At 36.5% G+C, this 72,089-nt stretch overlaps 3 protein-coding genes across 6 annotated transcripts; 2 read left to right on the top strand and 1 right to left on the bottom strand.

Annotated features, from left to right (window-relative positions):
* Positions 1 to 7,447: 7,447 nt before the first annotated feature.
* LOC148878701 (HAD superfamily, subfamily IIIB acid phosphatase) lies at positions 7,448 to 10,470 on the bottom strand. The gene is made up of 3 exons (XM_088958903.1): positions 9,828 to 10,470; positions 7,884 to 8,093; positions 7,448 to 7,794 (listed from the first exon to the last, which is right to left on the bottom strand). The coding sequence occupies exons 1-3, from the start codon at positions 10,214 to 10,216 to the stop codon at positions 7,617 to 7,619; spliced, it is 777 nt and encodes a 258-aa protein (XP_088815029.1). The 5' UTR covers positions 10,217 to 10,470; the 3' UTR covers positions 7,448 to 7,616.
* Positions 10,471 to 25,005: 14,535 nt separating this feature from the next.
* Positions 25,006 to 57,139, top strand: LOC148878700 (fanconi anemia group F protein (FANCF)). 4 transcript variants are annotated; one of them, XM_088958860.1, is made up of 10 exons: positions 25,006 to 25,408; positions 25,845 to 25,943; positions 26,119 to 26,678; positions 28,066 to 28,267; positions 29,363 to 29,533; positions 37,245 to 37,345; positions 45,627 to 45,695; positions 45,809 to 45,849; positions 55,797 to 55,905; positions 56,355 to 57,139. In XM_088958860.1, the coding sequence occupies exons 1-10, from the start codon at positions 25,043 to 25,045 to the stop codon at positions 56,359 to 56,361; spliced, it is 1,725 nt and encodes a 574-aa protein (XP_088814986.1). In that variant the 5' UTR covers positions 25,006 to 25,042; the 3' UTR covers positions 56,362 to 57,139. The 4 variants fall into 4 exon arrangements, 3 of the variants coding, with proteins under 3 accessions (XP_088814986.1, XP_088815005.1, XP_088814995.1); XR_016103510.1 differs by lacking the exons at positions 45,627 to 45,695; positions 45,809 to 45,849 and having other exon boundaries at positions 25,012 to 25,408; XM_088958879.1 differs by lacking the exons at positions 45,627 to 45,695; positions 56,355 to 57,139 and having other exon boundaries at positions 25,012 to 25,408; positions 55,797 to 55,894.
* Positions 57,140 to 62,135: 4,996 nt separating this feature from the next.
* LOC148878699 (large ribosomal subunit protein uL14x/uL14z/uL14y) lies at positions 62,136 to 64,183 on the top strand. The gene is made up of 4 exons (XM_088958888.1): positions 62,136 to 62,189; positions 62,288 to 62,572; positions 63,695 to 63,736; positions 63,905 to 64,183. The coding sequence occupies exons 1-4, from the start codon at positions 62,177 to 62,179 to the stop codon at positions 63,985 to 63,987; spliced, it is 423 nt and encodes a 140-aa protein (XP_088815014.1). The 5' UTR covers positions 62,136 to 62,176; the 3' UTR covers positions 63,988 to 64,183.
* Positions 64,184 to 72,089: the final 7,906 nt, after the last annotated feature.

Below are 72,089 nucleotides of genomic sequence, written 5' to 3'. Positions count from 1 at the left end.
TTTGTGGTTGATTCAGTTGTGTTTTCTCCCATTCTAGGGCATCAATGAATGAAATTGAATTTTTTTTTTTCTTTAGGACTTGATTGAAGGCGTCATTCATGCAAGCTCTGAACCATTTATTGCCTCTGAAGGGTTCGACCTTCTCCCCTCTAGCTAGGATTTCCACAAGGAACTGGTCGATTAAGAAACCCAGCTGAATGAGTTGTTCATCTGTGTGGTCTAGGATCTAGCCTCCCTTATCTAGTGCCTGAACTACCTTGAATCATCAAAAGATTTGAGCATCTGCTCTATGACCACATAAGAGTCTCCCTCAACCTTGATTCTATTTTCCAGTAACCCTTAGGCTATGTTTGGTTTGAAGGAAAGGTTTCCCTACCTTTCCCTTCCTTTCCTTGCGTTTTTCTTTAAACCAAACATAGCCTTAGGTTTTCTGTTTTGAGGAAACCAGTTTTTTGGTCTTTAATCTTTGGCTCTAAGCACTGAAGGTTATTCTGTTTTTCTCTATTTACCTCACTTGCATAAAAAAATGCATGAGTTAATCAATCAATTGATCGGCAAAATTATACTACAACAAAATCTGGTGTTGAACCATCAGATCATGTAGAACTTGCAAAACATGTTAAGCTTGGTTGCCCAAATCTCGAATTTTCAGGCCTAATGATAATAGTTAGGAATGTCGGATTACACATGAACACTAGAAAACTTTAGGGTAATAATTTTGGAATATGCATTTTACTCAGTTTTAATGCTTTATTGTTATTTTAATTTCGTTTGTCTAATTGCTTATTTATGTCACGGTGAGACAGGCATTGTCAAACTATAGGATTGAGGTATGCAAAGTACTTGGAATAGTAGAGGAGCAATGAGAGTTGTCAATGGGAATGTCTGGTGACTTAGAGCAAGTAGTAAGGAATATAACTTTTAATTTTGAAACTTAAATACCAACCAGTGATTATAAATTTTGATTTCCAACCACTTTGTCAAACTTAAAGGAATATATTAATTAAAACTTAAAACATGAAATTGAAAGTAGATACTATTCTTACAAATTGGTTGCAATAAGTCTTGCCTTTTCAATATTATCATAATGTGATCTTTTGCTTACAAAGAGAAAGCACCAAAGTATGAAATCCAAGATGTATGAAAAGAGCATATGGATAAATTGTTAACTAGTCTCTGTCAGTCTCTCTTTACCATTTAATTTCCCATGGATTGTATGCTTGTATCATGAACATTATCCTTGATATTAGTAAAGCTTATCCTATTTGATCAAGGGGAAAAGGATCAGTAGTATAACATACTTTACTAGCTTCCTGATGATTTTGATCCTCATTGAGTAAGATTGTTTCAATGAAAGCACTTTTGTCAACTGTACCTGAAGAAACAACAATAAGATTAATTTTTGTCGAGCACTTGTAAAAATAGAACTATTTGAACAAGAGCTCTCAACCATGAAATATGTTTGAGATTGGGGCTTGGTGTTAGCTGGTCTCCACTGATGGTATATGGAATGTGGGTGTAGGTGCTATTAGAGTTGAAAATTGTTGAGTCTTCTGGTGTGTATCATGTACATGTGGTTTAGTTCGACGCTGATGCCAATTTAACTGTATGGTTGTTTCAATGAGTATCAGCCAGGGACTAAGGATTAGAACTTTTTATCTCTTTTGCAAATTGAAATGGGAAGTACCAATGTGAGAATATGATCAACCATATTTGGACAATGGGAGTAGCCAAAGAAACAGGCAAACTAAGCATGTTAGAAGTCTGATGCTCATCCCCAAAGAGTGATTTTGTACCTATTTAGAAGTCTAAGCATGGTGATTTTGCACCTAATTTATTTTAGACAAACTGGTGGAAAATGATTTAAACATAGGGTCCCTTTCATTGATGTAGCTAACAATGGGTATGATATTAAACAAATTGGAATGGCAAAGTGGGATTTATGAAGCTGACTCATATAGTTGGGACAAGGCTTAGATGATAATAATAAACTAATGGAAAATATTTCTAAAATGAACATTGTACATTTGTAGACTTGATGTAGAATCTATTGGACCAAAATCCAACTTGATTAATTGGATCACCTCTAACCATCAAATTGATGGATGATTTTCCAAAGAATTTCATCCTAGTTTTGTAACCATTTAGAAAAGATTCAATAACATTATTATTTAATCTATTTGACTTTTTTTGGTGTAAAATTGCCTAATATATAATCTAAACAACTAAATGTTTAATATCAGTAAAAACCTAAGATCGCCACCCATTCACCTTACACATAAGGCAAGAAAAAGACTTAAAAGAATTTTATAAACATATGAATGGAGAAAGGTTACAACATTGTGATCTGTTTTGTGTTCTACATGTATCTATATTTATTTATATTCTACATTTATCTTTCTAATTTTATTTTCTTTATTTTTTTGTTAGGGGAAACAGGATACTTTCTTTTATTGATAAACAACGAACTGTTTGAATAGGGACAAGTTTACAATTTTAGCCATTCTATATTCTTCTATACTTATTTATATTTACTCTAGCAATACAAACCATTCAACTTTTTCACTATTAGTTTTATCAATCTATTAATTAGACAGTTTACATTTTACCCCAAAATTTCATTAAGTGAAATATATTTTTAAAAGTAGGATATTTAGTCCTGTGCTCCCTCGAAGACTCAACCTGGATAGAAGGGGCATTCAGCTCCCTTCTCTGATGTGTGGGTTGTGTGCCTTGTTGCCTAAGTCCACTGACCACCTGTGCTTACATTGTCCTATCTCCTCAAAAGTCTAGTACCATTTCATTGGAGCGGTTGGTCTTAATTGGGTTATGCCAAAGTCAGTTAAAGAACTGTTGCTTTGCTAGAATCTCCAAGGTTTGAAGAAAAAGGTAGTTTAATTTGGAGAATTGTTATTGCGACAGTGATGTGGGCAGTTTAGTCTGAAAGGAATAAAAGAATCTTTAGCAACAAAGTTAAGAGCACGGAGGAGATAGTACAACAAGCTGATTTCTTGGGTGGCTATTACACCTGATTTTAAAGAACTAAATGTTCCTGTATTAGTTAAGTCTACTTCGATTTGGGATTTGTAACTTGTCCTAAAATCTGAGTAGCTACTTGTGGATGGCTCTTTTGTTGTACTGAGTTATTTGCTGATTCAATAAAATTATTACTTTACCTTTCAAAAAAAAGAGAATAGTATAGGATCTATACCTATATTCCTTGTGCTTGGTGAGTTTGTGTATACCAATCATATATTTTTTCCTTCTATTATTTGATTTTTTGCTTTTGTAATTATTTGAAATTTTATTTTAATTAGATATCATCGGTATATAATACAAATCAACACATGAACAAAAGTTGCCTATTAGTATAGTTTCTTGCATGAATATTCTCAAAACAATGTTTATGATCTAAAGAAATGTTAGTTATAATAGCACAAAGAAGTGTTTATAATCAACACATCCCACTTTAGCTTATGGAGTCCAATTCAAAGTCTATAGTGTTGCTGGTATGTAATGCTTCCATGACTAAAATACAATCACCATTTTATCTTGGTTCTTGGGAGAGAGGTCATCTGTGCAGGGTCCCTTTCATCCAATCCCAAAGCATTCCTCATTTCGAGGCTCCAAAGATGTGAGGAAAAAAAAAAGGAACTAATCTATTTCCTTATCAAAATTATAGAATAAACAAACATGGCTAATGGTTTTGTAGTTTTAATGTATTTTTATATTTAGTAATTACTAGCTGTTATTCTGCTCTTAGATTTTGACTTCTAAACTTCAGTAAAGACGCTTATCTAGACTATAGAGAGTTAAAATAGAATTATAGAATATATCTATACCTACATCCGTCTATTTGTGAAATGGTTGCTTTGCTAGTTTAACCATTTCAGTGAATGGACCACCTTTCAATGTTACACCTTTGGTTTTGTTCGGAGGCATATATTAGTTGTCATGGTCCGCAATCCACTAATAAAATAATAGAAAATGTGAATGAAAAGGAATAGGACATTGTGGAACCATGCATTAATAATTTATTTTACTTAATTTGTTCGTTTGGCTGCTCTTAGTTGATAAGTTTGATGTTTGTTCATTTTTACCAATTTTCTTCTCTACTTTCTCTCTTCATTTTAGTTTTTAGGTCTGTATCTGAGTGATTGCTTGATCCCAGATGGATTGAATAATCCTAGGAAACATGAAATAGTCCTATTGAGTGGGCATTGCCTAGAATTATATTTTGATATTTATTTCTTCTATGTCCGAGTCCTTTAAGGGGAAGGGGATAACCTAGGCATAAGATCCATCTTTTGACAGGAACTGTGGCCATTTGGTCCGGTGGATTCTTGAGTGGGCATTTTCGTCAATGCAACTATGATAAGGACAACAAATTAGTGAAACTTCTAGGGGTATTTGCCAATGTGCATGCTGCCATGTCAACAAATCAGCCACTTCTTTTCAAACAAAACCATGCATATTGGTGAATATCCCCATAGTTAATTGAAGTGGCTCTAATGTGCCGCATTTAAACAATATTTTGGCCTAATTCCTTTTGTTTCTCTTAGATTTATAGTTTCTACAATGCATAAGTTATTTATTCTTCCTTATAAAGTATTCCTTCTAAAGATGATTTCTTTTCATCTGCTCCAGCTTACATAACTGGTAGAAAAATGCAAGTAAAATGCCAGTATCATGGTCTCGGAGAACTAGGACTTATATTACAGATCTAGAACTAATGAAGGAGATTTTGTTATACAAGTTTGAACACTTTGAGAGGTCCAAACCAAATCCTCTTGCAAGGTTGTTAGCAGGTGGACTTGTAAGCTATGAGGGAGAAAAATGGGTTAAGCATAGAAGGATCATCAACCCCGCTTTCCATCTAGAAAATCTAAAGGTTGTTTTCTATTCTCTAACCTGTTTAAATTCAACTATGAATTCATATGTTTTCTTAAGGAAGGGATACACCATAGACAGTTGAGTGTTTTAGAAGGATAGTAGGATAGTAGGTGGTTATAGCACACTGACAACAAAGGCAAAGACCAATTCAAGCTTGGAGCAATGCAAAAAATGTTTTGATAAAATTTAACTTCGATAGTTGTGCTTAGACAACTCGGGGCTGGGGCAATCAAGGTAATTGTGTTTGCAAGAATCTTCTTTTTGTCATTCCACTTTGTCTTAACTAAAAACTGAATTTCTATTCAGGGACTAGTACTACTAGTTAAATGATGATTTGCACAACATTCTTCCAACTGCTTATTGATAATGTTTGTATTGAAACAAATCATGAACTAATGTGACTATGAAAAAGAAAATCATGAACTATCATGTTAGCAAACAACAAGTTATTCAAAGCTTATGTTGAAACAACATTGGACTTCTTTGGAATCCTAAACTCTACATGTCTTGTTATAAAAAATGTCGTGTCATTTTTGTCTTTGTAGTTAAAATACTTCAATATAAATTCTAATATTCATATATTATGATTTTTAGGTTTAACCATTATGTTAAGTGGATTTGCATTGAAAGATATACCGCAATATTCAACAATGATTTGCATTGGAAGATGTGCTACAATATTCAACAATGATTTGCATTGGAAGATGTGCTATACTATTCAACAAATTGATTTTTAAAGTCCTTGTACTTTTTATATGTCAATTGGGTATTGTATTTGAACAATTTGTATTGGATATTATAAAAAATATTTTTAAATTAATATATTTTTTTTTAAATTACATTTTTTCAGTGATTTAAAAGGCACGCCTAAGTGCATAGGCAAAGCACATTTTAGGGTATGCGCCTAGCCTAGGTCCTAGGTGCAGCCCTTTCAAAAGGCACACGCCTGGTGCGCCTAGGTGTGCGCCTTGCGCCTCAGCCCAGGCGTGCGCCTTTTGAAAAATTGTCGCTTTTTTGCTTTTTTTGAACATAGCGGTTGGGCCAAGGGCTCCGCCCCTAGACCCCCGTGCCACACCCCTCGAAGCAAGCCCAAGCAAAGCCATGTTAGGTGTTAAATTCATAGTTCTCACACAAAAAATAATAAATTTATAACTTTCATTGCCTTTTAAGAAAATATTTTATTACAATGAATGAATGAACAACATTAGCAAATATGAATAACTTTCATAAGCGGTGTTTGACACAACCCAAGGCGGCAGTCACATGGGACCTAAGCCAGCGGTTCAGACTGCCACCTAAAAGTGTGAATAATGGTTGGCACAATCTAAGACGGCGGTCGAAAACCGCCGCCTTTTATTCATGCTAAGTCGGCGATTCTGATTGATCACCACTTTTGCGCATTTTGAACCATCTTAGACTGGCCATCAAAGGCAACGATCTTTTTCAGCTGAACTGGTGGCCTTGACCTAGGCCAACAGTGGATTAGGGGGCGGCTGCTGGACCGCTGCCTTAGATCTATGGTGGCAGTTTGAAGGCCTAAGCCAGCAGTCACCATTTTTCTTATAGTGGGACATTCCCTCAAAAAAGGGGAATGCCATTCTAATAGGAATGAGAATGGAATTTTGATTTTAGACCATTATTCCTAAATACAGTTTGGAAGGAGTACAAATACAAATATGTACAGTGCAAATGCATGCAAAATAATACAAAATACAAGGTTTTGCACTATGCAGATTTGTATTTGTACTCCTTCCAAACTGAGCCTAAGTTCTTCAATTTTGGTTTGTTCCATCAATGGATAGCATTTATGAATCTTTATTCTTTCCATATTTGGCGGATTATTTAGTGATGCAATCTAAAATCCAAAGCTTTCTTTTCCATCTCTTGTCTTCATCTGTGTTAACTTCTTTTCCATGTTACAACTTACAAATCTTAGTTCTACAGCTCTGACAAATTCTTTCTTATTCTCATTTTCTGACAAAACTCTTTCTTATTTGGTGGCTATGCTATATGTATGCTACTGCAACACTTGGTCTCGCAGGTGATAAAACCAAAATGAGTATAACGTTCTTTGGACAGTTTTCCGGCAATATTTCTTTTTCCAGTATCATCTTCCTCGTATTAAAACCAATATGAAGAACTGGTTAATTAAAAGAATTAGATAACAGCTGAAAGGTTTAATGATCGGTTAAGGTAGGTATTAATTTGGCACGTTTTAAAAGTTTAAGTACCGTATTAATACAGTTCGGGAGTGAAAGTAGGCCCAAAGATGAGGGTACAATTTTCCCTTAATTTTATACTACACCTATGGGTTGGGTTTGATTGGATCGACGTGAACTCAGATCGGACCTACCACCATACCATCAACCTGTCATATCCCGTTTAAATTTATATGGGATTCTATGTATATACTCTATGTTTGTAAGGCCCTGTTTTATTCTAACCAAATACAAATTTTGCATCTGCTTCAGTTTTGCATCTGTTTTGCAACACTTGTACCAGAAACAAAATTTTTACCTATTTTTTGTTTTATTTGAGTTGCCTGCTAGCAATAGAAAGAGAAAGAAAGATAAAATAAGATAACAGATCGAAAGAGATGACATAAGAGTTGGAACGACCACGTTGCAATGCGTTCCCTTATCTCATATTCTCAGCTATACTACGTTAATAAGTAGTAGAACTCTTCCTGACCGTAGGCTGGTTGAATGACAGAGTAGGGTGTCTCAGGAAACGTAGTACAAGGAGTTGGGAAGCTTGAATGTTCTCTTGGCGGTAGGGAGTCCCTTGAGGCTACTCCATTGATCTGCAACAATTCCCCAAATGCGATATCCCTTATCGATCAATTGTTTCCGTTTCTCAGCTTTGTATTTCTGTACTTCCTGGCATCCATCCTCAGGAACCCTACATCACTCACTCGTATTACTTCAATGATGCATAACTAGCCACTCTAGTCTAGAGAGAAAGAGAGATGTAAACAAGAGACTACGAACCTTAGTATAAGCTCAGTCCATCCAGAGTATCCAACCTTGAGAAGATTGTCAACAGTGGCTTCTCTAAGATGTTCCCTTCTTGAAGAAATCAAAAAGATCTTAAGTCCTCTGCCTTTGATTTCATTATATAGGTTGAGTGTGTGTTCAAGGGCTGGGGCCTTGCACTGTTTTAACCATCCCTCTAACGAGCTCAGGTTCAACTTGTCTCCCCTGTTCTCTCAAACAAATAACCCAACTCAGTACTCAGTAATATAAACAAATGAAAAGGTAATAGGATTTTATTGTAGTACCTGAGGTGCATGAGTTACGACATCTGGGCCAATTTAGGAGACACCTTAACCCCTTAACGATTAAGGACCCAGGTGATGATTCTATTCTAGGCTTCTCACAAACTAAATATCATGGTTTTCAAAACCAGATGAGACCAGACGGTCGGACTAGAAAAACTAGAAACTAGTCAGGTGACCAATTCTATTTTATCCCAGAACTGTTATTTCACCAAAAATTATTGATTTGGTCAACAAACTGCTGACAGGGGCATTCAAACAGTCCAACGGTTTTGGTGTTTTTAATTTAAAAATAATAATTTTTTTATTTTTTGTCAGAATCAGACCACTGACCGGTTCATTGTCTGGTTAGATTTTAAAACCTTGCTAAATAGATTGAATTCTCTTTATGACAGATCTCATTGATAGGATTACTGAGCTGGGCCAAAGAAGTTGGGTGGGTTAGAATACCAAGAAAGAATTTGGCTGCATTTGGATTGTGGTGAAAGTCTCAGGTCATTTATTTATACACCCCCTTATAGTTTGAGTATTTCTTAAAACACCCCTATATAATTTGCAACTGCTTTACTTAATCGACCTTCTATTAATAAGTATTTGTGTTTCTATATAAAATGGCCATGTGACTTCTTAAAACGAGTGAAAAATGTGAAATTCTGTAAATTCCTGTAATGGTTATATACTTGTATTATCAACCTTTTAGTAAACAAGCCATCTACTCACACTTCAATTTAAACAGCTTGGATGGATTGGGCCTGATTCATATATAATAGATTTATATTGGATCGGGTCAGATTGAACCAATAATCGATCCATTGACAGAAGATAAAAGTATAGGTGTCAATGGAGAAGATTTGGATTGTATCCAATTTAAACAGAATAATCCAAAGCATTCATTGAATTGGATTGGAGTTAGTAGCTAGTCCATCAGTAATTGGACTCATATTCGATTAGATCGGGTATTGACTCATATTGGATTGGATTGGATTAGATCGGGTTAGATCAATATCCAGTCCATTGATAGTCCTATTTGTGATGAGTGACGTGAGAACTGTTAGGGATATTTTTGGAGTAAAATACTCTGGACCGTATTCTTTCAAAATTTCACTCGTTTTTAAGAGGTCGCCCTACCAATACCATTCCAGACAAAAATGCACATGGCTTATAACAAAAGATCTATAGGGGTGTAGGGTGTTTTTCTAAAACACAAATTAGAGGGTAGATTTTAATAAATACATCAATATAAGCCCTGTCTAAATAAAGGACCCAAATATCTGCTCTGGTTTTGCAAAAGGAAAAATAAAACGAGGAGATGAGCAGATTTTTAGCCACGTTTATGGAAAACGAAATCATTTCCAGAATGAATGCACGGAATCGTGGAATAATGCCGATTTTCCACTTCCACCCCACAACCCAAATAGGCAAATACAGCCAAGCTTTCTGTTATTTTTCAGACTGCCGTCAAGATCATCCTTTAAAGGCTAAAGTGCGATAGATCTAAATGGGATCTGTGTAATCGGATTAGATCACTATAAGCCATTGACTTTCTCTGTCTCTATCTCTATCTCTATCTCTCCCTCCCCGTCTACAGACAAACAGACACACAGGATCTGAACACTGAAGGGAATTAAAGAGGGAGACTTGACACAATGATACTTACCCAAAATGATGCTGCTTGTAGTAAGGAACAGTCGAAAGGAGTGTGTCATCTATGTCAAAGATCCACGCATCTTTCCCATCACCGGCCAAAGCAAAGCTACTGCTGAGATACAGAGTGCATTGCTCGAGTGCCCTCTCAGAATCCACCTGGTACTGAGACGAGGTCATGTATTTTCCAATGTAGTCGACGCATTCATCAGGAACGACGTCGAACTCCCGGATGTTGTTGAGTTCGACATTGATTCTCCAGCTCTCACAGTAGTTCTTCAGAGAAATCTTCAGGTTCAAGCCATTGCTCCATCCTCTCTGTTTCAAAATGTTCCAGTCTGCAACTGCTAAACCAACTAGTAGGCTGAATAAGACTAGCAAGAGTGCCGGATTTCTCCCCATCTTTCTTCGTTGCTGGGGTTGGAGAATGTGAGACAGTGTCACAGTGAGAGATGATTTCGGTTTCAGTGGCTTTTGAAGAGGGTGGCCGAGAAAAATCAAACTGGGTCACATCTCACATGGGCGGTGGTCAGTGGCTGTGGGGTACCTCTGTCACATCCTGCCCTGAGTCACATGGTGACATGGTGGTTTTCCATCAGAAATAAAGAAACTTTGGATGATACCCGTGATAAGAGGTGGGACTGAGGAACCAACCCACAGCAGCACAAAGTTTTTCTGGGATTATAGGAGTTGATACGTTTAAAATTTTTGAGCCCACATCAGAAAATGCTCCACAGTTCATCTTAATTAGTTGTAGGAACATGGCTGATTAGCACTCTTTTGGACGTTGGATTGGAACAATAAGGGAAGCCCAAAAGAAATACAGGGTGGGGTGGATATGAAATGGACGGCAAGAGGATGCCTTAATGGTGCTATGTTATGGTGAATCCATCTCATGGAACCATAATCAATCAATCAATTTTTTTTTTTAATTTTTTTTTCTATTGGCCTTGTGGGAATAGGCTTTGGTAACTTGGTATCACGCAATCAGGATATCCAATCAATGAATTACAAGAAGGATGCAGTAGGCCCATGTTTGGAGACTTCCTAAAGCTCATGCTAAGTGGACCCTACTAATTGCACTATACATATATTATAGCATTATTGTTTGATCCTTCTGGATTGTTATAAAAAAAGTCTTAGATCTTAATGAAACTAGCTAGGGATGTAGACCAAGAAGGAGAAATTAAATATTGTCTTGTAGGCTTAAAGTGAATGAATTTTGCACTATAGTGGCTGTATGTTTTGATCATTCGTACAGACAGGTTAGATTTCAATAATGCACAACACTTGGGTGCTGGCTGGCTTGTGATAAATATGCGAGTTTTTTGTCGGGTTGGCAATAAATATTGGTGTAGTGGGGTGCATGATATTTATATTTTTTAAATTTTAGGATAAATTGCTAAAACCTTGCCTGGTGATGAGGGGTAATTTGATCTGACTTGTTAGCATGTGGACACATGTTACAATTTGATGATTGGATGATAATTCAGTACTTTTGGCCACCTCAGTAGGTCGGGTCAGTTTGGGCATCTCGGGTATCTCAGCAAGGATTGAGGTTCTAGTTCGTGGTGTCTCGACCTGCCAAGGTGCCACATAGCCCACTCCTAGAAGTTAGTCAGTTGTCTTTGACCTTTCTGGGATCACGTCGCACATTTGTGAGCCTTATCCTTATCCCGCCCAGATCAGACAAACTTGATAAGCCTTATAGGCTCACATGAAGTTTATCTTCGAGTGCGAAATAGACTCCGGGTAACATGGGTCGGGGATCTCGGATGTGTTCCATGAGGCCTATGGTAGTTCGCCTAGATAAGGGCATCACCTCTAACCTTACAAGGTACATGCAATTTAGCTCTCTAGCTCTCTCACTCACAAACTCTCAAGCTCGCAATTACTCTTCGCTAACTTAAGCATCGGAGTGCCCACACCAGGTAAAGCACCCTAGGTCCTCTGATAGTGTTCTCTTGCCGTTCAACAGGCCATATAAGCAGACCAACATCCGAGCTACCATCTAGTAGAGAGTGACCAGATCATGCACTATCAAATAGAGTGTAAAGTATAATTTTACCTTTGAGTAATTGATATGAACAACAATTTTGAAAAATAAATCAATTTCAGAAGAAAAAAAATTGAGGGTTTTGGACATTTATGTAAAGAAAAAATTTGAAAAATAAACATTTAGATGAAAAGTATCTAAGTGAGTATTTTGGAATTTTCCATCTCTCTTTTTAGAGGATTTAATGAAAGGGATTTAATTTCAACTATGTCACAAAAATTATGAAAGGTGATTGCAGTTATCAAACTTTGGGGGAGATTTTAACAATAAATAGAAGCTTGAGGGATCTTTTAACAATTTACCCTTAATCTTATTATGTTAATATGCTCGACAATATATAATTACAAATTTACATCGCGTTGTGGTGGGTGGGGTCGAAATAATATGTTTGAATTGAATTGCTCAAGATTTGAATTAGACGACCATTGTTGTTTCCAACTTGTTACAGGGCAGGGCTAGGGGTGTCAACTGGATTGGATTTGGTCCAATCTGATCTAGTCCAATATGAATCCATTACAAATGGATTATGTTCAATCCAATCTAATGAATATTTTGGATCATTTTGGATCGGTTTAATTCAATGTCTGGATTGTTCAATATGTTTAAATTTATTTTAATTTATATTGGTTTCAATTCATACCTTGTCCATTGACACCTATATTCTTATCTTATATGAATGGACCAGATATTAGCACAATCCAACTCACTCAATATAAATTAATTCCAAACGGACTAGGTCTCCGATTCAATAAATACTTTAAACCATTAAGTTTGATTGTTACAATTCAATATATATTTTTGGTATGTCGAGTCCATCCAAATTTATTTTAGTTTAGAGGGGTCCAATCCAAAACCAGTCCATTGACACCTTTACTTAAAAGTTAGTCATATGGAGGTGGTGTGAAGCTCTAAATTCTAATTGAACTATCATGGTTGCATACTTTCAATCATGATTTTAAAAAACTTGGAAATGAAAATGTTCTGGCCACCGGTTTCCAGGTTGAAGGTTTGACCGTCCGATTTGAACGGACAGCCCATTCTAACAAAAAAAGTTAAAAATATAAAATGGTCAAAAACTGTTGAATAGATTGATGAATCGACAGTTCAACCATCCAAGTCAATAAATCATTGACTGATTAAACAATTTTTAGCTAGAGACTAGGTTTGGGGTAAAATAGAACCAATTATTTGAATGATTCCCAGGTTGAACGATCCAACAGTCCGGATCAACAGCAATTCAAAAACCATGATTTAAATGAAAAACTGGCTTTTCCCTGGGGGACACGATTCACGCAAAGGCCATTGGGCCGACATAATAAAAGTCTATGAAATTGGCCCAAACATTGGGTGGGGCCGAGACAGATTCAGGTCCATCCAAAGCGAAAGAAATATGGGCACAAATTTATTCAAATTTCAAAGGGGTGTTTGGTAATGTCAACCGAACCATGAATAGCTCAAATCAATCTAAGCCACATTTTTATTAGGCTCAGTTTGAAAAGAATATAAATACAAATATGTACGATACAAATAAATGTAAAATAATACAAAATATATAATTTTATACTCTATATATTTGAATTTGTACTCTTACAAACTCAGCCTTAATGTTTATTTGATACCGTACTGTGGGTTGATTCATAATGTACTATGATTCGAATTACATTGCTTTTACAAAATTTTGTCTACTGTTAAATCTCGTTAATCAATTTACACCATGACATGTTAAATCATTTTTATAAAGTTTTATACATAATATATGATCAAGATTTTTTTATTAAAAACTTTGCTGAAAATGTATCAACATCCGTCCACACCATGGTGCAAAGTGCTTACAAAAAGCGTGGCGTAGTTTCAACCACATAATAATGGGCTCAATGGATTCAAATGCACCACTCTTTACCTAGTCCATAGTGCCGAATACCACTAAGCCAACATTCCCCATACTTGACTCGGAAATGGTTAGTTACATATATATATATATATATATATATATATATGTAACTAACCATTTCCGAGTCAAGTATGGGGAATGTTGGCTTAGTGGTATTCGGCATATATATATATATATATATATATATATAAACTCAAACATCATTTGTATTTCATGGATTTATTAAAACCTACATTATTTATGTGATTTACAAAAATAACCCTTATAATTTACAATCAATTAATTCAATTTGCAATCATTTGAACAAATTTTATCCAAAAAAAATAAAAAATAAAAAATACTATTTTTGCCTCTAGTAAAGAATGAGCAACCATTATTTGGTTAATTTTGTTTTCTTTACAAAAAAATTGTTAGGGGTACTTTTGGAATAAACAATTATGGACCCATGCCTTTGAACATTTTTCACTCGGTTTAAGTGATCATGTAATTATTTTCAGATGGCAAAACAAACACTTCTTAGTGAAGGGTCAAGTAAATAGGTTGCAAACTATAGGGGGTGTTTTAGTAAAATGAAAACTATAGGGTGGGTTTAAGTAAATCCTTGAAACTATAGAGGGTGTTCTAGTAAATGATCATATATTATATTTGAATTGAATATGGATTCCATCCAACAATGAGTATAAAAAGTAAACCTAATACGACCAAAATATTATATATTATTAATAAAATGAATTAAAATGACCAATACTATGTTTCTTAGAAAAAAATGAATTGAAAATTTATCATATGAAACTTGCATCTATGACAATTTAGTAAAATCACAACATTCAAACCATCTTACCAGCATAATCTAATAATCCAATCAAAACAAATTAGATTGGATAGGGGTATATCAATATTTGAACTAACTACAAAGAGATTTAATTCATATAGTGTCCATTAAAATTAATATTTTATTTAATGGGTAAAATACAAAGACCTCCTTGAAGTTTCTAACGATCACAAAAACCTTCCCAATAATATCATTTTAACAAATATCTCCCCTGAACTTTTGAGAAATTCAACAAAAACCTCCATTCCGTCATTGTCCTATACGGAAAACGTTAGATTAATGCACTAGATTTTTTCAAGTACCCATTCTACCCTTTTATAAGTTATTTTACATACAAAATTACTAAAATAACCCTATTTTAACTAAACAAAAACCTCTTTTAATGATCATTTCAGCAATTTTACATACAAAGTTACTGTAAAATAATTTATAAAAGGGTAGAATGGATATTTGAAAAAAAAAAACGGGTGCATCAATCTAATGTTTTCAGTCTAAAATAGTGATGGAATGGAGGTTTTTTTTTTTTTAGTTTCTCTAAAGTTTATGGGAGGTATTTGTTAAAATGAAAATATAGGGGAGGTTTTTATGATTGTCAGAAACTTCAAGGGAGGTTTTTGTATTTTACCCTTATTTAATTAAGTAAGCTATTTATTAGGTGAATTTTTTAAAATAATTTAGCTAAGATAAATTAAACAACAAATTCATCAACTAATTTAATATGAGTTGACTAATCTATGTTAAAATTAAGTTTTAATATGCTACTTTGATTAATTAAATTGTATGTTAAGTTACATGAATTTAATTAGATAACATAATTAATTTTAAACTTAATTAACGTAAATTAAATTAAACTCTTAAAATTTACTACTTTTTAACTTAATCTAATCAGTTTCTAGTTATTCTTTTGTTACTAGACTTTATGTTTAGAGAGTAGAATAATTTATTAGTGAATTAACTTAGAAAGTAGAATAATTTCACAGTGAGTTAAGTCAATTAAGTAAAATAAATTTGTTTAATTAAATTAAATCATGCATATGAAATATGATCAAACTGGTCTAGTAAGTATTTTTTTTATCCGTACACCATACTAATCATTCTATGTAGATGCGAAATGGGATTATCCTAAACAAAACTAGTGGGGACCTGTGCAATGCACAAGCTTTGTTAAAAGAATTTGAGGCAAAAGGAGTTAGGGCCTTATGGGTGCAACTTTGGTGGCCCAAACCTAGCTCACCTTTTTGCAAAGGTTGGGCTTGATTTTTTGAATTTCAAGTTGGGCTTGGGGCAAAAAACTCAGGCCTAACCTAAACCTAAGTTGGGCATGGGTAAAGGCCTCAAGTAGTCAAAGTCCAACCTGACCTAATCTAAGCCCTTCTAACACATTATGATATACATATCTACATATTATCAATCTATTCCACCTAAAAATTGTGCTACAAAAGTTCAACACGCCCAAGCCCAACCTGAGATGTTGGGCTAGATTGGGTTGGGCATGGGTTTAAGTTCATGCTTAACCTTCACTTGGGTTAAGTTTGAGCTTGAGGTTTTAAACATAGGGTTGAACTTGGATTGACCCTCAACCTGACCCCAATCCACCCAAATTGCACCCTCAGAACAAGTGTTGTGACAAATTTAAAACTAGTAACTTCGTTAACTTTTTATCAACAAATTTGTAGTATTATTTTAATTTTTTGGGTAAATTACAAAGACCCCCCTTGTACTATGATCGTGAGACAGAGACCTCCTTCCGTTAGTCTTCCGTCCAAAAATGTCGTTGTAATATTTTTTAATCCCTATACTACCCTTGTAATAACTATTTGGACAATTGGGAGAAAAGCACTGTTCATCTTCCCTTACCTCACAATATTATTGTTCACCTATGTTCTTTATTCTTCCTCTTTCTTTTTTTTCTTCATTTTCATCTTCCCCTTCTTCTTGTCTGTGACATTAGAGATCATCAACTACCGAGATTACACAGTTCGTGACTATGCCTATAGTCAAATCTTTAGAGCTCCGGCTTAGCCCCATAAATCCAACTTTTATAATATCACGCTCGCTGATCATTGACACTCCCTTGGAACTAGATTCAATTTCCTATTATCTGAAGAAAATGATTGGTGTATATGTGTATTTTCTTGATAGTTTTTGTCTTCTAGGTGGGTGAGTTTCATTCACTGGAAACACCGATTTTCTGTTATAGCTTGAACAACAGTTCACCTCATTAACTATTTAAATGATTTGGATTTTTGTTACCTAGAAATTAGATTTCCGTGGAATATCTTCTCTCATATCTATAGCAAATCACTAGGTTTTGGAACCTTGTTTTTTATCTCTAACATGCTTTAGAAGGAGGTTTTGCTCAAAATTTTGGATTCCTTCTTTGTGATGCTTTTATTGATCGTTGTCTATGAGATATAATGTTTAGAACAACAATTAAGTAGGTCAATAATCAACTGTTATTTCTATTTTCTTTAGTTTGTTTTATTGTTCGGCTTTGGTACATGAACTCGAAATGTGTGAGCAAAGATGAAAATAACGTAAGCGGTTCAAGTAGCAGGGCCTCAGCTACTTCTATGCCTCTAACTCCTCGTGGTGCAGGGGAGATCATTTTGTCCTCAAGAGTTTTAGTTTCAACGAACTCAAAATGGCCACAAGAAACTTCCAAGCTCGAGCTTATGAACTTTTGACTCGAGCTCAAGGTTCTATCTCGAACCAAGCTTGAGCTCGAGCTCGAGCTTATGAACTTTTGACTCGAGCTCAAGGTTCTATCTCGAGCCAAGCTTGATCTCGAGCTCGAGCCTGGTACTATTCGGCTCGGCTCAGCTCAAATCCACCCCTACCCTTCTTAGGCCTTGCATTTTTTAATATATGGTTCATCCTCCTACTTTAGAGGAATGTATCTTCATGTTCAAGTGGCAGTACTCATAAATTCTTAGATCAGTAAGGATTTCCAATCACTCATCGAGGCGATTGACATTGGAGAGCCCACTTCTAATACCTTTACTTTAGGGGTTGGAATGGATTTCCCATCCCATCTTTGTGTCCTCTCTTGGTAACGTTAAGCAAAGCTTCTGTGGTCATTTTCTCAGTGGATGATTTCTAATGTCACAAACAATAAGAAGGGGAAGAAGAAAATGAAGAAAAAAAAAAAGAAAGAGGAAGAAGAAGGAAAAGAGGTGAACAGTAATATTGTGAGGTCAGGGAAGATGAACAGTGTTTTTCTTCCAATTGTCCGAATGGTTATCACAAGGGTAGTATGGGGATTAGAAAATATTGCAACGACCTTTTTGGACGGAAGGCTAGGAAGGGGGTCTTTGTCTCACGGTCATAGTACAAGGGGGGTCTTTGTCGCAAAACAAAGTACAGGGAGTCTTTGTCACAAACCTCATAGTACAGGGGGGTTTTGTAATTTACCCTAATTTTTTTTAATGAAATTTAAGTGGATATCAAATTATAAGATTTAACTTAGAAGCTGAAATTTTCTTACTTTTTCTCGTTTTATTAATAAACATGTATTAATTTGTATTAACTTTATTTTTATAAAAATTTTATTACATCCATGTAGCTTTGAAAAATTATCAAACTTTATTTTTAAATTGATATTAAATAATTTATTTCCTTTTAAATAGATAATTTAAAAAAGTAGACTAATTTATCTTTGTTTTTTCAATAAAAGTTGGTCAATAATTTCCTTTTCCTATTTTTTCCAAAACTATACTAATTTATCCTTAATTTATATATTGAGGAAATACATTCTTTTTCCAATATAAATTAATAAATTATTCTCTTTCCCAATACTATTTCATTCTTAATTTATATTTTGAAGAAAATTTCCAAAAGTACATTGAATTATCTATAGTTTTCCAATATTATACTAATTTATCTTAATGCATTACTATATTTTGATTTCAATTTCCAAAATTACAATACATTACACTATTTGTTTAGAATCGTTGCTGCCAGGTACGACATTTCCTGGAGCAACAACAACTTTTTATGTTTGATACCAATGCTCCAGGAAACATTTTATGCACTGGTACCTATTATCCAGTGCTTCTACGATATATATATTATCTTACATCCAACAATAGAAAAAAAATACCTATTTCATCATACTGTCTCAATTGTTGAACATATTAGAAAAAAAAAATCAGGAAATCATGAAGAAAATGGCAAAAAATCTAAAAATTACATGGAAAAAAAAGCTGAAATTTTCATACATTAATATAAATATATATTTATGCAAGAGTTTGGGTATGGAGAAGATTATGATTTATACAAGAGTTCGGGTATGAAGGTTTTGGGGCATCTGAATTTGAATTTGTTTTAACAGTTCCATGGATGTGAGTATGAATCAAGTTTTAACAGTTCCATCTAAGCTGAATCAGGTTATAACAGCTCCACATCTGAATCTGAATCAATTGGCTTGAAACAATTCCAAACTGAAGTCTCCTCTGTACAAAATCGAGGAGACTTCAGTTTCCTCTATTAATAAATGAAAGATGAAGAAGAGCAAAAATAAAAAAATTATGAAGTCTCCTCTGTTAAAAATTTTTGAATCCATATATACAAAAGTCATAAAAACAGAAAAACGGTGATGAAAGAATAAACTTTGTCTCCTCTATTTTGAATCCATATATACAAAAATCAGAAAAACAGAAAACGGTAAAAAGAGCAACATCACACTGTTCGACCAAAAAAATAAAAAACTCAAAATGCTTGAAGAATACAGACCTGGTATCTCCAGCAAAGAACAGACGGTGACTAAAAAAAGGAGCTTGAATAACACAGATTTCCGGTGAATGAAAAAAAGTTCGGTGACCAAAAAGACAGTAGAACTGATTCCCGATGTTCTATTTGATTCTCCTGTGACTGGCAATGTGGATAAACCTCTGTCGGTTGGTTGTGCAGGTGACCTCCGGTGACTGCTTACACTTGACCTCCAACTCCAATAGCTGAAAAAATGAAGAAGAGAGTTTAGGGTTGTTAGAAGCAAACAAGAAACATTTACGATATGGTAGCACCATATCAATTCAAATAATGAACACATAGGATGCCACGTCACTGCCACTTCAGTGCCTTATCGGCATCAACGAGTTGCAGCTCCATGAAACACCAAATTTGGTGTTGCTCCGAGCCATGCCCTCCCAATTTCTATGGTGTGGCTTGGAGCACCATTTTCTATGGAAAATGATTCAAAACAAACGCTCATTTTCTGGAGCATCGTTTTTCCGATGTGGCACTGTTTTTCTAGGAAATGACAACAATGCCAAACAGCCGCTAAATAACAATAAATTAAACTAATTGTTGATAATTTTACATTATTTTTTTGATAATTTTCAAAAATTAATGACAAAAAAAAGAACTAAAAAAATGAAAATCATTGAACGATTTGAACGGTTCAACCGCCTGGGTCAGCGATTTGCTGACCAAATCAATGATTTTTTGCAAAAATCCAATTTTGGGGAAAATAGACCGGTTCCCAATTTTTTTGATCCAACCATCCGGTCCTATCCGGTTTTGAAAACCATGTCTGCATAAGCATTTGGTTAAGATCTGATTTCTTTGCATTCCTTAATTGTACTTGTTAAACGGATTCACCTAACCTGGTACGATTTAGGCCAAACTTTTTTCATGCAGGACTTCATTGGACCAAGGTTTAATCTGATACGTGGAACACAACGAAATCAATGGTTTCATATAGGGCCATTTTGGATCTTATCGAACAAGCCAATACATTCCATATCCCCCCCTCTTTCTAATAACTCATTTATTTAATGCTATACTAAATATGTCTTAAATTAACTCCTTTATTTAATGTTTAAATTCAAAATTGAATCTATACTATGTTTTATTGCATATAGCAAGATGGTCCACATCAGCATGTCTCTCCTTGCTCCATTACCCCCACCTTGCATTTAGACCTATTCATGGGCCATGCTTTGGGCCCAACTTTACCCTGTCTCGGGCTTGGGCTTCTGACTGGGCCCATTAGAATTTTGACAAAGGCCAAGCCCGATCCTGACCCATGAACAAGTTTACCTACATTCTCTTTAACTCTCTCTCCTTTCCCTTTCCCACCACTACCATTAAGCCATGTCACCATTCTCAACCCAATTACCTAAAAATATTCATAGAATCTCTCTCCTAAGGTATCTCCTCTAAGCTATTAAGAATTTATTATGTTATCCCACTCCCCAATCAATTCATAAAATCTCTCCCCCTAATCTATATCCACTGTTTCTCATTTAAAATATTCATATAAATTAATAAAAAGTTAAATATGGTTAATAATTAATCTAACCCATATTCAATGAGTATTAAATAGTGTTATTACCAAAAGTTTATAAATTACCAAAATTAAATATTCTTATTAGTACAATTAGTAAATTACAAAAAATTAATAAATAGTATTATTAATTAACTCATCAGGACTTTTTAAAGTATTTTTGGTAAATACAGTTATATTCATGTAAATTAACAACATTTTATAGATATTAAAAACTCTTTAAGCTAATTTCTATAAAACTGAGAATTATATTTAACAATTACCAAAAGTATAAAATTTAAGTTATTGCTATTATTATAGTTAATAATCAAATGCAGATAGGGGAATAATTACATAGATGTAATAAAATTTTCAACATTTTTCATCAAACTTCATTTTCATAAAATAACATTTTGGAAATTAAAAGATATAAACTTTTTAAAAGTTTATTTAAAATGTATTAAATAGTTATTAAAAATTGTTATAATATTTTGGAAAATATATTACATTTGATAGATTTTGGAAAACTATTGGAAAATTATGTAATTTTATTGTAAATTATTAAAGATAAATGACATGGGAAAGAGAAAAAACATAATTTGAAACAATAATTATGCAACTTATTAAGATAAATTAGTATAAAATTGGAAAAGAAAATTATTGATTAGTTTGTATTAGAAAATATAAGATAAATTAGTGTAATTTTGTGAGGAACCATTTAAAAAGAAAATAAAATATTTAATAACAATTTAAAAATAAATTTGAATAAAATTTCAAAATTACACAAATGTAATAAATATTGCAAAATTTTCATAAAAATACATTTTTTAAAATTAAAGACAAATTAGTGTACTTTTAGAATTTTACCATGTGGCTAATACTCAGTATATCATTTTGATCATTTTTGTCATCAATTTGAATATTGGGTTGACGGGGAGTGGGTGTCTTGTCTTAAACCCTCCCAACATTGAGGATAGGGTGGGAGAAATTCGAGGGTTCCCCATCTTTGACAAGGAGTGGTATGGAAAATACAATTATTAAAATTTTAAATATTAACAATAACTTTGAATACTTTTAGTTAATTAAAAGCAAATTTTGATAATTACTTTATCAATTAATTAATAGTAACTAAAATTATTAAATATTCCAGATTTTTTTCGTGCATCACACGGGTTCCAACTAGTATAGCATATAGGCCACATTAGCAATCCTCTCCTTGCTGCACTACCCTAACCTTGGCTTCTCCTTAACTCTCTCTCTCTCTCTCTCCTTCTTCCCTTACCACTTCCTAACCCTTCCATGTAGCCACATGGCAGCCCTTTCCTCCTCACTAGAGTTTCACTTCAACTCCTTCTCTCTCATGTCCCTGATCACTTAGCCAACCCCCCTCATAAAATTTCTAATAGACTATCTCTCCCACCTAAAACACCATTTAATCTTTCTTACATGCCCAATCTAGCCATGTGACACCACTATCCCCTATTTTCTCCTAAATTATCTCTTATTATCTCTAATTCCTACTTAAATCCTTAGGGGATGTTTGGCATCATTGTCGTTTATTGTAGCAACGACGCCACATCAGCGCCACATCGAAAAAAATAGTGCTCTAGGAAATTGGCATTTGTTTGTTTTTCCATAAAAAGCGATGCTCCAAGTCATGCCTCGAAAATTGGGAAGCCATGGCTTGGAGCAATGCCAAATTTGGCGTTTCTTGGAGCTACAGCTCGTTGTTGCCAACAGGGTAGTGATGTGGCATTGGATAATGGGTACCAGTGCTGAAAACGTTTCCTGGAGCAATGGTACCAAAAAGAAAAAGTTGTTGTTGCTCAAGGAAATGTCCTACCTAGCAACAACGGTTCCAGACAAAAATAAAGGTACAGTTTTTCTGAAAATGGTGCTGCAACTGCAACATCAATGCCAAATATATACTTAGTTATCTCTAATTTATGAAAGACTTTTTCTCCTAAATTATCTTTAATATAATTCCTATTTATCCCCTCCCCCACTTTTCATCTATATCTATCTAAATAAGTTTTAAATTAAAAATTTTAATAATTATCTATATGTAATAACAAAATTATGTAATAACTTTAAAATATTTATCAAAAACAAAAGAATAACTATAATAGATTTAATAATGTTCAGATTATTAATGATTTTATATTTTTATGAAATTCATAGTAAAACTGTGTAGTAACAACATACATTATAATTTTATGGGTTAAAAATGTTAGTAGCAAAACTATTTAAATAATAAAAGTTTAAAAAAATTAAGATATTATTTAAATATTTCAACAACAAAATATTTTGAATAAATATGTCAAGAATAGCTAAATAATTACATAACAAAATATTTAATATTATGTAAGAAATAAATATTATTTTAAAATTCCAATAAAAGTATTTAATTTTCTTTTAAATAATAAAACTTAAAAAATTAAATATTTCAAACAAAAATATGTTTTTTAATATTTAAATAATTTTGTTATACTTATATAAAATTTATATTTATTATTATTAATACGTTTTTATAATTTATTTAAAATTTCTAATATATTTATGCATATCTTGATTTTTCATCCATATTATCCATATATCCAAAGAGTAACTTGACATATCTCTTATACATTTGCACTTCCAATACTTTAAACATTGCATTGGATATCGAATCCAATTCAAACATTATAATGTCTGTCTCGATGGAAAAGTACAAAACTGGTGACTGACAACGGGTTTACAGAGATCAAATTAACTACTTTAAACGTGTTTTCTTTGCTTCTAGCCATTGGCATTTGGGAAATATTTCTGTGACCTACTGAAATAAGTTTGGGAGGCAAAAATTGTTGTTTCTGTTTGGAAATCAAAAACTGAAAAGATCAGAATATGCACGTGTGAAAAAAACTGAATGAATGGAAACTCCGAATTTGAGAATTTGCAATGAAAATAACCTTTATATGCATTTTTATAAGTCAGATAGATCAAACCGCTTATTAAATAGTATTTATTTTTTTAGAAACAAGACCCAAAATCTCAATACATCTCACACAGCCATACAGATTCATAAACAAATAAAAAAATATAAAATAAAAACACTCAGCATATATTTGCATACATAAACAAATAAAAAATAAAAAATAAACAAATAAAACAAATATCAATATTTGCATTCAAATCATTTATAATATTACAAATAGAATTGCACTAAACAAAGATTTTTTAGTGTTTGTGTTTAATAAATTATAAAAATTGATCAATGGGATTGTAGTTCATATCCATTTTTTTTCTCATGTTTAATTTTCGGACCCATAAAAAAATAGTAAATGACATTCATCTTCATGTAAAAATAAATAACTTTTTTTACCTCAACCAAAATTTATACTTTACTCGAGAATCAAACAATTAAAGATAAACTTATGAGTTACAAATCAATCATCCATCTCTCACAGTTATGGGTGCTCACTGTTGGGTTAATCGAATTATTGGCTTATTTTTTAAATTGAAATAGGGTTATCAGTTTTTGAAAAACTGGTAACCAAAATTGAATCGAAGTCAACTGATTAATCAGTTGATCGGTTTGGTTAATCGTCGATTTTTTGATTTTTTATTTACAATATATTATAGAAAAATATATAAATATATAATAAAAAACTAGAAATATATATATATATATATAATATTTTTAATAATGAATATTATATTATATATTATAAATATATGTATACCGGTTAATTTGGTTAACTTCCGATTTTCTACTGTGGTTAACTGAAACCGAACGGATACCTTCATTTTTTTTAAACTACCAAACCGAAACCAAACCAATCGGTTCGGTCAGTTATTCTATTCCATTTAGTTTTTCGGTTTTTTTTCTCACCCCTACTCAGTATTACAACGCCTCAACGCCCATCTGCCCACCACACCACATGTGGTTACGTGTCCTCATCTTTAACCGTTGACAGCATAATCAAAGTTAATCAGCATCATACATTTCCCACATCATGGGATTCTTAATATGCTTAGCTTAACAGTTTAAGTACGCCCTCATACGTGGGTCACTTTTACCATATAGACTTTTATAGGGTACACTTGCTGAAGGTCAGTTGAGGATGATGTATATTACTTCCATACCCCCATATGCACTGCATAGTTTGTGTTCATTTCCCAGGCTTTTAGTATTGCTGTTAATGGCGGGAAAAAAGAAAAGCCTATTACAGACTACAGAGACCAGTTCCTTCTGGCTTCTTCCACTCCTACTCCCTTGGTTCGCATTCGTACTCAGCCATTCCATAAATATAGACCAAGCTCGATTTTCCTTCTACTGCTGTTCAACCCATTACTCCAAAATTTCGCCTGAACTTCTCATTCAGAGGGAAATAAAAAAGATGGGATGGTCTCATCCAGACATTTCTCTGGAAGATCTGCTAAGGTTGATCAAAGGGTTTGTAGGTATCTTAATTCTGGCATCTGGGTATCAATCATCAGGTCTTCCTGCTATTTGGGATGCTCAAAATGTCAAAAAAGTCGTGAGTTGGGGCATTTTCTTCGAAAATGTGAGTGCATCCTTTATTTTTCTTTGTGTGCGTTATTTTACAGATGCCATTGTAGAAGTGTTATGAAACATTTTTCCTATTATTTCTTTAGAATTTCAAATTTGTACGAGTAAAAACATAAAACAAACCACTATATGATTTCTGGTCATAAATACTGAAGAAGTCTTGGTACTTTGTCCACGAGAGAAAAGTTTGGGAGAACACCACTTGGCCTAGTGCCTGTTGGAGCTGCAAGTGAACTGTTGGTGGATTTTATTTTTATTGTTGTGTGCTTTGAAGACTAAGAATTGCATATTCTTTTCCTTAAATATGGTCTTTAGTACACATTTTATCTCTTTATGCCACATTACTAAACTTGTCATGTCCCCTTGGTTAATTTATAATATATTTTTAAGCTATTTGGACGATGATTATTCTGGTTGTTAACCTTGTGTAGGTATTCAGTCGCTTAAGAGGCTTAGATGGTTATGAAGACTCAGTGAAGGAAGTTGATGCAGCTTTACTTGAAATGACATCCAATCCTTATTTCCCTCAGGTCATGAGCTGCCCTTTTCTTTTCGTTTTTTTCCTTTTTGTCAAGCATTAAAATACATTCTTAAGCAGTTACTTAAAAGGAAAATATACACATAGGGTTGCTTGTTTTCAGTTCATTCACTGACAATCTGATTGTTTTGTTATCACTGACTACTACTACTACTACGAAATTACAGGGTCTCAAACGTCTGTCATCTGCAACTCTTAGCAGAGCTAGATATTTTGTTTTCCATCATCTACTTAATACCTTACCTTTGAGTGATGCACATCTAAGTGCTGTGCTAAGGGCAGCTGTTGAAATGGATCTGGATGACCTTAGAGGAGGAGAGTATGATTGCCTTAATGTGTATCTTGACAAATTGTTGCTGCAGACCACATCATTAAATCTGGTTTCTGAAAAAAGCCTACCTAATTCAATGACTTCATATCCAGATATTGTTTCATCATCTCATGACCAAACTGTGCATGGTTCAATTCACAATCTTTGTGGCACAGAAAATGGAATGGATCATGAGCCTTTTTTCAATCTTTCAAACCTGAATTCCAAGATACCCTGTAGTGGTAACCACTCAGAGCTTGTAATTCAAGAACTTTCAAAGAGGCAAATTGCAGTATCATGCATATCATCAGTTGAAATTGGCTTGGACATTCTCTCCAGGTCGACCAATGGTAGCAAATGTGTTGACGCTGGTAGTCACCCTTTGGAAGGGCAATTATACTATAGTAATTCTCCACTGTAAGCAGGATATCCTTCCTCTTTTTCTGTAAATCATTTTATGTAGCATCATAAGTCCTTATCTGTTTACCTGGAAACTCCATATAGGAATCCAAGATTGTGATGTTTTTCTGCTGTGAGGATTTATGTTTTCACTTATTTTACAATTAACAGGAAAAATTTGTTAAAGGAAATGAAAGAGGAATTAAAGTAATAACATCCATCAAACACAGGTATAGCCATTGAGATATTGAGAATGGATAATAATTTGCAACAAAAAAAAGGTAGCAATAAAAAATTGTACTATTTACTTATCAAAATATAAATAAAATAAAAAATTGCAGTGCAAGAAAATGAGGTGTCTAGCCCAGATGCTGCAACTTTGCATCATAATATAAGCTTCTCCCAATGGTACCAACCCATCCTTGATGCTGAACTCTCCGTCAAGCACTTTACAACCAAGATCAATCATGTTTGGCACTCCATGCCTGTATTGGAATGCAACATTTTTGTCCATATGCACTAAACATAGGTGCTGCCCATTGGCAGCTGGTAATAACATTTTTGCCTCAAGGTGATTATTGATACTTTGGTTTCTGCTGATTGCATTAAAAAGCTGCCACAAATCTGAGAGTAGCCACATTGTGCAAAAAAATTTTTTTTGGAGGTTAGGTTTGTATCCGGTTCACTTTCCACACCTCCCAAGAGCTTGGGGCTCAGATGGCTGACACCAGCACTGGGTGATGGCCATTTTAGCAATAGAGGCCCTTAAAAAATATATTTCTTATTACCAAGGTTCAAAATTTCGATACGTGTTGGGCCATATTGTATCGTGGGCTTCCCGATACGCCCCTACAGGGGGTGTTTCAGGGTCTAGCCCGGTTCAGGGGGTAGACGGACCCTTAAACCGACCCCTCTGAACCAGGTTGGAAAAAAAACTAAAAAAAAGGGGATGCGAGCCTTGATACAGTCCGATATGCCCCTACTGGCGTATCAGACTGTATCAATATTTTGAACCTTGCTTATTACTGAAATCTTGGAGGCAAATTTTGTTGATGAAGTTTAAAGTGGGGTTTTCAACTATTAATCAAATTTTCACCTTATTATGTAGTCATCTAGTATGTTTTTTGCACTGGTGGTTGTAACCTATAGATACTTATTGTTGCATTTGATATTATTCTTGTAGAGAGTCTAGTGGGGTTCTGCCAAACCCCAAGCTTTCCCCAAATTTCCTACACCCAAGCTCCAGTACACAAAGGGAAACTAAAAAAAAGGAAGGAAAAAGGAAAATAATAAAAAGAATTAAACATGGTGATGGGTCTCTAATGTGTAGGTCTTTCCTCAGAAAATTCTAGCATTGCCTTGCTGGTTTGGAATGAACTAAGTATATGTTTGTCTTGCAAATCAGGAGAAAAGATCAATTTGTGGAATTTACAGTATTGAACAGGTGGAGATCAGGGAATCTCTCATATATGCTTGACAAAAGAACTATTAGACTGGTCTCAGGTGCCAACTTGATATTTTCTGCCCCCAAGGTTCAATGGCTTCAAGTGTTTGATCAACTGAAAATTTCAATTGGAAAGTTTGGCGATGATCTACTTGAAGTAATTGTAAGTTTAACTACTGAGACGATTTGAGCATTATATACATTTATGCTATCTTCTTGATAATTGAGTTCTTTTGGCTATTTAGACTTTAAATTCCACTATGTAACTAAGCACATATGCTGATTAAACTACAATTTATGCTATTACAGTTGGAATATGCAGTCAACATTTTCAAACATGTAGATACATTGTTATTTTGGAACTGAATTTATAGAAGATGAAGTACCACTAATGATACAGAGGCATGCTGAATTGTTGTCAAGTTTTCTGGGAAACACATTTCAGAAGAAATTTTCCTAGGCTAATAAGATTGTGTGGGAAAAGATTAATGAGCTATAGGGCAGAGTCATTTGGGCTTCTGAATGATGATGGCTGATACCTCAATGTCAAGGTGATAGCTACTGCAGTTTATCTTTGTTTGCTTATGTAACTATAGTTAATAGACATTCTAAGCTTAAGACAAATAAGAGTAACAAAAGGAAAAATGGAAAAAAAATTCAACCCTTATAATTCTCAACTATCTAACTATTTTGGAGCCATATGAATCTTGTCTGACCATTGAGACTAGCAATTCCCCTGACTTCTTGGTAAAATTAGATGCAAGTTTAAATTGAGAAAGAAATACCTTGTATAAATTCTCCCCCACCCTCACATAAAGTATTCGGTCCTTTCTTTGGATGGCTAAACACCAATTCTTAGTAAGTCAGCATGCTGAAAACTCCATCCTAGGTTTAAATTTTGCGTATCAAGAGTTTGTATCAATCAAAACTCATTTTTTTAATTTTGTTTGGTTTGATAATTCAACTGTAGATATGTCACATCATATATTAATGTTCAAAAAAACTGAAATCATATAACTCTCAGTTTTTAGAGTGTCAGTGGCCCTGAAATCTGATATAGATCAGTTGATATGCACTGATAAGTTGCAATATTTTGAACCCTGCAATGACTAAAACACCATTTGACTAACTCATCCATTTCAACATCATGAAAATCCAATTTGGTGCAGTTCTAATTTTAGAATTGATGTTGACTGTAGCTTTGCTTTCTATTTGGAGTTTGGAAGGTTGTTGACGTTTATTTTTTATTTTTTAACAGGAGATCTCCTTATTGGGGTGTATAGCAAGCAGATGGAATTGTATAATAGAATACTTCATGTCTGTTTCTTATGATGTCCTTAGTATCTCAAAGCAATACCATGAAGTGCACAACTTGCTTCAGGGAAGATCTCAATGTCTATATCCCAAAGAGGAAAAGATGGAGTCAAAGGTACCTTAATCTTCTAAATTTTTATTTCTTGGGAAGTTTTTTTTTTTTTTTTTTTTATTTCATTTTAATCATTAAATGAGCAAAAGTAAAAAATAGCAATAATAAAAGAGAAAAATTCTACATGCTGATACTGTTCTGTTTCCTTTAGTTGATTCACCCAATTTGAAATTAACTTAGGAAGAGGGTTATCTCATGTTCCCTGTTTCATAACATTCTTGTGTCATTGCCTTATTGTTTTATTTTATATTTGAAAACATTCATGACAGCTATGCACTAATTGCTTTGTTGACATTTTTTTTTCTTTAAGTTGTTTTTTCCATGTAGGGGTATCACTGGTATCTGAAAATCTGAGTTTGATTCAAGATTTGACATAATCAAACTGAATTTGGATATGACCTGATTTGATTCAACAAATACCCGAACTGATATAGTCATATAATTTATATAAATAACATATTTATATTGTACAAATTAATTACCTAAAATAATTAATCAGTTGAATATGAATATAGGGGATGCTCCAGTTGAAAAAAAAATTATTGTAGACAGTAGAAACATGCAGGGCACTATTGAGTAGTTGGATTAGTCTCTTACCATAAAAATGGCTGCATGTGCAACAAGACCAACTATGAGAAATCCATTGATCCACATGTGATGTGTGAACAACACAAGTTGTATACCATAGCGAAGGATTAAAATATCGACACGATACGCCCGATACGGGGCGTATCGTATCAGTATTAGACTGCACCGATACGGGATACGCTACGACTGCAGGTGTATCCTGCCAGTCATGCGTACCGGTCCGATATGCTACTGTATTGGCGCATATTGCATAATATCATCTGATATGCGTCGACATAGAAGCATATCGACCATGGTTTCGATGAATGACACGGCGTCTCACGATAAAAAACGGGAGGAGTGTGACTCGAACACAAGTTGGTCAATGCCAAGGCGCGCGTGTACATTAACCACAAAGCCATTTGTTATTTCATGTTTAATAAGTGTAATAAAATAACTTTTATTAAACTTAATGTTTACATGCAAACAAAAAACAACATACATTTATTTTCAAAAACTTCAACTATAAATTAAAAAGAACAATATTCAAAATTAGTATTTTATAAATCAATGGAATAAATAATTTATAAAATCCATACACACATAATTATTAAAATAATTCTTAAATGATTATTTTAAGTTAAGATATATAAAAATAAAATATCAATAATGGAATAATTATTTTAGTAATTAAAATTTATAATGGAATAAATACTTCTTAAATGATATGCATTTTCAAAATTTTAATTGATTTGATATATTTTAAGTTAAGATTATATATTTTTATAAATTATTAATTGACATTTTAATTTACATTTTATAATAACACATTTATTGTTTACAAAATATAAATATTACTTATCAAAAATTTAAGAATTAATTTTTTAGTTGAATTTTTTGTTAATGTTAAAAAATAAAAATAGTAAAATAGAAAAAATGATATAATAATTCAAATATAATAGTTGCATATGCTTTATGCCTTACACTTTAATAGATAATAAAATAATATTGGCTTTTTGTATGTATTAATTTGTAAAAATCTATATAATATTTGCCTTGGACTCTTGATTGATGCATTATTAATAAAATTGTTTAATATCTACATGTCCTGCTATATTAATTATAATATATTTCTTCATATGTATATATATAGCATTTAAATATACAATTCCTATGTATTGATATATTATTTATAGTTATTTTGACATTAAAATTAATGCTATTAATATATTTATGGAATTTGTGTGCATTTTCTTAGTGTATCCAAGTGTTTCCATATTTTTCGTTCGTATCCATGCGTTTCCCAAGCGTATCCGTATCTGTATCCAAGTTGTCTGATACGATACTCAATACCGATACTTTAATCCTTGATTCCACCCGAAGCAATCAGATCCTCTTCAGACAGTTGCCCCAATCTGCATTGGAAGTGAGGATCCGGTGGAACTAGGATTGGATAAGTTAACAAACTTAATCCTGCAATTGAAAGAAGGGAGACAAGTGGAGGAAAAAGGGAATAATCGAGGAGAAACAAAGTAGAACTAAAAACTCTTAGGAAGAAAGCAGGAAAAAGGGACCTAAAAAGGAATACAAAGGCTTCAGTGGGGATTATAGGATAGAAATTCAGGAGGTAGTAGGACAAACAAGGGAAATTCCAGAAGAGAGGCTTAATGAAAATCTTAAGCTGGAATGTTAGTGGGTTGGGAGGTCAGCTCAAAAGAAACTTAGTGAAGGAGACCTTAGAAAGAGAAAATCCGGACATAGTCATTCTACAGGAATAAAAAAAAAGAGACAGTAGACAGGAAGCTAATGAAAGCAATATGGGCAGGGGTGGAGCTAGGGGAACCCATGGGAGCCATGCCCCCCCTCCCCCCCCTATGGTTCAAAAAACCTCTACTGTAATACAGCTTTCAATGTAAATTTTCCCCTCCGCCCACTCTCCACCTCAATGGTTGCCCCCCCCCTATGGGTCCATCCATACTTCATTTAGGTTTTGCCCCCCCTTATAAAAATTTCCTGGCTTTGCCCCTAAATATGGGGATAAGGGGTAAGAAATGGACATCCTTTCCTGCAATGGGATCTTCAGGAGGTATCATCTTAGCTTGGAATGAGAATAACCCTAATTAAATCCACTTTAGCAAATTTCCCAGTGTACTACATGTCAGTGTTTAGGATGCCACAAAGGATAGTGAGTAAAGTTGAAAAAATCACGAGGGATTTTCTATGGGAGCTAGGGGAAAAAAAGAAGGATCATTTGGTTAGATGGGAGAAGGTGAGGAAACTGAAAGAGGAAGGGGTTTGGGAATAGGTAATGTTAGAATGAAGAATCAGGCTTTGCTGAGCAAATGGCTCTGGAGGTTACCAAATGAAAATGAGAAATTATGGCACAAAGTGGTTGCAGGCATTCATGGCATGTCGTGCAGCAGATGGGATATTGGATGTCTCCGTAGGGCTAACTTGGCTGCTCCCTGGAAGGCCATCCATGATGTTCTCCCTACGTTCCTTAATTTTATTAGGTATGATTTGTATTCTGGTAGTAAAATCAGATTCTGGGAGGATTTGTGGATTAGGGATACTCCTTTAGGGGAGAAATTTCCTTCTCTTTGTGATCTGTCTAGGTTCAAGGGTAAGCTATTTCCGATTTCCTAAACCATCATTCTCACCTTCCAGGATTGAATTGGAACCTTGGTTTTAATAGGAATCTTAGAGAGTCTGAACTGTTAGCAGTCTCTGAGTTGTTAGGATTGCTGAATTCAGTTTTCTTAGGGGAATGTGGGTCAGATTCTAGAATTTAGGGTCCTAATTCTGATGGATCTTTTTCTTGTAAATCCTTTCTACATTCGATGGTTGCCACAGTCTTTTCTTTAGTTTCTAGTCAAAGAAATTTGGTGCCCTCCTATTCCCCCTAAAATCAATGCTTTTTGTTGGGAAGTCTTTCATGGTTGTATTAATACCTTTGATGTACTTCGAAGGAAAAGACCAAATTGGTGCTTGTCCCCTAATTGGTGTGTCCTATGTAAGTTGAATGGTGAGATTGTTTTCCACCTTTTATCATGCCCTTTTGTCAGTTTTATTTGGAATTGGTTTACTTTCCTTTTTGGGTGCAGGTGGTCCTCTCCTGACAGGATGGAAAATTTATGCAACCCTAATGGTTTCAGTGGTAAGACAAGTAGGGGAAGGATTCTGTGGAGGTGCACTAGAGCAGCAATACTTTGGACCATTTGGGAGGAAAGAAATGATAGAATATTTGAAAGTAAAGAAAAATGCAAGGAAGCTTTAGTTGAAACAATAACATTGAGGGTGGCACATTGGGTAAAAAGCTTAAAGCTTTTCTTAGATTTTAAAGTTGAAGACTTTTTCAGGGTTTGGGGACTTACTGCTGCTTCATCATCTATGAGGCAACAGGTTTGTGAGACCTGGTCCCCTCCAACAGAGGGTTGGAAGAAGCTGAATTTCGATGGGAGTTGTGTGGGTAACCCAGGCCCTTAAGGTATTGGGGGGGGGGGCATTAGAAATGAAAATGGTTCCATTATTGCTTTGTTCTCCGGTCCTGTGGAGGAGGGTGATGTGGCTAGGGCAGAGTTTCTAGCTGCGGTATATGGGGTTGAGAAGGCCAAAGAGTTGGGGATTAATAAACTGATCATTGAGGGAGGTTCAAAAACTGTGATAAAATGGTTGCAGAAAGGGGAAGGAGTGACTTGGCAGCTGGAGAATGATTTCAGAAGGTTCAAATGGATGTCAGGGAATAAGTCTATTCAAGTGGGTTGGGTTAGGAGATCAGCCAACAGTTTGGCTGATAGCTTAGCAAAGCAAGGGGTTCAAAGAACAGATATGTTTTGGGCACATTTGTAATTCTGTCCTGGGTCAGCTTCTATGCTGATTTCTTTGCAACTTCTTGTTGTATCCTAAAGCATCTTAATTAATGAAAATTTTCAGAGTTATTGATAAAAAAAAAAAAGAATGAAGACAAACTCATGGGCTTGGAGATTGACAAAGGAGAATTCTCAATCTTGGTCCTCTTCACCAACATTAAAGATGGGTTCAACTGGATCTTAATTGGGGTGTATGGTCCTAATTCTCCCTATGAGAGGGAAAGATTCTGGGAGGAGTTGGATTCCTTGCATGAAGAGGAAGACATTCTGTGGTGTATGGCAGGAGATTTTAACGTCATAAGATTAAGCCAAGAGCACTCAAAAGGTAGAGCTTCAACTCAAAGCATGAGAAAATTTTCCATATTCATTTCCAGACACAACCTATGCGATCTTCCCCTCAAGAATGGGCAATCCACTTAGTCAAATATGTAGGAAAATAACATCAGTTGCAGTCTTGATAGATTTCTCCTCTCTCAAGAATGGATTGAGAATTTTCCCAATTTAATCCAGTAAATTTGGCCTCGATGCACTTCTGATCACTAGCCCTTAGTGCTGAATACTGAATTGATCACTAAAAGAAAATCCCCTTTCAGACTGGAAAAAGTGTAGGCCTTACACAAGGACTTCTCGAAAAATGTATATAATTAGTGGAAGTAATGTAATGTGGAGGGATGGGTTGGTTATAAACTATCACAGAAGCTAAAATTCCTAAAAAGGAAGTTAAAAGTTTGAGGAAAAGAAGAGTTCAGAGCCTCTTAAGATGAGAAAAGGAGAATTCTTTTGGAGCTGGAAGAGTTAGACCTAAGGGAACAAAATGGCTCTCTAGGTAACTCAGGCAATGTAAGGAGAGCCGCCTTGAGGAAACTGTGGGAGAAGGTAGTCAGAAGAGAGGAAATCTATTGGAGGCAGAGATCGAGAGTGAGATGGCTAAATTAAGGGGACAATAACTCTAGATTCTTCCATGTTTATGCTTTAGGAAGGCACAACAAAAATTTCATCTCCAAGTTGAAAGTGGACCAAAGGGAAGTGGAGAATGCTGAGATCATAGAAGCTTTTCTTACCTTCTTCAGAAGTCTGTACTCTAAGGAGAGAGGCTGCAGTCATTTCTTGAGGAGTTGGGAAGGCTCAACTCTGCCTTTAGAAAAGAAGACTTGGCTGGAAAGAAGCTTTGAAGTATCAGAAATTAAAGAGGCTGTTTTTAGCATGGATGGAGACAGGGCTTCTGGGCTAGACGGCTTCCCCTTGTTCTTCTTCAGAAGTGCTGGGATACTGTTAAAGAAGAGGAGGGGAAAAAAGAAATCATTTGGTAAGCTGGGATCAAGTTTGCAAGCCAAAGGAGGAAGAGGGTCTAGGTCTTGGAATTGGACATCTAAAAGAAAAAAAACACTTCTCTTCTGGGTAAATGGCTGTGGAGATTCCCCATTGAATCCAATGCTCTTTGGACAGTTGCCATCACAAGCAAGTATGGATTAAGCAACAACAGACGGAATAGCAATCTCCTCTTGAACTGGGTAAAGTCTTCAAACCCTTGGAAAGGTATAGTCCCTTCACACCCTTCTTTTCTTTTGTTAGATATAGAGTGGGGAATGGTTCAAATATCAAATTCTGGAGAGACCTTTGGTGGGGGAATTCTACCTTAGCAGCCTCCTTCCCTAGACTTTTCAACCTCTCCCTAGATAAAGACTCAAGTGTTTCCTCTTGCATTCCTGACCTTCCTGCTATCAACAATCTAAATTTACAGCTGAGAAGACCCTTAAGGGACCAAGGATTTTCTGATCTTGTGTTCCTTATCCAAGCTATTAAAGAGGTCTATATCTTCCCCCACTCCCTTGATACCCGAGTGTGGACCCTTCACCTAAATCGCGAATTCTCTTCCACGTCGCTATTCAAGGCTTTAACCACTGGGGAAGACAGCTCAACATTCCCTTCCAGGAAAATCTGGTGCAGCAACATCCCTTCTAGAGTTTGTTTTTTTGTACGGGAAGCCTGCCTTCAAAGAATAAACACTTCTGATCTCCTTCAGAAGAAGACCTTGGGAAGACATTACATTTCTCCTCACACCTGTTGCTTGTGTCTGCAAGATGGAGAAACAGCCGATCACCTTCTTATACACTGTAATTTCACTCAAAAGATCTGGCAGTACTTCTTAAACCTGATAGGCTATCATTGGATTTTCCCAGAACACATTCAAGGCCTTACTCATCAGTGGCAAGGTTATGGTCCAAGCAGAAGAGGCAAAGTCTACTGGCAAACGGTGCTACATGCAGTAATGTGGGGAGTTTGGGAGGAAAGAAACAAGTGCTTATTTGAAAATAAACTCAGATCTCTTGATGAGTTAATTTCAGATATCTTCTATCTCTGTAACTTCTGGGTGGCTAATTCAGAGCTGTTCCAACATCTCTCAAATGATCTTAGCAGAAATATTCAAACATTCTTTTTTTTCCACACTTCACTCAGACTCGCTTAAGACAACCGGTAGTATTCAGGGATGGTGGGATGATCTTACACTTCAACAGGAGTGCTGCAGGTAATCCAGGTTTGGTTGGAATTGGGGTTACTTAAGAGATGAAAGAGGTGATATTTTCTGGGTTTTCAGTGGCCCAATTGGATTTACAGATTCAACCAAGGCTGAAGTGCTGCCTGCTCCAACTGGAATCAGAATAGTAAAAAGTTCCAGTATTCAGAATCTCTCCATAGTAGGGGACTCAGAAAATACCACCAAATGGCGAAAGGATAAGGATTCGGTCCTTGGAGGTTGAGCCATTACTTGGCAGAAGCAAGGGACTCCTTGAATTGTCTAAATGCAAATCTGTTTTGGATCCTGAGGGAGTTACATCCCATTGCAGATGGCTTAGAAAATCTGTATAGTGACAGAATTCCTCCCTTGTAATCTCTTTGGGGTTCTCCCCTGTTTTGTACATACTCTCATATTCTCTTCTAGTTTAATGAAATTTGGTTAAACCTTTCTCAAAAAAAAAAAAATCTTAAATAGGTTATTCAGGAAACATGAATCATATGATTTGGTATATGGAATGGTTTCACCAAATATCACCTTAAAATTGTGCTATATAATAGTCAATGATATTAGAATTAATTTTTTCAGTTTAATATTTGGATTCATAATATGAAGATATATCAGCTGATTTATACATCATTGCCACTCAAAGTAGGTGTTGTTTTGATTATTCTTATAGTGCTTCCAGTATTTTATATTTTTCCATATCTCTACTTCTTATCTATTTCTGGTTCTACTTGGTTCCTCTTGTTTCCTTGATCAGGAAAACAGCATTCTTGAGTATTTGACAGTGTTACTTAGTAGTCAACTTCACCAGTTATGGAAGCTATCACCGATCCTTGCAGCAGTTGCAATTCCTTCCTGGTATTTCTATGTATTCTTTTGTTTTACGTGATGTTCACTTGGACTGTATACCCGTCTAAACATGGTTCACAATGGCAGTAAATTAAAGATGATCATCTATGGTTGCTTATTCTTGTCTTTTCATCATGGTTTTAAAAGGCTTAAGACTTGAGGCATGAGTTGTACACCTTGAAGGGACACAAACAAAGGCTGCTTCAAGATAACGATCAAAAAAGAAAAGATTAAGCCTCAAGGTCCTGGTTTGAGGCCAAGGCCTCTACAGGCATACGCATTGTGCTTAAGGGCATTGGGCTATACAAGGGGTGATCCTCAAATGTTAGTGATCTAGATGTTTTTTAACACAAGAAAATTGTTTATTTCCTTTTAAAGCTTAACACATTTAGGGAGTGTTATTTTGGTTAATTTGACCATATAATATAAAATGGCAACATGATAATGCATGCCTGGTGTTTAAATATTTGTTCAATTTGTATTATTATTTTTTTGAAGAAAGAAGTAAGGTATTGTATTGAAATTATACTATAACGAACAAAAAAAACATATATCTGTCCAGTAAGCTCCATGTACAGCCAGTAACTATACGGAGAAGCCTTAATCAAAATACTGATGATGTGGGATATATTTGAAGGAATCCTTTTTTTGATAAATGAATGGATTTTATTGACAAAGGATTAAAGCAGTTACAAGCTCCCTTTGGGGGGCATGAGATGCAGCCACACCCTTGAGCCCAAAAACTGAAAGTTGAAATAAAAAAAAGGTATTACAACTCAGCCACAAAAAGAAACTTCCTTACAGCCCCCTGTTTAGCCAAGGCATCAGCCATGGCATTGGCTGACCTGCTCACCTACTGTATTCTGATTGTCATATTTCTTGTTAGCCACTTAACTTTCCTTAGTAAATCCATGTATTTCCAAATAGCAGAATCTGGATCCTGTAACCACCCTACCACCACCTTAGAGTCTCCTTCAATACATAGTCTGTTGACACCCAATTGACTTGCAATCTGAATTCCTTGTACAGCAGCTAGTAGTTCAGCTCTAGTAGAGCCTCCTGATCCCACTGGACCTCAGAACAGAGATAATAAGTTGCCTGCCTCATTTCTCAAGGCCCCACCCACACCTGAGCGCCCTGGATTTCCACGACTGCCTCCATCAAAGTTCAATTTTATGAACCCATCCACAAGTGGAGACTGATCTGAAATACTTCTAGTGCTTCTTGTGGAGTTATTAGCCACTGCCAATCAGTTTCTCCATAGATCATCATAGGTATAAGAGTAAAATAAGTTAAGGGTTCTCAACCAATGTATTGCCCTTGTTAGAATGCACTCCTCTAGTTCTGAGAGACTTCGTTCTTTTTCATTGAAGATTCTGCTGTTCCTTTCTCCCAGATTGTCCAAAAGGTGGCTGCTCTAACACTCTTCCACATAAATCTCCCCCATTTTGTGGGCCAAATAAATTGAGCTGGATCACAAAATAAGCTTACTTCATGCTGGTAGGTTCTACCTGCATCCAAACAAAGAGAAAATCCAACTCCAAATAACTGCAACCAAAGGACAAGATAGAAACAAGTGAGAGCAAGTCTCCCCACTAACTTTGTACAAAAGGCACCAGTTAGGGGACAGAATAAGAAAGGTCTTCTCTTTTGCAGGTTGTCCAAAGTATTAATCTTTCCATGAAACACATCCCAACAAAAAATAGCAATTTCGGGTGGCACCAGATCAAAAAATATTTGAAGGAATCCTTGGCAGACAACAAAGAATGCAGAGTAGCCATAGCCCAAACCACCACATTATCTAAAGAGCAAAACTCCCTTCAAAAATCCTTCCATTTCTGTCTTTCCACAGAACCCAACACACCATTGTGAGGAAGAGTATTCCAAAGCACCTTGCCCCTACCACTTGAGCCTGGCAGTTTCCAGGAGAGTAATAAATTAGGCAGAGAACTTGGCAGACACCAGCTGGTATTTAGTAGGGAACAGAAGTGACTGAATGGTTTATGAGTGGCATTACAATGAATGAAGAGATGATCAACAGACTCAGATTCCTTGTTACACATGACACAGTTCAAAGAGTCCAGCACCAAACCTCTCTTGATCAGCTGATCTCTAGAGAGACATTTACCATGAGCTGCCATCCATACCAAGGAGGCCTTTGATGGAATGTGAGGGAGCCATATCTCTTTCCACAGAAAAAGCCTGAGAGCCACCAAAAGCCAGCTTCTAATAAAAGGACTTAACAGAGAAAATGCCATCACTGGACCATTTCCACAACCCTGAACCTTGATGATTTGGATATGGTTGTTGAGTCTGAAGTAGCTGGAACAATGCTAGCAGGTCTGAAAACTCCCAGTCATTGAGATGTCTCCTAAATTTAGGACACCAAGACCCTGTACTCCCACACGACTCAAACTGATCTGCCACCATCACATCCCTATCCTCAGCTATAAGAAATAGTGAAGGAAAAACCTCCATTAAGGCAGAGCTATTGCACCAAGGGTCTTGCCAGAATCTTATCCTTCTACCGTCCCCTACTTTCAGCCTCACCCCTTGAAAGAAACTAGGATAAATGTTCTCAATCCCTTTCCAGACTGAACGACCAGCAGAAGAGGGAGTAGGCCCAGGATCCCAACCACTATTTCTAGTTCCAAATTTCTCCAAAATCAGCTGCCTCTACAAGGCTTGGGGTTGAGAATTGAAGAGCCAAAGCTACTGTTCAATTTATATTACTACTACTACTACCGTAAGTGCACGTGCTATGCACGTCTAGAAGTGATGAAAGAGCAAAACTGAAAAGTCTCTTGTTCAAGTTTTATGTGATTTAACTTATACTGGTTTATGTGTCTACAACTATACATCTCTTGTTCAATGTGTCTCCATGTTTACAAATTTCTATATACCATTATTTTCTTTTTATTTCTAATTTTTCTTTATAAATAGCGTTGAGAATGGTTAGACAAGGGTGTTTTTAGTCTTTTTCTCCTTTCTTATACTCTCTCAGTATTTGGGCACCCAGATAGGGGCTTTCTTGTAATTATTATTTTTTCAAATTATTAAGTAAACTTTCGAGGGTGTGAACAGTGAATAACACACCTCTTGACACTTGCTCTCTTCTTTCTCTTCTTCTTCTCTTCTCTTCTTTCTTTCTCTCTCTTGAAACCCTAGTTTTTGGAACTTGGTATTAGAGAGGGTAGAAGCATTTGGGAGTTGGTTCTCTGCTGATCTCCTACCCAGAGGCGAATTGCTGATGTTAGACTGCCACCTGATGACTTAGCAGCCCGTACATGTGCCGGTGATAGTCTATGAAACCAGCATAGTTTGATTTGCCCTGATTTTAGAAAAAAATTGGTATGACTCTTGTCATTATATGAAGCTTCTATGATTTTTGGTGGACTTTTCAAGGAAAAAATCGCAAAAATTCCAGATCTGATGTCAATCAATGTACAACAGGTTTAATGATTTTTTTTTTTCTGCTGTAAAACTTAGATCATTCAAGTCGTTTTTTCAATTTAGGATTGACGGGAAGTGGCCCCGTAATTTTCTGAGCATTGTGTGATTTTTGGGAGATTTTTTTCTCCCTCTATTTTGTCGCTAACCTAGTTTTTTGGGTCTTCCTTTGGTTTTTAACCGTGTGGTAACCTAGTTTTTGGGTTTGGAACCTCGGTTAAAGTGTTGGGGGTCCCTTTTGGTTGGTGAAAAGGTGGCTTGTTAGAATATGGAATCATCTAAGGATTTTTAGATGGTTCCTGACGTGCTCTTAGGAACTACAGATATTTCCAATGGTATGATAACTACTGTTAAACTGGACGGAGCTAATTTTTTAGAGTGGTCTCAGTCTGCTAAACTTACCATTACTGGGGGGGGTAAACTGGGATTCATCACAGGAAGGGAAGTGAGGCCGAGTCCTGAAGACTTGAAATTTGCAAGGTGGGAACAGGACAACTCCCTTGTTATCATAACTGATTTGCTCAATGCAACCTCATATTGCCCGAAATTACATGTTTCTTCCATCTGCCAAGGATATCTGGGATAGGGTAGTTGCTACTTATTCCCAAGTTAACAATACTGCTAGAGTGTATCATCTTTGGAGGGAAGCTAGCAGTATGCGTCAAGGGGAGAGATTTGTTGCTATGTATTTCTCTTCTCTATAGTCTATTTGGGAAGAAATGGATCACTTGAAAGCTCTAGTTTGGAAGGATCCTGAAGATAGTGAGCAGTATCGGAAGTACATAGAGGATAATAGAGTCTTTGATCTTTTGGCTAGCTTAAACCAAGAGTTTGATTTCACCAGGCAACACATTCTTAGTGTAGGCGTTGTCTCTCTTGCTACTGCTTACTCTCTTGTACAAGGGGAAGAAAGCTGAAGAACCGCCATGATGCAATCCTTTATGAGTGATCATTCTGCCTTTATGTCATCTCGACCCAAGCAAATTACTAGCAAACATCCCATTGTAGAGAAGGTCGAGGATGTTATTTGAGTACTATAACAAGCCAAGACACACTAAAGAAAGGTGCTGGAAGCTCAATTCTCATATAAAACCGGAGAAATACAAAATTGGGAAGAAAAGCAATGCTTACTTGGCTATAGTTGGTAATGATGCTCAACCCTCGGATGTGCTTGACTCCTCTGATGTGATGGACAAACTCAGGAATATATTGTTGCAGCTAGAGAAGGGTGGTACATCCTCCTCATCTGTTTTGGAGTTAGTAATCTATCTAGTTCATATGCCAAGGCAGGTACTGCACTTGCTTGTTCCACCTCCTTTAGCCCATGGATTGTAGACTCTAGGGTTAGTGCCCATATGACTGGTATGCCTTCACATTTTACCTCGTATAAGTTAACCCTGGGGAAGGGCAAGATTATTGTTGCTGATGGATCTCAAACCCCAATCTCGGGTCAGGATGAAGTTAGAATCACTAATAACCTTTCTCTTGACTTTGTTCTACATGTGCCCCAACTACAAAAAAATTTATTGTCAGTTAATTCTCTAACAAAATCCCACAACTGCTCAGTGACCTTTTTTTCCACCCATTGTGTTTTTCAGGACCTGAGCACGGGGAAGACGATTGGAAGTGGGCATAAGTGGATGGAGTCTACCTCCTGGATGGACCTTTAGAGCATGGATTGTCAAGCCAGGCCGAGTCTTGTTCCAATGAGAAAATGAGTCTTTTGAAATTATGGCATTATTGCCTTGGTCATATGTTTGTCAATTTTGTCAAGTTTTTCGTTTCCAATCTTGTTTGATTTTGTGTCCAAATTGAATTTTGAATGTGAAGTTTGTCATTTATCCAAACAATGTAGAAACACATTTTGCAAGTAGTAAAAGAAGTAATGTTGCTTTACACTTGATCCATACTGATGTTTGGGGCCCATATGCTATCCCTTGTATGGGGGGGTTATAGATATTTCATTCTCTTCGTTGATGACTACAGTCGGTATACTTGGCTTTATTTGACGAAAAGTAGAGATGAAGTTCCTATGATTGTTCAAAACTTCATGAATATGGTCGAGACACAGTTTGAAAAAAGAGTTAAGATAATAAGATCTGACAATGCCTAGTAATACTTTAAACATCACTTGCATAGATATCTTGAAGACAGGGGCACTATTAACCAAAGTTCATGTAGTCATACTCCACAACAAAATGGGGTGGCTAAAATAAAAAACAAGCATGTGATTGAGACAGTTGTGTATCTCATTAACAAACTCCCATCAATGGTCCTTAACCTTCATTTTCCTCATCAACTACTCTTCCCTGATGAACCTCCTTTTAATCTACCCCTTAAGGTCATTGGTTGTGTTTGTTTTGTTCATGATACGAGTCCTTCCTAGCACAAGTTTGATCCTAAATCAGTTAAGTGTGTATTCCTTGGTTACTCTCCAGTCCAGAAAGGCTATAGATTCTTTGGTTTTCTCTCTGGCAAGAGATATGTCTCTAAGGATGTTACCTTTTTGGAATCCTCTTCCTTTTTCCAGTCATCCTGTCCTTCTCTTTAGGGTCGAATGCAAGTGAAGATTGAACTCCCTTCTGCTTTCCTGTTCTTACCTCTATTCCCCCTTCTCTTATGTATCGACCTCGGTCCTGACAATAGTTTTTCATCAGGTGCAGTAAGAGGGTGGCTCTTGAAGCAGAATGCCCATCACAATCTAATTCCCCAGACTAAGGTAATCTTGAACCTCTTGACAATCCTATTATTGATTCTGACCTTGATTTTCCTATTACCATTCGAAAAGGGAAGAGGACATGTAGCAAGTATCCTATCACTAACTATGTGTCTTATGATGCTCTTTCACCTTCCTATTGTGCTATATTTCTGCTATCTCTTTTGTTTCCATCCCTTGCATTGTTATAGAGGCAATGCAGTGCCCCCACTGGAAGGAAGCTATGAACCAAGAAATGGAGGCCCTAATAAAGAATCGGACTTGGGAGGTTGTTCATTGCCCTAAAGATAAGATTCCTGTTGGATGTAAGTGGGTTTATACTGTTAAGCACAAGGCAGATGACTCAATTGAAAGATACAAAGCTCGGCTTGTAGCCAAAGGATACACTCAGACTTATGGCATTGATTATTTGGAAACCTTTGCTCTAGTTGCTAAAATGAACTCTATTCGTGTGATCATGTCTCTTGCCGCCCATTACTCGTGGCCTTTATATTAAATGGATGTAAAGAAGACCTTCCTTAATGGGGACTTACAAGAGGAAGTGTATATGGACTTACCACCTGGGGTAAGTTTTCCTAACAGTGTTGGAAAAGTGTGCCGCTTGAAGAAGTCTTTGTATGGGCTAAAACAATCTCCAAGAGCATGGTTTGACGGGTTCATGAATGCCATCTTAAAGGTTGGTTTTTCTCAATCTCAGGCTGACCACACCTTATTTATTAGAAGAGTTGATGATAGAGTAACAATGTTGATAGTATATGTTGATGACATTGTTGTGACAGGTGATGATATCACAGGTATCTCTCAATTAAAGTTATTCCTTACTTCTGAATTTGAGATTAAGGACCTTGGTGATCTTTAATACTTTCTTGGCATTGAAGTTGCAAGTTGAACTCTATTGAAGGAGAAGTTCTTCCAGATAGGGGGTATATCAGAGATTGGTGAGACGCCTTCTGTATCTTTGTTTGACTAGACCTGACATTTTGTATGCTGTTGGAGTGGTTAGCCAATATATGCATGAACCAGGACATCTCATATGCAGGATGTTATTAGAATTTTAGCCTACCTGAAAGGATGCCCTGGTAAAGGGATGTTGTATTCCAACCATGGCCATCTAAAGATTGAGACTCACACAGATGCTGATTGGGCAGGGTCCATCGATGATAGAAGATCTACATCTTGTTATTGTGCCTCAGTTGGAGGCAATATGGTTTCCTAGAGAAGTAAGAAACAATCTGTGGTTGCTCGTTCTATTGCTGAGGCAGAGTACAGGGCAATGACTCATGAAGTGTTTGAACTAGTCTGGTTGAAGACCTTATCGATTAAGATGGGCATCCAAGCAGATGTTCCAATGAGACTATATTGTGACAATCAAACAGTCATAAATATTGCTCACAATCCTGTCCAACATGATCGTACAAAGCATATTGAGGTGGATAGACACTTTATTAGAGAAAGAATTGCTAGCGGAGAGATTTGCCTTCCTTTTGTAAGGTTAGAAGACCAACTAGCTGATTGCCTCACTAAAGGTGTTCACCATCCAAAGTTTGCTAAGAACCTTGCCAAGCTGGGCATGATTGACATATATGCTTAGCTTGAGGGGGAGTGTTGAGAATGGTTAGACAAGGGTGTTTCTGGTATTTTTCTCCTTTCTTATACTCTCTCAGTATTTGGGCACCCAGATAGGGGCCTTCTTGTAATTATTATTTTTTCAAATTATAAAGTAAACTTTTGAGGGTGTGAACAAAGAATAACACACACCTCTTGACGCTTGCTCTCTTCTTTCTCTTCTTCTCTTCTCTTCTTTCTTTCTCTCTCTTGAAACCCTAGTTTCTGCAACTAATAGTAATTTGTCAAGTATATATACTTAAAGTTTTAGTTTATGTTTGTTCTTTATAAATTATAATCTTTTAACGTGTCCATATGTTTGTTCAATTTGTATGTACCCATTTATTTTGTTACTTGTCAATTATTTCTTTCTAATTTTCTAATTTATACAGTGATTTTTGTAGTTTCTGTTTTTTCTTTGTAGTGTATTATGGTTTATTTCTCTCTATGTGTTTATTTAAACATTACATTCAGTTGGCTTTGTTTCATAGTTGAAGGTGGTGATATATGGGTTTGCAGGTCACCCTTGTTCAAATTGTATTTGAGTGAAATAGAGACACAACTGAAAGAAAGTTTTTCCACCATTAGGTATTAGATATTGTTTTTCCCTTTGTAGTGGCAGTTAGAGCATGCATGTAATGTTTTTGGTATAAGATTTTCAATTTATTCTCATTGGTTGGTTGTATTTTCTTGGCATATAGATGCTGTACTTGCATTCAGGATGGTAAAGAGCACAAAGAATGTATGCTCTCTCTCTCTCTCTACATATATATATGTGTATATATATATATATACTTGTATATGTATATTTGTATCTATGTATATCCATTTTCTAAATAAAGAAGCATGCATTTTCTAGGTTATCTTTCTATCTAATTTGAGCATTGTAAAGGGCTTATCTGTGCATTTCAGACCATTCATTTGATGGGGGATCTTTGGGTGGACTGCATCTTCATTTTCCCTGTTCATGTCAGATGGGTTCTATGCAATAGTTTTATTTAAAGAAACCTGAGAGAAAAGAGGAAGTAAAAAGGGGAAGAGGAAATGATGAAAGAAAAATAGAAATTGATAGAAAAACTTTGAAAGAAAGAGATTTTCACATGGTATTCATTGATCTGGAAAAGCATATGGTGGAGTCTCTAAAGAGATAATATGGTGGGTTTTGGAAAAGAAAGGAAGGTTTTTTTTTTTTTTTTTAAATTTGAAATAGGTGCACGAACCTTAATCTTCTAAATTTTATTTCTTGGTGAAGTAAGAAGAAAATAGCGGTGGCTTGTTGTAGTTTTGAAGCAAAGTAGAGATAGAGAGCTATGGTTCATGGATTTTTAGACATGTAGTGGCTTCTTTCCTTGCAGAATTGAATATGAAAATCAATTTTACTATATTGTTCTAATAAAAAAATCTATTAATGTTACTTATAATCCCATTTAGCATAATGGGACAAAACATATTAATATAGATCATCATTTATTCAAGAACAAATGATCCTAGGAGAGCTTTGCTTATTACATTAGATCAGTAGTTGGACAATGTATTTACAAAGAGTTGTTAGATCAAAGCTAGGTTATAATGTAGGCAAAATGGGCATAATTAACATCCATGTTCAGCTTGAGGGGGAGTTTGAGAGGTTTATGTTTATTTTCAGTTTTGTGGTTATGGGCTTATTTGTCTCATCTTATTTGAATTTTTTATATTTATTATACTTGAGGTCATCCAGGGGTATAATGGTTATATTTGTATTGTTTCTCTTAGATATAAATAAAGGGGACTGCAAGTGCCTACCTATGTTCTTTCAATTCTTTCTTTATAAAATCATTGCTAAGATGCTATCATTGAGGATTAAGGTTGCTTTACCCTCTGTTATCTTTCCAAATCAGGGTGTTTTTGTACAAGGTAGACAAATCACCAATCGAATTTTGATTGCAAATGAATGTGTAGAGGACTTTAGAAGAGAAAGAAAGAAATGCTTCATTTGCAAGTTGGACTTGGAGAAAGCTTATGATATGGTAGATTGGTCCTTTTTGTTGGAAGTATTAAGGAGTTTTGGCTTCGGAGAGAGATGGTGTAAGTGGATAAGAGGGTGTAGAGAGATTGGGATGAATGGGCCCTAGCATCTATTTTTATGTTCAAGTAGTATGTTATTTATTTTGTATGTTAATGGGACTTTCTTTATGGGCTTGTTCTCTTTTATAAGTTCTTGCTTAGTTGGCCACCCACTTAAGGGCAGACTTATAATTAACCTAGTTAATGAAGATTAATAAAAGAATTAGTGAAGGGTGAGAGGAGATTATCGAACTCCTCCTTCTTTCTCCCTTCTCCATTTTCTTCCTACTTTTCTCTTATAATCTGAAATATTTTATTATTCTTTTATTGGATTGAATCACATCTTGGTATTAGAGTCGGTCTTCCTCTTTTGGTTTTGTTTTCTTTTCCCATACACCCTTCGATTAGAAGAGTGTATGGAGAGATAAGTTGTTGATTATTCAGAGAACTTTTTTGCCTAGCTGGTAGAGGGTTTGTTGAGTCAGAATCTAGTTGTAGATTGCCAAGAAAGTGGGGCTGCTAATATTTTTCCCAAAACCCTAGCTGATTAGAGAGTTTCCAGTTACAGGTTAAAGAGACTGTTTGGGTGTGGCACTCAAGGCTTGGAGGGCTCCTTTTGATCTCCTTAAGTGTGTGGTTACAGTTGGAAGAGGTTTGGGAAGCTCTGATAAGAATGGCTACTTCTCTATTTCTTCTCAGAAGCTAGGTGCAGTGAAACCCTAGTTTTGGGACCTTTAGGTGTTGAGCTAACCTTAGTTAGGTCTTTAAAGATTGAAAACCTTGTTTTTTTATTTTCGTTTGGTCAATGGAGCAATTTGGAAGTGAGATGAAACAAATCCTGGTGTTGGGGGTTGGTCCAGTATATTCCCTTTTGACAGGAGTTACTACAATCAAATTGGATGGAACAAATTGTTTGGCTTGGGCACAATCTATAAAGATTTTTGGCTGTAGTAGAGCTGTAGAGGTAAACTAGGGTTTCTCACGGGCAATAAGGAGAAATCGACAGAGACTGATCCTACATATGAGAAATGGATGCATGAGAACTACACTGTGATTGGATGGTTAGTCAATTCTATGCAGCCTCACATAAGTCAACATTATCTCTAGATGACTTTTGTTAAGGAGATTTGGGATAGTGTTATAGAAACACATTCTCAAAAATTGAATGTTGCAAGGTGGACCCCCCCTTCGAATGTGCAAAGCCTATTCACATTTATGCCGTTTCGGCCAACAAAAAGGGTCAAGTTTATGTGGAGGTGTATGAGGGCTGCAGTCTGTTGGACTATTTGGGAGGAGAGAAATTCACGAATATTTACAAATAAGGAGAGAAGTTTGGAAGCAATGCTAGAGGTCATCCACATTAGGGTTATACATTGGCTGAAAACCTTGGCTCTGTTCGCAGAATTCTCAGTTGATGAGCTGCAAAGAAAGTGGAAGGAGATAGTAGAACTTGTTCCAATGAGGAAGGCCTCAAATGTTTGTTGGATCCCCCCACCCCATGGCTTTGTTAAACTGAACTTTGATGGCAGCAGCTTGGGCAATCCAGGGCCATTTGGAATAGGAGTAGTAAGAGATGAACAAGGGAATCTGTTAGCTATGTATTCTGGATCTTTGAGAGCTGAGATTCTTGCAGCTCTTGAAGGGGTACAAAGAATCAAGGATATGCATATTAACAAGCTGATCATAGAAGGAGATTCTGAAGTGGTGGTAAGCTGGCTGAAAGAGGATAGTCTTAGACTTTGGAATTACAGTAATGAAAAGAGGAAATTCAAGTGGCTGACTAAGGACATGGAAATCCAATACAAATGGGTAAAAAGAAGTGCGAACTCTTTGGCAGATGGTCTAGTTAGACAAGGGGTGAACAGACATTCTATTTTTTGGATTGTCTTGTAATTTTTGTTCTTTTGATGTTTAATGGTTGTTCTTGGGAGCTAAGATTGTTTAGCTCCCTTGCTATGTGATTTTCTCATATTTTTAATATTAATTCAATCCACAGTTATTGATAAAAAAAATTGAATGTTGCAAGGGCCTACAAGTTGAGGAATGATGTGAAAAATTTGAAACAAGCAGAGAAGAGTGTAGCTATCTACTACTCAATGTTGAAGTCACTATGGTAGGAGATTGATGTTATGGAAACAATGGCATGGGAGAGCGCCAAGGATGCAGAGACATTTAGAAAATTTGTGAAACGAAACATGGTGTTTGAGTTTCTTATAGGACTCAACCCGGAGTTCGACATTACTAGGTAGGATATTTTGGCCAAGGCTGAGGTCACTCTTGCTCAGACATATGCTATGGTAAGCAGTGAGGAGAGCAGGCGATAGGTACAGTTACAGGGTCCCACTATAGAACACTTTGCACATGATGGAATAAAGCCAAAGGGTCTGACTGAGAAGAAAGAAGTGATATGTGAATACTGCAAGAAACCACGACATACTAAGGACACTTGTTGGAAACTTCATCCAAATCTTCTCTCGGACAGGTTTTAGAATAACATCAATAACAATAATTTTAAGAAGAATGGTCAAGACTGGAAAGCCTAAGAATGCTAATGCTGCCACAGTGCTTGAAGGAGGGAATAGGGAAAGTGAAGAAAAATAAGCTATGGAGCAACTGGCAGCAGTAAAGGCAGAATTTGAAAAGTATGGGAGGTTACTGAATCACTTGGAAACCACTGTCTCAACATCCAACCCTTCTGACAACACCTCATCATCTGCATTTGCTCACTCAGGTACACATGCTTCTTCAAATCATGCTACTGTTTCGGGTAACTATAAAATCCCTTGGATTATTGATTCTGGTGCATGAGACCATATGACTAGTTTATCTAACCTCTTTTGCTAATATCAACTCCTCTCTGGTAGAGAGGAGATATCCCTTGCTGATGGGTCTCTTGCTTCCATCTCTGGCAAAGGGGATATCAAGGCCTCTAACACCATTGTCTTATCCTTTGTTTTTCATGTCCCCAAACTTAAAACCAACCTTTTATCTGTTAGTAGCTTGACTAAATCCATGAACTGTAGCATAACCTTTTTTCCTACCCATTGTGTTTTTCAGGACTTAACATCTCAGAGGATGATTAGGAGTGGCCATGAGGCGAATGAAATGTACTTGCTGGACACACCTAATAGGAGTCTTTGACCACCTAATGGAGTAGCCTTGGAGTTTGTTTTGTCATAGTCTTTTGATAGAGTCATGTTATGTCATTTACGGTTTGATCATTTACCTTTTTTCTTCTTTGAGTCATTTGTTTCCCGATATGTTCAAGGGAATGTCTTTATCGAGTCTTCATTGTGAGTTATGTGAACTTGCAAACATTGTAGACATTCTTATTCATTAAGCAATAAAAGATCTATTTCTCCTTTTTATATTGTGCACTATGATGTGTGGGGGCCATATCATTTGCCTACTATGGGGGGTTACAAGTATTTTATCCTCTTTATTGATGATTATTCTCATTATACTTGGATTTATCTCATGAAATCTTGGGATGAAGTTCCAACCATTGTGCAAAAGCTTCATGAACTTATTCTTACTCAGTTTAATACTTGGATCAAAATATTCCACTCTGATAATGCTAAGGAATATTTGGAGAAGAACCTTTCATCATACTTTGAGACCTTTGGGGTTATTCATCAGAGTTATTTTTCCTACACTCCACAACAGAATGGAGTGGCGGAAAGGAAGAGTTGCCATGTAGTTCTTATCAAATTTTGGGGGAATGCTGCTCTTATTGCCACATATTTGATTAATCATATGCCTTCTCGGGTTCTGGGTTTTAAAACCCCATTTAGCCTTCTCTTTTCGGATGAGGATCTCTTTTCTCTTCCTCTCCAAGTTTTTGGGTGCACATGCTATGTACATGTTCATAATCATTAGAGACATAAATTTGAGCCTAAGGCATATAAGTGTGTCTTCTTAGGATATGCCTTTACACAAGAGATATTGTTGTTTTGATCCGGTTCATGACACCTATTTTGTCTCTAAGGATGTCACATTTACTAAGTCTACTCCTTTCTTTGGTGTTTCTCTTGAGGGGGAGAATTCTGATGAGCCATTTGCTATGTCCCCAGTTGTTCTCCTTCCAATGGGTCTACCTCTCATGTTGCTTCTCCTTCCAATGGATCTACCTCTCATGTTCCTGTTCCTCTTCCTCCAGATCATCCTCCTAGTTTTCTCTCACATCCCATTGTCCAAAGGTGGTACCAAAGACAAAGATTTAGGCATGGGCAAGTTTGTTTCCACTCCTTCAATAGAGCCTCTAGCACCTTCCATCACTTTTGAGGTAACAGCTTAGCCTTCACCTGACCCTTCTGCTACCTTCCCAGACCTTGACCTTCCTATTGCCCTTCGCAAAGGCAAGCGGAGGTGTACAATACATTGTATCTCCGAACACCTATCCTATAGCCTTCTATCCCTTCCCTATTACTCTTTTCTTGCCTTTGTTTCTACCCATGTGATTCCCAAGTCTGTACTGGAAGCCCTATCCAAACCTGAACGGATGGATGCTATGATGATTGAACTAGATGCTTTGCATAAGAACCATGCCTGGGATATTGTGGATTTGCTTAAAGGGAAGGAATCAATGAGCTATAAATGAGTGTTGCTAAAGGCTAGATTGGTTGCTAAAGGCTACACTTAAATGTATGGTATTGATTACCTTGAGACTTTTGCTCTTGTGGCTAAGATGACTTCAGTTCGAGTTTTGTTGTCTCTAACTGCTACTTTTGATTGGCCCCTCCACTAGTTTGATGTTAAAAATGCCTTCTTGAATGGAGACCAAATGAAGAGGTCTATATGTTTTTGCCTCCAGGGGCGTATGGAAAGGAAATGCAAGGGAGGGTGTGTAAAGTGCAGAAATCCATTTATCTTCTCAAACAGTCTCCCCGAGCATGGTTTAAGAGATTCAGAGCTGCCCTTGTCTCTTTTGGTTATACACAAACTTAATCTGACTATACTTTGTTTTTGAAAAGAAGTAACCCCTTGGTAACTTTTTTGATTGTTTATGTTGATGACATTGTGGTTACGAGTAAAGACACCTAGGAAGTGATTAGGCTTAAAAGATTTCTTAACTCTGAATTTGAGATCAAGGATTTGGGGGATCTCAGATATTTCTTAGGAATTGAAGTTGCTTAGTCTAAGGATGGTATCTTCATTTCTCAACACAAGTATGTTCTTGACCTCCTTGCAGAGACTGGTAAACTTGGTGCTAAACCGGCTTCCACCCCTATAGACCTCAATAATAAGCTCTCTTCTACTGATGGTGAATTGTTGTCTGGTAGGGGAGTGTTTCAGAAACTGTTAGGAAAGTTGTTATATCTCTGCATGACTCGGCCATACATTTCCTATGCAGTGAGTGTTATTAGCCAGTTTATGCATTCTCCCAGAGATACACATATGGTTGCTATAGAAAGTTTTGTGTTACTTGAAAGGCACTCCATGGAAAGGTATTCTGTTTGCCAACTGCCAAGCATGGACACACAAAGCTGGAGGCATACACTGATGGTCTGATGCTGATTGGGCCGGATGTATTGATGATAGGAGATCCACCTCAGGATATTGTGCTTTGGTGGCAAGGAACATTGTTTCATGGAGGAGTAAGAAACAGTCTGTAATAGCCAGATTCTCAACTGAAGCAGAGTACAGGGCAATGGCAAGTGTTAGAATTATTGCGGCTGAGATCACTTTTGGAAGAGTTGGGTGTTGACTATGAAAAGTTAATGATGCTCTACTGTGACAATTAAGCAGCTATCAACATTGCATATAATCCTATTCAACATGACAAAACTAAGCGCATAGAGGTTGATAGACATTTTATATAGGAAAGAGTTGCTTCATGGGAAGTTTGTTTGTCATTTATCTCTTCAGAAGAGCAGTTGGTTGATGTTCTGACCAAAGGTGTTCCAAAAGGGAAATTGTCACACTATATAAGCAAGTTGGGCATGATTGACATCTATGCTTAGCTTGTGGGGGAGTGTAGAGAGATTGGGCCAAATCGGCCCTAGCATTTGTTTTTATGTTTAAGTAGTATGCTATTTATTTTGTATGTTAATGGGTCTGTTAACCTCTTTTATAAGTTCTTTTAAAGTTCTTGCTTAGTTGGCCAGCCACTTAAGGGAAGACTTGTAATTAACCTAGTTAATGAAGATTAATAAAAGAATTAGTGAGGGGTGAGAGGAGATTATTGAACTCCTCCTTTCTCCCTTCTTCTCCATCTTTTTCTTCTTCTTCTTTTCTCCTATAATCTGAAATATTTTACTGCTCTTTTATTGGACTGAATCACATCTGAGGGTGTGTAAGGACATGCCATTACTCCTTGCTAATGAATGGAGCAATAGTGGATTTCTTTCTGGTCCTAAGGGGAGTTAGGCAAGGAGGCCCTCTTTCTTCTTTTTTCTTTACTCTAATTTCTCTTTTCTCTTTTCTCAAGAACTAGTGAGGGTTGGAAGGTTGGACGTGGTAGAGTCCCAATTACACACTTGCAATTTGCAGACGATATCTCGTTATTTTGTGAAGGAGGAAATAGGGATTGGGTCAGAAACCTTAAGTTGACAATCCAGTTGTTTAAGTTTATCTCCAATTTGAAGGTGAACTTTGACAAAAGTTGCATAGTAGGTGTTAATATGGAAAAAGGGGAAATGATGGAGCATGCTAGCATTTTGGGCCATGAAGTGTCACAATGGCCTATGAGATATCTGGGACTACCCTTGGGAGACAATTCAAAAAGGAGTTGTTTTTGGGATCCGGTGGTGGAAGGATTAGCTAAGAGGCTTGTTGCTTGGAAGAAGAATTATCTGTCTTTAGGGGGAAGGATTACATTAATAAGGGCCACATTGGCTAATCTGCTCTTGTATTTCATGTCTGTTTTCAAGATGCCGGTGAATATTAGTAGGAAATTGGAAAAACTGATGAGGGATTTTTTTGTGGGAACCGAGGGAGAATAAAAAGGATCATAGGGTGTGCTGGAAATTGGTGAGTAGAAGCAAGAGGTTTGTAAGCTTAGGTTTAGGCAATTTGTAGAAGAGGAACGGGGCTTTATTAGGTAAGTGGCTTTGGAGACTACCAAAAGAGAAGCTTTGGGCTAAAATAGTGGTAGGGATACATGGGCTTGCAGCTGATTGTTGGGATGCTGGATTACTGACTGCGGCTACTAGAGCTTCACCTTGGAAGGCCATCCATTTCTATCCTCCTGTCCTTCTTTACCTTTTGTCAGGTATGTGACCTATATTCTGGAAATCTCATAAAATTTTAGGAACAGGTGTGGGTGGGTAACCCCTCTTTGAAAGACAAATTCCTTTCTGTTTTTGATATGTCAAGATATAAAGATAAGCCTGTGTTTTCTTTCATGCTTCCTTCAAACTTGCCGAGGGGTGTTGAATGGGATCTAGGGTTGATATCCTTGATGGGGTATACTTTAACTTCTCAAAACCTGATAGCCGAATTTGGACCCCTTCCCCTTCAGGTGTCTGTCTACTCATGTGCCTCCTTTTTTGGAGCTTTAACACAAAATGCTGACTCTTTGGGGCCACCTTTTCCCGTTAAGGAGGAATGGGGTAAGCCCATCCCTCCAAGAGTTGGGGGTTTTTGTTGGGAAAGCTTTCTGGAAAGAATCAATACCTGCAATTTCATCCAAAGGAAAAGAACAAATTGGTGTTTATCCCTTCAGTGGTGTGTTATGTGTAAGGCTAATGGAGAATCCTGCTTTCATTTATTAATCTCCTGCCCGTTTGCATCTTCTATTTGGGATTGGTTTTTCTCATTGTTTGGGTGTAGGTGGTGTCCTCCGACGAATGTGCAAATTTTGTTTGCTTCTAACTTCTTTAGGTGGGCAATGAAAAGAGGAAGAATGTTATGGAGATGTGTGAGGGCGGCTGCTAGCTGGTCCATTTGGGAAGAAAGGAATGCAAGACTATTTTCAGGTAAGGACTAGTGAGGCTGTCAAAGAAACATTCATGGTGAGAGTGATACATTAGGTAAAATATTTGGAGATGTTTGATGCTTGTTCAACTAGTGATCTCCTGAATAGTTGGTCTAGTGAGGAAGTGGCCAATTCTGAGTACCATAAGTTCACTACAAGCCCTATTTGGTCTCCATCGTTGAATGGGTATATAAAATTAAACTTTGATGGAAGCAGTGCAGGTAATCCAGGCCCCTCTGGTATTGGAGGGGTTTTTAGAGACAGAGAAGGCAGAATTGTTGGCCTATTCTCGGTTCTAATTGGAGTAGGTGATTCTTTAAGGGTCGAGGTGCTAGCTGTCAAGGAGGGACTGCAAAAGGCAAAGGACATGAATTCAAGGAAGCTGCTTATAGAAGACGATTTTAAGCTGGTACTGGAGTGGCTGCAAAAGGAAGGACAAGGATTTTGGGTTTTTAATAATGAAAAGAAAAGGCTTAAGTGGTTGGCACAAAATATGGAAGTGAAATTTAATTGGGTAAAAAAACTGCAAATGGGTTTGCTGATGTACTAGCAAAGCAAGGGGTGGGAAGGAGTCAATTGTTTTGGGCTCAATTGTAATAGATAATCTCCATATGTAGAGTTAAGAAGTTTAGTTCTCCTATTCTTGTAACTGTTCTATATTAATTTTAATGAAATTCTGTTATTGATAAAAAATGCTAACTTGCATTTGCCAACTTGTGTATTTCCAGGTGAACTTGCTGAAAGGATTTGGTGTCTTCACGTGTTTCACATTCGTGGTTCACATCTAATGTTTCGCTCTTGTAATGATCAACTGTTCAGATTCCCAGCATGTCCTATGTGAGAAGTCTAGGTGTTTTTGCTTTTTATTTAAATGCTCTATGATCCATTATTAAAACATTTATTGACATTTTGTTCCTCAATTCTGGCCAGTAATGTTTCCCTTTTGTATATGCTAAATATTAACTCATCATGCTGACTTAATATATGGTTATTATTTCTTTATTTATTTGGGGTGGGGACTGGGGAGGAGGGGGTTTTGGAGCATCGTATTGACCTTTCTCAAATTCCTATGCAACCTTCGCCAGTGAGTTGATGTCTAATTATTTTACTTTCCATGATATCTATCTTTAGTCTCTTTCTCTCTTCTAAGTAGCATTACTAACTATATCTGAGGAACGACACTGCAATAATCATTTTGCAAAGTTTCTCAAGGTCAACAGCCAAATGTTACATACAGCACCTCTCCAAGAGAACACCTCCGTACTCACAAGCTATGTATGATGCAGGCATTAAGTCATGATCCACCAAGCAACTCTGGACTGTGGTCTGCGGAAGAGTTTCGTCCTTTTGTCTTTCTTATACTTCCGCGTGGAGAATTTTCTTCAAGCATCTACAAAAGTTGGACGGTCACTAAGATTAATATTGGTAGCTTTTTGATAGCCAATCGAAATTTAAAGTTTCTTTCCAATCACCGTCGATGTTACTTAACTAGGACAAGTCATCTTTTATCCACTCACCAACGTGAAACACCGAGACTGGAAGCCAAACAATGAAACAAATTGCATGGAGTGTAGTACATTCTCTTCTCACTTCCAGCCAATGGGAGGACTGACAGCCTGTAACAGAAGGTGTGGTACCTCTTATGGGATAGTGATGCCTGAATATGACTTCTCATTGGCCATTGTCTTTGTGAAGCAATATAAACAATGTTCGCGGAAATGTCACAAACTCAGCTGAGGGTGGAGCTACTGATAAGGGTATCCACTCCAGTATAGGAAGCATGAAGAGAACTCAAATTGTGAGGTGTGGAAAGAGAATAGTTGCTAAAATTTCCGTGGTTATTCTTGTAGTTGCTCGAAGAAGGGCATCACTGGATTGGTGGCATGAATCAGATGTATTGAGGCAATTAGTTTGCTGGTTCAAGTCACAATGGAAGCAAGCAAAGAGATGGCAAAGGGAAGGCTCGCGGTTCAGCTATGATATTCACAGCTATTCTCAGAATTTTGATGATGGCTTTCTTGATGATTGCCACTCTCCATGTGTTCCATGATTTACCAATTCCTTTCTCTTTTTTCATTAGATGTATCAGTCAATTCGTTTGAATGTCTACCACTTTGATGACGGTTTCCTTGCGGATTACAATTTACAACCAGCTTATCTGATTAGTTTTTATCTCTGCATCTCTAGGAATGATGAAAAAAATTGCAAATGAGTAGCATTATTTTTACATGGATATATGTATCATCTTTTTTCTACTTACGGAACATAATAGATGATCATAATTCTTATTAGTTATTTTTGCACTCCCAAATCCCCATTATCTTTACAGCATAGCTAAGGTGGTGCTTGCATCGGCATTTCTGTTGCTTTTGTTCTGGGTCCCCTACGACTCGCTCTACCACTCACTCCCTAGCCCATCAAGTTCTCAATATCAAGATTCGTTACTTTTACCGCAAGTAATTCACAATCTCTAGAGTTGCAAAGATGGCCCAAGTTTAATCCCAGTGGCATCCTTCATATTGAGCACACAAAGGGTTCAAGCTTCAAATCCTACCTCACATCCCGCCCTCACCCTCCTGTTTACAATGGAATCAATACCCCTTGACCAGGTTCTTTTCTTTTCCCGTCCATGTTTCTGGTAAACTTATATTTGATAATTTAATAGTGGAATTACTCAACGTTGAAAATTGCCCCATATTACTGCAACCTGTTTACTTTCATCTGGTGTTCGCATCCGAAATCTAGTATTCATCCAACCTACCATATGCATTCCGTGCCAAGCATATTGGTTGGTTAATCGGAAAATCATCCTTTGCCAAAGCATCTGCAATTACTTGTCAAATTAAGCTCACAGGCACCATCATAGAAAGAGCAGCTTGGGAGAATATCCTCTGTAAGCCAAAAAAGAATTCCATCCCTACCATTTTACTATGGATGGTCCCTATTCATGGAAGGTAAATCAACTAGCAGACCAAGATAAACATGGGAAGGCCATACTGCAAGGTTAGGGGTTTATTTCTGGAGGTGGTCTCACTGTTTGTTTACCTATAGTGGCCATGGTTTTATCATTTGATGGCTGAAATGATGTTGGCACACTTTGTAAACAATTGATGGTTATAACATTTTTTTTAATTCATCTTTGATTTCCTGTTGTTAGAATCTTGTGGCTGATCAAGCTCCAAGTTCATCAACCTTTCACCAGAACATTCACAAAATCTGGAGCTGCTGAAACAAAGTCAAGTCCTTAATGATTCATCTCCGCATTCACCTTCAATGTGCACATGCATTGATCCTTTTTCTGATTCCTGAAAACATAGGGCAGGGATGAAAAATTAGTTTGGAGATCTAAAAGAACTTGGGTTATTGAGATTTGAGATCAAGCTATCTCCAACTGTATCCTTGAAACAAAAAACATGATTGGGTTTCATTTGCTTTAGCTAATTAGCTTATTAGGAGCTGTGGGGAGAGCAGCAATTGGCTTACTCTATTAAAATGAAGAGAAATAAAAAATTTCACATACCTAGTATATTTCTCATACCTTCAATAGTGCAATTATCATTTATTGATAGAAAAAAGATATAACCATACCATATGGAATACCATCCACCACTACAATAGGACGAAATGATAAAAAGAGAATACAAGAACTTGCAGCAGAGAAAAATGGGAATGAAGTTCTGGACTTGTGGAAAAAACAATAATCAAGTCAAAGATAATTATTTTTATACAACACATACTTTTCACTATTCCATTCTGTTTAGTGCCATCTATGTTTTAACACAATTTTTTATCAATATATGTTTACACATCAGTTCTGGAAATGCACTAGCATGAGCATGAAAAGACAATGCAGGTCAATCACAATAGGGGTTTGTTAAAAGTTTAATGCCGACTGCCAATTTGAACCCTCCTCTCTTATCTGGGTTTGGGACCGGCAGTGTAAGGCAAATTCACATTGGCGGAGTTTAAGGTGTTCCAACCTGAGGAAGGCTTAAATCTACCATCTGCAAAATTTTGTTGGTAAAGTCCAAAATTTGTTCATTTTAGTATATCATTAATTGAACACACATGTTCCTTTCTAAAACAGTTTCAGCAAGCCATATAGACTTCTGGAGGTATCATCTTACAACTAGGAAATGTTTAATATTCTCATGCAGTTGACTTCCAATTAGTACAGTGGGTATAGGAGAACCTTACTGGTAAGTTGAACAAATCAGTTGAGTACTAGAAGAACTCAGTAGCAAATATTAGATGTGATCATGGTGACGTCTTTAATGTGATTGGTTGAAATTTTAATTTAACGTGTAGCACATATTCAAAATGCACTGTGGTTGGAGTTTGGATTCATACTAAAGGTGTAATTTATGAGAACATAGTGTCTGATAAGTCTTGGCAGTAGATTTGCAATTACGACTAAAAAAATAACAAAATGTAATGTTAGTTAATCCTGCATCCATCTTATAATATTGATAAAAAAATGAAATTAATCTATTTAAAAATGCGGGGGCGGGGGGAGGACTCGAATCAGAACATGAACATTTTAAACGTAATAGTAGTTCAATTGCTTCATCGGGATAGAACAATTCCTTAATTAGTAATTTGATTTGAATGATGGATTTATTGTCATTACTCTTAAAGGGCATAATCATTGAAAAAATCAACTTGAATCAGTAAAGTCAGTGTTTTGAGATCAAAGGACACGCGTAAATGTCAAGAATCAGAGACATGGAAAAACACAAGGATCAACAGATTTAAAACGTAAACTGCACAATGCCACAATTCCAATCTCTTCTTTTTGTACGTTGAATTTGTAAAATTTAATTCTGGTTAGTTAAAGTTTAAACCACATGGGTATCTAAGTATACATAATAATAGAATCCCATCAAGTTTAAAACCAAGACATAAACAGAAAGCAAAAACAACAAAGAAATGTGCACCTGAAAACCTCTGAAATTTGACCTTATTTCTCTTTCCATTGCTAATGAAGCTACCGATTCTGCAAAATTTTCAACACAAACCAGTTGCTCACCGCGAGAGTGACAGTGCTAAGAGCCGCTATCATTCTTAGACATTATCTCTTCAACACGTTCCACATCCCAATTCGATGTACCGATCTCACAAGCCAATTACTACAAAACAAACTTTTCTTGTTCCTCCTAGCTTCAGAACTCACCTTCAAGAGCGCAGACAGCTCGAGTTCATCGGACTGAATCCACATTTAAATAATTAAATCATGTGCTGTTCAACAGCATACGCCTTCCCGGCATCCGAGTATTGACGACAAACAAATAATTGAGGACCACAGACCTCAGTCTCGGACAAATATTGTATTTTCCCATGGTTTTCACTAAAACTCAAAAGCGCAATCACAGCCCGATTTATCAGCAGCGAGACTCGCCATAGCCTTGATTGTTGCTTCCTTGGGAACCCAACTCACTTTGGTGTAGAATGTGGTGCACTTCTAGTCATATTCAAACACGTCGTAGTGCATGGAAAGTTTGGGGCACTTTGTGTATAAAATTCATTTTTTGAAACTTAAAAAATAAAAAGGTGAAAAAAAAAGGAATTTGACTGTATAATTTGATAGACAAGAGAGGCTAAACAAAACAAATGGGAAATTCAAACCAATGGCTTGCTTGCCAAACCCTAGATGGCTAGACTCCATTAGCAAGAGATTTACAGGAATAGATCGTTCTTTAAATAAAGGGGTAGAAATCGTTTTGCAAGAAAAGGGGTTTTTTCTTTACTGTTTTTTATTCTTCTTTGGGCACCGTTAACAAGGGATTTCTAGATTTCTTTTTCTTCTTCAAATTTCAATCAAGGGTGGAAGCCTTTTTCAATAAAATTGTTTGATTTCATCAGTGTGGCTTCTTTTTCTTCTTCAAGTTTCAATCAAGGGCGTAATCCATTTTCAATCTTCTACTTTTTCAAATTTCTTCTTCTTCTTCTTGGATCCCTATTTTTTACGAGTGAAGCTACAACAAGAGTATTCTACAACATCAAGATGCACTTTGCACCGAGTTAAGCAATGAATTTGAACAGGTAGATGGAAACCACATCTAAACCACACATGTGCTCATGTGAATTAGATTCGATATGATTCCTTAAATGAGTTGGATTTATAAAATTTCAGGCGCCTTTATCCTGGTAATAATGGTTATGAGAAAAATGTCTTCTGGGTTCTATATTGTAAACGTATTTGAACACCAAGAAATATCATGAATAGAAATTTAATTGAATTCCTTCCCCTTGGCTGAAGAATAGTATTCCTACAAATCATTTGTTAATGGTGTATACTCATGACTAGAGTTTTTCTGGTAATAATGATTATGAGAAAAATACCTCTTCTGTTTCATCAACATTGAATCCTAAAGATTGCAATAATTTCATCCTTGGTCTTGCTTCTTTGCTCTTCTTTGATCATGGAAAACAGTTGTTGTTGAGGAAAGGCGGGGGACTCTCGAGGACTATGAGCCAAGGGATTAGTTTACCATCTATTGAATTAGATAGCTAATTCTTTTTCATTATTTTAAGTTTCTAAAAATGGATTTTATAGATAGAAGATGCGAAACCCATATTCCAAATCAGAATCTTTCCTTTCGATGAATCTGAAGTGGGTTCTGACGAAGAAGAAACGAGTTGTTAAGAGAATTCGAACAGCGAGTTAGAGGAAGGGTATTCAAATTGTAAGAATTGAGACAGAAATTCTCCGAGAATGCTCTCTCGTATAGTGAAAAGAGTATCAGAGAGGTCTCTCTTCTTCTTCTTTCACGATGCATGATTAGATTTTAGAAATGCTTAGGCATAAACCCCAAACGATTAAACCCTAATCCATTCAAAGAAATCAAATCATCGAACTCCAGCCAGGGATATCCAACTGTGAGAGAGTTTTCACTCGCACGTGTAACAAGGGCTGGCACATGCGTTTTGATCAACTAATAGAAGAGGACTTTTATGGCATTATAAAATGAAGATGGGCAGTTTTAAGTAATTAAGGTAGAAAGAACCCGCAGAAACCCTACTTATCTTACTGCCTATAAAATGGCAAAACCCCTGCGGCTCGGCTGATTGCTGAAGGAGGAATAGCATCTTATCGAGGTGATCCAAAATGTCGAAGCGAGGTTTGTGCCCGTCTGTTCTCTGGATTTGGGCTTAGCGTTTGTGGTTCACGATTTCTGCAGCGGTGAAGATTGACGAGCTGTTCTTGTTTTGATTGCAGGACGTGGAGGAACGGCCGGCAACAAGTTCCGGATGTCGCTCGGTCTACCGGTGGCTGCAACGGTGAACTGTGCCGATAACACAGGTGCCAAGAACCTGTACATCATCTCCGTGAAGGGGATCAAGGGTCGCCTCAACCGGTTGCCGTCGGCTTGCGTTGGTGACATGGTGATGGCCACCGTGAAGAAAGGGAAACCTGATCTCAGGAAGAAGGTCATGCCTGCCGTTATTGTTCGTCAGAGGAAGCCATGGCGCCGAAAGGATGGTGTCTACATGTACTTCGAAGGTTATATATTTTTATTTCTATCTACTTGCTTCTGTTTATCATGTTGTATTGTTTTGTTCTTTGCAATTGTATTGAAATATATATTCGAAGTAATGGGATTGATGTTTTCATTTTTGGAATGCTTTCTGAGTATGGTTGGTATTTGTTACTTATGAAGAAAAGATTGTAGATTGGCTTAATTCGATAATTGCATTGTTAAAACAAAGTAATCAACCTATTGTTATTAGTGCTAATTCCATTATCAGGCTTAGGTTGTCAGTAATTTTGACTTTGACACTTGATTTGTTTTGATGACGTTTTCTAAGGTTTTTCTTCTCACCAACACATGGATTGATACATGTTTTTATTAAACAAAGGAAAAAAAGTTAATTCTCTACCTTGTGATCTTCTTAGGTGGAACAACTATTGCTTATGAGATAGTATTACATTAATCGCAGAGCTTTACATGCTTGTCTCATAACAGTTAAACAAGCAATTGAAACCTTTTCTTCTCTAATCTATAGGGTAAAGATGGTCATACACATGATTTCCAGAGAAAGGAAAGTTTTACTTATTCTCCTCCAAGTATTGATAAAGTATTTTTTGTTTATTACCTGATGCTCAAGATTAGATGATGATTACATATGACCAATGATCATATCAAGATCTATGGACAAGACAAATCTGTATTAATAATACAAAATGGGACGAGTGGCAGTTGCCCACTTACAAAAATATATAAAAAGGATTTCTTCTCTTGTTTATTTTTTATAAGTACGCCTCTCTTATTTAAACAGATTGGGATACCCATGATTACTTGAGGTTATAATTGGTGTTGCAGTCCAACAAGTTAAGATGATTTCGTATTTTTGTTTTCTTTCCTCGTGCATCAATTTAGGAACTATTATTATCATATTATTAGAGAATTGTCATGGTGGTAGGCAGGAAAAAGAATTAGGTTGGATATGTTAACGTAATATTAAAATTGTCATGAACCGAATCTATCACCCTGATTGTTTCTAGATTTTTTTGAAAGTTTGTTGGCTATATTCATTGCCATCTACATTTTGATTGCCTCTATTTGATCAAAATGTCCTGGGGACTGTTCCGAAAGTTTCTGAGCTTTGTACTTGTTTTTTGCAGATAATGCTGGGGTGATTGTGAATCCCAAGGGAGAAATGAAAGGTGGGTAATGCCTTAATCACATTATAATCCCAAACTTCTTACTTGCATGGCTAAGTTCATGCCATCCAAGTTCCAATATTGGACTGGCTACAGATTGTTATTTCGGTAGGTTGATAAACGGATGGTGTAGTGAACATTTCCTAATTGTTCTTGAACTGGTGCGTGCAGGGTCTGCTATCACTGGACCAATTGGAAAGGAGTGTGCGGACTTGTGGCCAAGGATTGCAAGCGCTGCCAATGCAATTGTTTGAATAGGTGTTGTTTCTACTTTCGAGCGCTATTTTTACATTTTGTTTGAGTTGATTTGTCAAACGAGGAATGTAATTTTGGTGGTTTTCTTAGTAGAGACAGTAGTAGTATCAAATTATATTTGAAATCGTATACTGTTGGTGGGCATTAACACTCAACACTTAACTTTGGTAGGGAAAGTTGCGTTCTTTTCTTTTACTTGCGGCACTGATACCCCTGTATCTGATTTGCTTTCTTTTCTCCTTTCACTGCCCCCTCCCGCATTATTTGATTGTTTTCATCCTCCCTCAAAGATGAGTAGATGACGGACAATCCCCCCTTGGGGTGAGTCGCAAGACGCTATTTTTAAATCCAAACAGTTGGAGTCTATGACTCCATTCACTTGAGGGAATAGAATAGATTCAGGTTAACTACCAATACCTCTTTTATAAAGTTCACCATTCTCCGCCCTCAAAAAAAAAAAAAATATATATATATATATATATATATATATAGAAAAATGATCTTATCCCTTGCAATGAGCTTTTGTTTCATTTGATCAAGGCATTCCATCCTTGATGACAGTGTAGGATGCCTCTTCAAACATGCTGGGAATTTCAAACTTCGTCCTCCTTGCGGTTACCTTGCACAGGAGGATTTGCAACATTCACCGTATTGCATTGTTTTTTCTTGAAGCCTAACTGTGTCGTGAATCTTTTGCATTGTTTGAAATTTCAATATATAAATTTTTTACCTTGTTATTCTATCAACTTGTCCCAGCCGTTAATGGGTTTGTCGAGGGTTGATGATGAAGGTAAAAGTACTAAGCTATCCATTGAAGATTTGGTGAGCTACTGTGCTTGACCATGACGAGAGAGAGGTGGTGAAACTTTCACTCCATCCGGCATGTAACAAGCAAACAGAAAAACTTTCATGATTTCATCTAAATACTAAAACATCCCCTTTTCAAATTCGACTAACACTCTTGTGTGGTGATGTGATCAAACAATAATTTCCCCTTGGTTAACACTATCCAGATCCATTATACACATGTCAATATGTGGGGGTTAAACTTTTTTAAACCCAAATTTGCCCTTTATTTGCCTAGAAACCGAAAACAATCTATGCTATAAGGTTCCATTTGTAACTTGAGGTACTTCCCTAGATGCTTTGTGAGATTCTAATAGGCCATTTCTGGGACAAGCTTCATCTCATCTTGAAGAATAATGGGCCCTCAGTTCCTTGGAATTATGAATTTTATCTGAGAATGTGGTCTTGTATCTCTGCAAATGTTTTTACATTTGATCTCATTGGCTCCCACTTTATATGCCTTTTGATCATCTCTAACATACTCTACCTTGTGAGCCTCTCCACATTGGTATGATCTAAGGTAGCTTTGAACATCTCTGCATCTGGTTTTTTCATATCCAACAACTGATGATATAATAGTGGCATCAAGCAAATCTGTAACATTTAAGGTTCAAAATTTCAATACGTATCAGCCGATATATTGTATTGGGGGCTTCCCGATATGTCTTGCAAGGGGTGTTTCTGGGCTTAACCCGGTTCAGAGGGTAGACAGGTCTTGAACTGATCCCTTTAAATCAGATTAAAAAAAAAAAACTAAAAATAAGGGAGTGAACCCCGATAAAGATTTAAACTCCCCTACTAGTGTGTCGGGCTGTATTGTATTGATCTTTTGAACCTTGTAACATTAATGAGATCTTTAACATTATTCTTAAGCGTGTGCTAAAGTTGAAAACGATATAGCCAATTTAGCTTACGCATTTATCAGTAAACACATTGTTTCGTAAGCCCTCCTATTTGATCCTCCACCTGTATGAATCTCCATGGAAGAGCATATACTCCTTGCAGGAGTATTCTTGTAGAGCATTTCGTCCAGTAAACTTCCTTATATTTTATTTAAGAAAACAATGAGAAAATTGACCAAGATCTTAACTCAACGATTTAAAACTGAAGATAGAAGACAGAGTTCTGAAGCTCGAGTTATTTCACTTGTTTAAGCCTCAAATATAGAGCTTTGACGAAAAGAAAGAGGAGAATTATTTGTTTGCAGTAATAAATATCTCTCATTCATTTTAGAGCCATTAGTCATCCTGAAATATTTCCCATTACAGTTTTCGTGGTTTTCTTTGAAAATGTAATAAATAATGGAGGGCAAATAAGTCTTTTCAACAATTCTGTTGAAAATTTAAATATAAAGGTATTTTATTTGCACAAGAATGGTTTAAGGCCATGTTTGGGTGTGCTTATAAATGCTTATTTGGGCCATTAAGCACTCTATTTGAGAAATAAGTCTGAAATAAGTGCTTATTTTAAAAATAAGGGCTTATACAATAAGCACTTGTTCAATTTTTTTCTTCCAAAATTATTCTTAGTTGAATTTTAAAATACCACTTATAAAATTATCCATAGTTGAATTCTATAAATGTACTTCTATGAAAACATTTTTACAAAAGCATTTTTATGAAAATATTTTACAAAAGCATTTTTATGAAAATATTTTACAAAAGCATTATTATAAAAGTACTTTTATGAAAGCATTTAAAAAAAATACTTTTATGAAAGCATTTTTACAAAACACTTTAAAAGTATTTTTACGGAAGCACTTTTACAGAAGTACTTTTATGAAAGCACTTTATAAAGTACGTTTGTAAAAGTACTTCCATAAAAGTGCTTTAGTAAAAATACTTTTATAAAAGTGTTTTTGTAAAAATGCTTTCATAAAAGTACTTTTGTAAAAATATTTTAATAAAAGTACTTTGTTAAAAGTGCTTTCAAAGGGTATTTTGAAAATTTGAAAGAAAATGATGAACAAAATAGTCACAAATGCTTATTTAAGTGCTTATTAGATAAAAAGACTGCCAAACGCCTAATATAAAATAAGTGATTATTTTAAAAAATAAGCACTTGAAAAAGTTGGGTGCTAAATGCAAATAAGTGCTTATTTGAATAACCACTCCCATACATGGCCCAAGTCCTATGAGTAATTAGAGGGGATGTATGAGTATTGATCTTAAAAGTCAAGGAGGTTTAAGTCTTTGCCCCTTCTTTTTACAAGAAGAGCAAAAGCTCAAAAAATCATTAGGGTGTAGAACAAATCCATTCGAGTGCTTTTGCACTCGGGGAGACCCAATCCCTTATTCTTTCTTAGTACAGTTGGCTAAACCACATTCTAAAATGTATTCACCATATATGCAAGTTGCTTTAGGCTTTGGGCCATGAGAAATTACACAGGTATAATCCTCAAAAAGCTCATCTTAATTGAAAAGACCTCATAAGCCCATGGTGAGAACAAATGGATATTGGGAGTGAACTTTTTTTCTTGCCCAAAGAATTGTCTCAACTTGGAACTTCAATAATTGAATTGAAGTTTCTGAATTCTTGGAGAATAGCATGGAAGGTTTATGAAACTTTGTTACGTAATCTCACTATGGCTATGTTTGGTTCTATGGGCATTTATTGAAAAAACGCCACTACATTAGTGGCACATAGGCATTGCCGTTTATTGTGCATGAAACCACAATTTGGTTTCAATGTTTCTCAAATAAACACTAGAAAACATAAATGCTTGGTGCATGAGGCATTTGGGGAAATGTCAAATCCTTGTTCCCCCAATGCTTTATCAGTTCTTGGAATGAAATGCTTGTGGCATGCTATATGGAGTGTTAATATGAGGAAAGTAAAAAATGTTTGAAGTTATACTCAACCAAACAACAAGAGAAAGAAACATTTAGAGTAAAGTTTTTCAAATAAACGTCTAAAGCAATAAGCATCCCAAGATAAATGCCCATGGAACCAAACACATATAATGTGCAAAAATATTGAAAAATTGGACTAAATGAACAAAGCCCACACTCCACATGCACATTTTGGTAAATTTCCTTCTTATACAACTGTAATTGAAGCAGTGATTTCGTTCTAAGCGAGTCGCGCTTGGGTCAATGGTCTACAACTCATTTATTTCGTCATTTCTTTGTTAATTAATTCCAAATCATTTGTAATGAGGGGTGATTTGGCCTGCCAATCATGAAGTGCCACATGGCAAGACTAAATTGTTTGAGGACACCTCGACGCCATGTGGGGGTAGGTCGAGTGAAGCCAGGACAGCCTAGACTAACCTACTTGGCTTACATCCGACTTGAGAGAGACCAATACCTCGAAGGCCAGGATGACCTCCCCGACCTAGGCAGACAAGGACTTGAGTAGCTAGCAAACTTACGGGGTACCAACCCACCGACATACGTGACAGGTTGTCCTTATCCGGAGTGGCACACCGATCGGTTTCGAGTCAAGCCACAACACGTTGCCTACCTGGCATGGATGACCCTGGTTCCCGCATGATTTGAAGAGTCCAGATGTGGATCATTGCCAATGTGGGAAGAACGTGCCCCAAAGATAGCGAACCGATAAGGCTCATTGCTCCCGGATATCTCAAACACGAAACACAAACCCTGACGCCTATAAAAAGACCTCACTATTCCTTTACAAGGTACCCGCGATTAGTGCAATCAGCCCTCTCTCTTCTTTTTACAAGCTCTCTGCTATCAACACTCTCATTGCTAACTTAAGCATCGGAGTGCTTCGCTTGGCTTCATCACCCTGGGTATTTTGATCCTGTCTTCTTGTAGTTTAGTGGACTGACCTCATCATCCCATTCATCCTAACTATCCTCCGACTGGGAGTTTGGCAAATTTGTGCAACATCAATTTCCTTCTCCCTATTTGGTGTATAGTGAACCGATCAAAGTTTCCTCATATTCTTCCGCAACACATTGAATATAGGAAAAACAAATCAAATTAGAAGCACTCTCTTAGAAATCTATATAAATATCTTGGTTTCTAAAGCCTGTCTTTTTTTTTTCTCTGATAGGTCTTGAGCTCCTGGCCTCAAGGTCCAGTCTCACCCCATAAATTTCAAATATACATTATTAGGGTAAACTCAAAAAAATAAAAGAAAAGAAAAACTAAAGCATAGAGTGTGTCACTTTACAACCTAAACTGTAAAAATCTTGAAAAGCCCCTAAGCGGATTTTAGAACTGCTCTTTGTAACGAGTCTGGATCTCTTGCCCACAAGAACTCTGTCCATGTCTACCCACATAACATCACAGTCATACATGAGAAACATCTCATCCTTTTAGATGGTATTATGCACGAAAAATGCCTTCAATGCACAGAAGTAATGTGTTGTGGGTAGACACAGGCGGAATTCTTGTGTAGTATGTTGTGGATAGATGCAGACAGAGTTCTTGTGGGCGAGAGATCCGGAGTCCTTTGTAAGCGGGATGTTCATCTCAGACAGTGTTAAGGAGTAGATGGATAGGTGTCAAGGATATGGAAGAAACATTGAAAGCTAGTGGTAGTGGTGCTAGCTATTCTATTGCATGCACTGTTGTTTAATTAAGACAACAATTATGTTGGCTGACTTGTAAGACTTCAAAAAATAAATGAGATGTATCCATGCTAAACATTGATCATCATCTGCCTTATGAGGAAGGCTTGTCAAAAGAAATAAATGAGATGTATGAAAAGACAATGGAGGATCCATTACAATAGGAGTTTGTCAAAAGATTTATGCTGACTGCCAATTAGACACAACCCTCCTCCGTCATCTGGGCTTGGGACCGGCAGCGTAAGGCAAACTCACATTGGCGGAGTTTAAGGTGTTCCAACCTGAGGAAGGCTTAAATCTACCATCTGCAAAGTTTTGTTGGTAAAGTCCAAATTTTGCTCAATTTAGTATATCATTAATTGAACACACATGTTCCTTTCTAAAACAGTTTCAGCAAGCCATATAGAATTCTGGAGGTATCATCTTACAACTAGGAAATGTTTAATATTCTCATGCAGTTGACTTGCAATTAGCACACTAGGTATAGTAGGTATAGGAGAAGGGAGAACCTTACCGGTAAGTTGAACAAATCAGTTGAGTATTGGGAAAACTCAGTGTAAAATTGTAAAATGCAAAATCTTATATTTTGTATGTATTTACGCTGTACATATTTGCATTTATACTCTTTCCAAACTGAGCCTTGTGAGAACATAGTGTTTCTGATAAGTTTTGGCAGTAGATTTGCAATTACAACTAAAAAAAATACCAAAATGTAATGTCAGTTGATCCTGCATCCATCTTATAATATTGCTTCATCCTGATAGAACAGTTCCGTAATTAGCAATTTGATTTGATTGTGGAATTTATAGTCATTACTCTTACAAGGCATAATCATTAAAAAAATCAACTTGAAGTCAGTGTGTTGAGGTCAAAGGACACGCGTGAATGTCAAGAATTAGAGACATGGAAAAACATAAGGATCAACAGATTTCAAACGTAAACTGCATAATGCCACAACTCCAATCTCTTCTTTTTATACGTTGAATTTGTAAAATTTAATTCTGGTTAGTTGAAGTTTAAATCACATGGGTATCTAAGCATAGAATCCCATCAAGTTTAAAACCAAGACATAAACAGAAAGCAAAAACAACAAAGAAATGTGCACCTGAAAACCTCTGGAATTTGACCTCATTTCTCTTTCCATTGCTAATGAAGCTACCGATTCTGCAAAAATTTCATTCTTTGCTTCATAAATATCAACACAAACCAGTTGCTCACCGTGACAGTGACAGTGCTAAGAGCCGCTACCCTTCTTAGACATTATCTCTTTAAACACGTTCCACATCCCAATTCGATGTACCGACCTCACAAGCCAATTACTACAAAACAAACTCTTGTCGTTCCTCCTAGCTTCAGAACTCACCTTCAAGAGTGTAGACAGCTCGAGTTCATAGGACTGAATCCACATTTAAATCATGTGTTGTTCAACAGAATACACCTTCCCGGCATCCGAGTATTGACGACAAGCAAATAATTGAGGACCACAGACCTTAGTCTTGGACAAATATTGTATTTTCCCATGGTTTTCACTAAAACTCAAAAGCGTAAACACAGTCCGATTTATCAGCAGCGAGACTCGCCATAGCCTTGATTGTTGCTTCCTTTGGGAACCCAACTCACTTTGGTGTGGGATGTGGTGCACTTCTAGTCATATTCAAACACGTCATCCTTCACATGTGCGGATTAAAGTTCACCTATTCATATGTCCATGCTTTGGTTTTTAGTAAAATAAATTAATATGTAATTACTAATTTACCCATTCCCATGGTAACATGGCATTCCTAGAAATTCTCTCAATGGCGTGGAGCACATGGCAAACCTAGGATGGTGATGTGTGGCACTAGGCAGAGCGCATCTTGGTCGTCCGCTCATAGCTAATTCCAGGCAGGTTCAGGTATAAATAAGTGGCATCACCATGAGATAATCAATCTTGCCATTTATTACTCTAAGCTCTCTAGCTTCCTGGTGGCCTCGTCTGAGCTATTCTACTCAGGCCTTATCCGACCCCTTTGCTAAGCCCTTATTAACTTGATCGTCGAAGTCTCTACCCCTAGGATAACACCCGGGGCCTCTAACATGTTTCCTCCCCTACAGGTTGAATCTATAGGCCCTCGGCCCTATCAGCCCTTGGCCACGACATCCTCGACTAACAAATGCATAATTACATTGTTGCCCTTGACCCCTTCTAGGCAGCAACAATTGGCACCGTCTATGGGAACAATTGCTAAGACTTCCCTCAACTAAACACCTACTCTAAGAACCAACTACTAAGCTTCCAACGTAATGGCTAAAAACCAACACAACAATCAAAATGCTCAGAACTTGGTCACCATGGACCAATTTTGGATGGTCCTCGACTGGCTCGACAACATAACACAGAGACTGGATGAGGTGGGGCGACCAGTAGGAGGCCGCCTGTTGGAAGTCTGGGGCACCATAGCGGACGCTCTTCCCAAGCTCCACTGGTTCAGTGCCCAGTCGAACCCAATAGGATCGACCCCTTAGGGTCCAACGGCAGCAACCAACAGTCCAACCAGCCATCAAGGACCTCCCGCCTCCCCAACCAATGGGGAGGAGATCCAGATTCTAGTAGGGTCCCGCGAGCACCGTCGGAACCACGAACAACAGTACCACGTGGAGAGCCCCCGGGATGAAGGCGGGCATTCTGATCACTACAGTCCTCCTTCGAGAGTTGAGGCTGATGCCGCGCCT

The sequence above is a fragment of the Nelumbo lutea genome, chromosome 1 (assembly GCF_056320005.1).
Source record: "Nelumbo lutea isolate HS-2025 chromosome 1, American lotus-T2T, whole genome shotgun sequence".
NCBI lineage: Eukaryota > Viridiplantae > Streptophyta > Magnoliopsida > Proteales > Nelumbonaceae > Nelumbo > Nelumbo lutea.
Note: the sequence above shows the minus strand (reverse complement) of the source record. Positions and strands in the feature narration are given on the sequence as shown.

Excerpts from the sequence above, each read along its gene's own strand:
- LOC148878701 (XM_088958903.1), bottom strand. The coding sequence starts at position 10,216 with ATGGGGAGAAATCCGGCACTCTTGCTAGTCTTATTCAGCCTACTAGTT. Across the intron at positions 8,094-9,827 it reads TACAAGCAGCATCATTTTGG|GGGAGACAAGTTGAACCTGA; the intron begins GTAAGTATCATT and ends TTGAGAGAACAG. Across the intron at positions 7,795-7,883 it reads TGGACTGAGCTTATACTAAG|GGTTCCTGAGGATGGATGCC; the intron begins GTTCGTAGTCTC and ends TGAGTGATGTAG.
- LOC148878700 (XM_088958860.1), top strand. The coding sequence starts at position 25,043 with ATGGCGGGAAAAAAGAAAAGCCTATTACAGACTACAGAGACCAGTTCC. Across the intron at positions 45,696-45,808 it reads GAAAGTTTTTCCACCATTAG|ATGCTGTACTTGCATTCAGG; the intron begins GTATTAGATATT and ends CTTGGCATATAG. Across the intron at positions 45,850-55,796 it reads TGGTAAAGAGCACAAAGAAT|GTGAACTTGCTGAAAGGATT; the intron begins GTATGCTCTCTC and ends GTGTATTTCCAG.
- LOC148878699 (XM_088958888.1), top strand. Across the intron at positions 62,573-63,694 it reads TGTCTACATGTACTTCGAAG|ATAATGCTGGGGTGATTGTG; the intron begins GTTATATATTTT and ends TGTTTTTTGCAG. Across the intron at positions 63,737-63,904 it reads TCCCAAGGGAGAAATGAAAG|GGTCTGCTATCACTGGACCA; the intron begins GTGGGTAATGCC and ends TGGTGCGTGCAG.